The sequence below is a fragment of the Pinus tabuliformis genome, chromosome 4_1 (assembly GCF_031772625.1).
Source record: "Pinus tabuliformis cultivar Carrire ecotype Pingquan chromosome 4_1, CPIR1, whole genome shotgun sequence".
In the NCBI taxonomy this organism is placed as follows: Eukaryota; Viridiplantae; Streptophyta; class Pinopsida; order Pinales; family Pinaceae; genus Pinus; species Pinus tabuliformis.
In genome coordinates, this window is record NC_142303.1 from 580,139,941 (window position 1) to 580,212,029 (window position 72,089).

The 72,089-nt window shown below is 38.7% G+C and overlaps 1 long non-coding RNA gene and 1 pseudogene across 2 annotated transcripts; both read right to left on the minus strand.

Moving 5' to 3' along the window:
* Positions 1-33,527: 33,527 nt before the first annotated feature.
* On the minus strand, positions 33,528-34,182 carry LOC149177263 (putative inactive purple acid phosphatase 29 pseudogene; annotated as a pseudogene). Its single transcript, XR_016258384.1, has 2 exons — positions 34,015-34,182; positions 33,528-33,832 (listed from the first exon to the last, which is right to left on the minus strand). The product of XR_016258384.1 is annotated as a putative inactive purple acid phosphatase 29 pseudogene (transcript).
* Positions 34,183-35,648: 1,466 nt separating this feature from the next.
* LOC149177264 (uncharacterized) lies at positions 35,649-36,390 on the minus strand. Its single transcript, XR_016258754.1, has 2 exons — positions 35,974-36,390; positions 35,649-35,791 (listed from the first exon to the last, which is right to left on the minus strand). It is a non-coding gene; the product is annotated as an uncharacterized LOC149177264 (long non-coding RNA).
* Positions 36,391-72,089: the final 35,699 nt, after the last annotated feature.

Below are 72,089 nucleotides of genomic sequence, written 5' to 3' on the forward strand. Positions count from 1 at the left end.
CCACGTGTAACAACTTGAGTGGGATCGCTCCCACAACATGAAAACCACTTTCTGCTTGAAAGGCACTCAATGACCAGAAAACCACTTTTGCGGACGGAATTACATCCTCGTAAAGAAAAACAAGAAAATCCTGACCACCTTGAGATCCCGGAATTCGACGTCTCACACTGACCCCTCTGCACCATTTGATGAACCCCTGTAAAGTACCATCCCCACCCTCCGACCAACTTCCGAGGCAACATAATCTGCCGAGTAACTAAAGAAGGGTAAAAATGAGGAAAACACAGTAATTCATATCAAAACCACACTATCTGGCCATAGCCTCCATGGCTTTGTTGCGATACAGCATCATGTCTTCATCTACTTGGCAACCACACTATTCCTTTAGTCTGTTCTGAGACAACCCCTGCCAACCCATCATGACTCTGCTACTGGTACAATTCACTCCTTGGTTGGCCAATAAATCCACCAATTTGTTAGCTTTCCTTCGAACATGGTTAAAACTTACTGTATGTAGGCGTATGAGGTAGAGTTGGATCCATTGAAAGACTTGTATCAACCTCCAATGTTTTGAAACCTTCTCCAGCCCCGTGGCCCAGCTGATTATTTTGACTGAGTTAATGATTAGCTCAAATTCAGCTTCAATAATCACATTTTACCTATTTTCCTTCTCTAGGAGTTCTAAGCATTGCTCCATAGCCATTAGTTCTGCCATGTTGTTGGTGGCTCTACCTAAATGACAATGGAAGAAGGAAATGATAGTACCTGATTCATTCCTTAACACTGCTCCAAAGCCAGCAATACCTGGGTTGCCTTTAGAAGCCCCATCAATGTTATACTTCAGAAAACTCGAAGGGGGAGGATGCCAAAAGTCCTGCTCAGTTTCTATTATCCTAACCTACCCGTCCAGGCCCTAAGGAATAAGCCCTTGCATGCCCAACTGTGTGAGAATTCTCATTTCAGCATCCGAAGGTGGATTCTTAGGGGGATTTCTCACAGTCATACTAACTATCTCCCTAAGTTGTCTTAATGTCTGCTCAAAAAGACATTGGAAAGGTCTCTTCTCATCCTTAAAGATCCTATGGTTCCTTTCTTTCCAAACGTTCCAAATAATGAAGCTAGGTGTGAGAGCCCAAGCTGAGCATAGAATTTCAGAATCAGAAAAATTTCTCCTCCAGTTGTTTAGGGTATTGATAATACTCCCTCTATCCCTGTCGTTCTCTTGGAATATGGTGGCAAAAGAGTCCCAAAATCTAGAGGTGAAGATGCAATTGTTGAGGAGGTGTTCCATAGTTTCCTCTTGGGCCTCATAGAGCTAGCATCTGGAAGGCCCCACAACCCATCTTTTCTGAATGTTGTCCTAAGTCAGAATTTTCCCATGGTGAACTAGCCACATGAAGAGTTTAATCTTCATCCAACCCTGATGCCTCCATAGATTTTGCCAAATTCTATCCAGAGCAAGAGAATCCATCTCAAGGAGGATGCGTTTTGCCTCCTTAAGATTAAAGGTGCCCTCATTGTTGTTGCCCTATCTTAACTGATCATGCCCCCCAAGTACTAGAATCTTCCTTTGTTCCAACATTTTCATAAGAGCTTCTCCTTTAGCTTTTAAAGGGTTGTCTTCCCTGTAGATAATATTCCTCCAGTTTCTCCATTTTCTTGCATTATTGGCTTGATCCCAAAAATCTTTAACCTTAGATAGCCCCAAGATGTGTGTCTCTATCTTGAGGTCCTTGAAATCCTCTTTTAACAGTATCAGTTCTTGTTGCCATTTGTCTTCCCAAAAAAGTGCCAGATCTCCCTCTCTGATTTCCCAGAAGTTACTCTTTTGAACTAATCCTCTATTCTCCCATGCCTTATTCCAAATATATGAGCCCTTTATACTTCCAGACATCCTTATATGATCGTTAATTTGCCAAGTACTGGCATATTTCTCTTTCCAAATACTAGCCCACTGAGCCTTTGGTTCTTTAACCCAACGCCACCAAAGTTTAGCGCCTAGAGCCCTGCTTAGAACCTCTGGATCGTCCAAACCTAAATATTTTCCCAGGCAACCAAGGCCCATTTCTATCTAGTCTCCCCCTTGCCCCAGAGGAAATCTCTTTGAATGGATCTGAATTGTTGCAAGATTCCTTTAGGTGCAGGGAGAGATGAAAGCATGAAAACTGGGATAGATTGAAGAACAGACTTCGTAAGCACCAATCTACCAGCCAAGTTTAAAGATCTGATGGTCCAATTTCTAATTTTATCCTGCATCTTGTTGATCACTGGCTCCCATATGCTCTTATGCAGTGGTTTAGCAGTTAGAGGAACACCCAAATATTTTGAAGGAAGGAAATGCCTTTGAAAGCCCAGTATTCTGGAGATATTCCTTTGAATAGCAATATTGGTATTAAAGAAAAAAATCTTAGATTTGGAAAGATTAACCTCCATACCTGAAGCCATGGCAAAGTTACTTAGAAGTTGTTTGTAAGCTAGGGCCTCTTTGACCATAGGGATTCCTTACAACATGGTATCATCCACAAATTGTTGATGAGTTAAGGACTGTCCATTCTTAGAAAGTTGTAGACCCTTGATTTTGTCGTCTTCCTTTGCCTGCTTGATGGACTGGCCCAGTCCTTCCATCATAAGAATGAAGAGAAAGGGAGAGAGTGGATCACCCTGCCTAAGGCCTCTTGAAGGAACAAAAGTATTGGAGAGAGATCCATTTACTAAAATAGAAAAACTGGGAGAAGTTACCAGGGCCATGACCCATCTGACCCAGTTATGATCAAACCCAAAAGAAATAAGAACTCTCCTAATATAGGTCCAGTTCAACTTGTCATAAGATTTGGCTAGGTCCAGTTGCATGATCATTCCAACCTTCCTTTTGCTAGTCAGTGAGTTCACCACATCCTGTGCTTGAATGATATTATTGAGAATTTGCCTGCCTTCCACATAGCTAGATTGTTCCCCAGACACAAGAATGGGCAAAAGAGGTTTGAGTCTATTGGCCACCACCTTGGATATTATCTTGTAAACCACATTGCATAATGCAATGGGTCTAAACTTATCTGGAGTAAGGGAATTATCCTGTTTAGGGATCAGAGAGATGAAAGAGGTGTTGAGTGCTTTCAGAATAGTTCTGTTCCTCCTAGAATCTTCTACTACATTCAGAATGTCCTGTTTAACAATATCCCAGCAAGCTTTTAAGAAATCAACATTGAAACCATTAGGGCCTGGCGCTTTACCATTATGCATTTCCTTGAGGACCTGACTGATCTCCTCTTCAATCACTGGCCTATTGAGGTTAAAGTTATCCTCTCTAGACACAAGTCTTGGTATATGTCTTGTTAAGTCCTTGATGAAACTGTTCGAAATGGTTACCTTAGTTATCCCACTAAAATGCTGGACTAACACAGTTTCTATTTCTTCATGAGAACTGAGGAGTTTCCCTCCCTCATCCTTGATCAAAGAGATTCTATTATGTGCTCTGTTTGCCAAGGTGGACCTGTGGAATAATCTGGTGTTTCGCTCTACTTCTTTTAGCCGTTGCACTCTAGATTTTTGTCTCCAAAATATTTCTTCTTGTTTACAAAAGTTCTCCCATTCTTGCTGTAGTTTGGTAGCTTTATCATTTCTGACTTTGTCAAAGCCAACTGTGATAAGGGTTTGATTTAGTTCCTGTATTTTATTTTTCAACAACTTTTTTTCCTTCAAAAATATTGCCAAATTTGTTCTTATTCCAATCTTTTAGCCTGCATTTGATATGTTTTAATCTTTTGTGAAGAAGGAACATACTTGTACTTTGAATGTGTAAATCTTCAGACCACCAACCTGAAATGTTGTTTGATGAAATCTGGATGGGTGAGCCAGATATTTTCAAATCTGAAAGGTCTATTCCTGGGGGTGCCTATGCCTTTGACCTCCAGTTGGACTGGTCAGTGATATGATCCTCCAAAGGGGAGAATACTCGCTGCCATTTCCTTATTATTGAGCATAATGTCCTATAAGATGTTGAATCTATCTAACTTCGATGCAACTAGAGACTCTCCTCCTCTTTTATTGTTCCAAGTAAAGAGACCATTACTGGAAACAATATCAACTAACTTCATAGAGTCCATAAAGGTTTGAAAGGCTGAGGAGTATTTGTTTAGGGTTCTGGTGCCCCCTTTTTTCTATGATAGTGCTTTGATCATGTTGAAATCACCACCCAAAATCCAGGGTATATCTACAGATCTTGCTCTGAGATCCACCAGAGAATCTATAAACCTGAGTTTATCATCCATTCTCCGAGGGTCATAAACAATTGTGACCAGATAGATCTCCCTATCCCCCACAGGTTGAATAACCACTGATAAATAATTTCTAGAAGCCTCAACATCTATCATACCAATCTTTTGGGGTTTCCAAAGAGTAAGAATGCCACCTACTGAATTTTCTACCTTGACTTCTAAAAACTCAAAACGACTGAGCCATTTACTATATATTTCTTTAATTTTCTGAATGGAACATTTAGTTTCCTGGATAAAAATCATATTCGGAGCTTCTTGTTTCATTCTGTAACTAATTAATCTTTGCTTCCTTTTACTACCAAGACCTCTTATATTCCAAGAAGTGAACTTCATTATTAAAGATTTGTGAAGGAGTAACTGGTTAGGTCTTTCATCTTACCTAAATATATCATTAGCTTTCCACATTCCATCAACAGCTCATTCTGCTTTTTTCTGCCTCTTTTCTTTCCTGGGCATCTAGGTGCTAATCCTGATGTGTTTTTCAAAGTTTTCACCCCTTCGCCACCCTGTCTTGCAGTAATACTTTGCTTGTCCATCCCTGTAGTCTGGGTTTTCCATAAGTATAGTTGCTATACTCTAGAGAACTCCTCTTGAGGTGACGAGTCTATCCCTCCCATGGTTCCTTGTTTCAAGAACACTTCCGAATCTAGGTTTTCTCTCTCAAGAATCTCCTGTAGCTCATGGTCCTCCATTTCCATCTCACTCTGGGTCATTTCTTGGTCCATATCCAATTCTGCATCACTCATCATAACCTCTTTCTTTTTGTTATTATCCTTTGTTTGCTCCTTGTCTGCCTCTTTCTCCTTCTCCTCTAGACATCCCTCCATTGTTTGATCTGCTTTTTTGTTTCTTCTTCTTCTTCGAGCACTTGGTACCTGTTCAGACTGACCTGAGGCCCTTCTGCTTGATGTTGCTTAAGTCCCCTTTTGCCCCATTTTCCTTTATGACTCACTTTATGAAAGTTTCCAGTATCTTTTATGGTGGTCGCTTTGCTCTTATTCTCTATTTTACTGAGAGGGAAATCCCTAAAAAGGTGTCCATGCTCATGGCATCTTCGACATCTAAAGGAATATGTTCATAATCAATTGTTTGAACCCATTCTTCATCAAAAACCTCCAAAGTAACCTCGTCCAGTAGGGCTCCGGAAAGATCCATTTCCACACAAATTCGTGCAAAGGAAGTGTATATTCCTCTTCTAGTGGCTTCAGAGGCTTTGAAAAAATGTCCTAATTTATTTCCTATGGCTATTAATGACTGTGTTTGCCAATAATCAAGAGGAAGAGAGTAAAGCCTTACCCATACCGGAATCGAGATAAATGTCTCCCGCTCCGGGACAAAGTTCATCATCCATGGCCTCATATAGAGGCCAACTGCCGCGAAGAAGTAGGGCCCCCCTTCAAACACTTTGTCTTTATCCTCAATATTTGTGAAGACCACAGTAAAGAATCCCTTGGACCCAAGATGTAGGTCAATGCTTCCTTTTGGTTTCCAATGATATTTAATCTGTGTCTGTAATGCTTTTTTAGTGGGCCATACTCCCATGAATTTACAGATAATAGCATATGTCCGCATGTGGTCCCTGTGTGCCTGTAGAGCAGAATCATTTAGAACCACTCTGGGTCTAACTTTGGTTTTGGGTTTACATTGACCCTTTTGTGCCTTGGTTTTTGCCCCCTATTCCTTGTCATCTTCCTCCTTGTCCTTTGTGCTATTATTCTCCTTTGCTGTATTTCCTTCTTGCTCTTCTTCCATGCTTTCTTTCCCTACTTTAGCAGCACCTTTGACCTCTTCTATTGGCTTCTTACGTCAGTTGATTAAGCTTGCTTGTAGGAGGGAGTGGAGCTCCCTCCTTTGTGCCCTTCCATGGCATTCAACGTCAGCTAACAACTGTAACCCTAGCTCGCCAGTCTCCCCGCGTCCGAATCACTGTTTCCTTCAATCAATCGACAAATGCCACTGTTCACAATTAATTTCACTTATTATTACAATAAAAAATTATTTCAATATTATAACATTATAACCAATCATAAATTAGTAATAAATAAAAATATTTTTTAATATTAATATATGAGAAATAGTGTTTATTAATTAAAAATATTTATATATCAATAATTATACCCATATGTTTATATATATATATATATAATGAACATATTTATATTAATATTATCAATATAATTATGATTAGTGTCAATATAGTCCAAATTTAATTTACTTATAACATTACATCTAATAAGCTTTCTTATCTTAGTATTCTGAACGGCAAAGAAAAAAATTAAAATAAGTTTGAAGGAAAAAAAATAAAACATAAAATTAAAACAAGTTTTTAAATATTTTATTAAAAAAGGAAAAATGATATCCTGAGCATTTCATTTATAATATAAAATCACATATACTATATTATTATTAACCAAAAAAATTATTTATTTGTAACTTATTTTAAAATTAAAATATATACTTAAAAAAACCTTCGATGCATATTAGTTAGAGGAATTTTTAGATGATAAAATTTGAAAAAAGTAGATCTATAATTTGTAAGCAACTCATATATAGAAATAATAACATATATAAAAATAATAAACAACTCACACATAACAATTCACAACTTAAAACACATAAAACATTACTTCCAATGCCAAAAATATATGTATCTTTTATATATTTAATGCGCCAATTTTTTTAATGCACTTTTGGGTATTACCATTAAAAGTGATAGGAATGTATTTTTTCAGTGGCATTGGCATGGTTTGAAGGTACACAACTGACCTCTCTGTTTCATGTCTGATTTTTTTTAAAGAGATATTGCATCGTTTGAAGGTATACAACCGGGCGCAGAACAACCCTCTCGGCTCCTAATCTCAAATACTCGAGTACTGGAAGTTTGTAGCGGTTGACTATATCCATCCGTCCCCCATCTCTTACGTAGACATCGGCATCCTGCGGGTTGTCAGCATTGTGCCTTACACGCATTGCACACACAAGCTCTTCCACTCCATTCTCCTTTACAGATGAATTATTTTGACCCAATCCAGCAGCAACATCATCCCTCTGCCTCTCTCTCGTAAGGAGAGCGAGAACGAGATCGAGGGGCGGGTAAGCTGAGTCCTTGGCCGTGTTCAACCCTCGCAAAACGTCGTGATCGCTGACTCTGTTAAAGCCTCCTTGCAGTTTCATAATTCACGCCCAACGTTTCGGCCAAAGTGCGCGTGCTAAAGCCCGCAAACACATTGCCCCCACTTTCTCTTCCTCTTCCTCTTCCTCTCCCTCCTCTTCATGACGACGATCCTTGCCCAGCCAGAGGGTGGGGCTGTACATTTCTACCCCGTCTGTCAGCCATGATGACCCTTGTGCCAACGCTCGTATATTCTTCAGCTTCACCAACCTGAATGCCCACAGCTCCTCCAGAAATACCAAATTTTCCATTGTTGGCAACTCTGGTAACTCAGAGTACCCAGAACTGAGTAGTCTATAATGACACTAGCACAAGAGATAGACTCTCTGGAGTTAGAGCATGCGGATGCCCGTTTTCCTCTCGTTGCGAGAGATGCAGAAGAAAGACGCTATCAGACTTCCATGGATAGCTCCACTGCCTTTGGTCGAGGCATTAACAACAGAATTCAACTGCGCGCCGAGATGTAGTAAAATTTAAATTCAAATTGGCGCGGGAGGCAACTTCGTGAAATTCAAATGGGCGTGGGAGGAGCAGTCTTATATTAATGTTGGCTGCAAAAATAAACTGGCGAGGCATTCAATGTGGCGGCGGGCAGGTCGGAGAGGGCTTTTTGCTGGGCAGTCGGAAAGGTATGGTCGATGCCGTCGATGCCGTCGCCGGGCTCTGACAGAGGTACCCTCCATAGCATTAACTTTGCTATGGAGGTGGAAATAGGATTTGCCCATTATTATATACCACCTAAAAGATAACTGATACGGAAAATACGGGGAAAACGTCCGCACGCAAATTTGTGCGCCTTGTCCACCGTCTCGGCCGTCTGGCACATTACTATATGCCACCTAAAAGCTAACTGATCGGGAAAATTCGGGGAAAACGTTTGCACGCAAATTTCAAGGCTGGCCGCTACGAGAGTTTATGACAACAACGGGCGGATTTTCAGGTAGGTTAAGAGGAAGCGAGGTATTAGAAAGGCCTGGAATTTGAAGTTTCGCGTCACTTTTTTTTGCATTTGAGTATTCGACGCGAGCAAAAATTTTGAAATGATAAAATTTTGACGGTCAAGTGTCGTATGACATGGACATAGCCGTTGACGAGTAATTTCTACGGAATCCAACCCGAAGAGCAAAACTCACAACGACATTTTAATAATATTTGGTTAATTGCGTGTTTTAAGCTGTTAAAAGCGTACGCATGAAGTTTGGGGATCCTAACTTCTATCCAAACATAAACACTAAACGTAAATTTCCCTGGTCCTATGGAGCCCTCTTTCTTGGATTTGCAGATCTGCCACGTCATATTTCAAAAGAGTGAAACGTGTATGATGTGTTTTTTGTTCGGGTAAGTAGTTTCATTTTTTTTAAATTTTAAGAGAGTGACGCACTTTAGTCATATTTCAAAAGAGTGAAACGTGTATGACGTGTTTTTTTGTTCGGGTAAGTAGTTTCAATTTTTTTAAATTTTAATATTAATACCTTGGGGTTTTAGTATTAACCTGTTGGGTTTATTATTCCCTTGGGTTTATAATATCAATCCATTGGGTATATTAATCTAAGGGTTCATATTCCTATTGTGTGATATTAAAATACCAAGGGATTATAAACCTAAATAATTAATATTAACCGAATGGATAATAAACCCAGGTGATTAATATTAAAACCCCAAGGAAATAATACTAAATCCTAAGGATTAATATTATAACCCAATGTATATAAACCCTAAGAGAAATATTATAAACCCTAAAATAAACATGGTTGACCATGGATGGACATGGTCGACCATGGATGGACATGGTCAGCCATCTTTATTCGAAGGTATTTAATATTTATCTTAGGGTTTATATACCTTGGGTTTATAATATTAATTCATTGGGTTTAATATTATTTCCATGAGTTTATAATCCCTTGGGTTTAATACTAAAAAACCACGGAATTATAAACCCTAGGGAATAATATTAAACCCTAAGAAGTAATATTAATTACAAACTCTATGAATATTATTATATCATGGAAATATGAATCCTTAGTTAATCTAAGGGTTGATATTATAAATCCAAGGGATTGACATAATAATCCCAAGGGATTGATATTATTCCCTTGGGGTTTTAGTATTAACCCCTTGGGTTTATTATTCTCTTTGGTTTATAATATCAATTCCTTAGGTTTATTAATCTAAGAGTTTATATTACCAAGATATAATATTATTCATAGGGTTTGTAATTTATATTAATACCTAGGGTTTAATATTACTCCCTAGTGTGTATAATTCATTGTGTTTTTAGTATTAAACATATGTGATTATAAACCCTAAAGAATAATATTAAACCCAAGGTACATAAACCCTAATTATTTTAGGGTTTATAAATGCTAGAATAAAGATGGTTGACTATGATTTATATTTAACCTAAGGGATTAATATTATAAATCTATGAATAATATTATACCCTAGGATTATGAAACCTTAGATTAATATACCTAGGGGTTTGGTATTATAAACCCAAGGGAATAACAATGGATTAATACTTAAAACCCAAGGGTGCAGTTCTTGGCGTATTTTTTGTCTCCAGTAATTCTGTAGCCCATTGCCAGCTCCCTTCAGGTATTATGCAGTTTTTGCTGCCAAGCCTCTTGCAGCCCGCAACTAGCTCACTCCTGAAATTGTGCAGTTTTTGCTACCAAGGCCCTCTTTTGCCTGCACTGCTTCCCTCCAAAAATTGTGCAGATCTGTCCTCCATTGGAGCCAGATCCCGTGGACAGTTACTGTTGATCCGGATTGTCCTTCTTAGTCTCTTAGTGACCTCTATGAAATTTTCACCAGTGGTTCCCAAAGCTCGCATCCCAGCTTGAAACTTGCTTCGCGCAGCTTCGCATCCTTGTCCTCTCTCCCGATCACCTGCATGTGAAAGTGAACGACCATGCATCATGTTAGACTAAGAGGTTTATGGATTTGATGTCGCCTCATCATGAGTGATTGCATACGCAGGTACATGAATAGACATGATGTGACGACAGACGTGATGAACAAGGAGAGTACATGCAAAAGGATGTGTTCGCGAACAAACGAATGAATGATGCATGCAAGGAGATGTGTTCACAAATGGACGAACGGACAAACATGCAAGGATGTGTTCATGGAAGGATGAACGAACGAACATGTGAGGAGATATTTTTGCGAATGGACGAACATGTCAACCATGCCAAGGTACAAGCAAGGAGCAACATGAACATGGAACATCAAGAGAACCCAATGACCATCAAGGACTCTGCACACCTTGCCATGTAGAGGTGAAGCTGTGATACACCAAGAGGACATTTGTCACTCAGTAGCACTGCATTTTGACATGCACACCACTAGCAACGTGAGCGTACGAGCACTGTCATGTTGAGTCGTGTCAGCCACATCACTATTATGGGCCATACTATTGTAAATTAATATAATGAAATGTGGAAGTCCGAGAGACCCACTTGTAATATGAAGAGTCATGTAAAGTTGACAAGTCATGAAATTCAAATAGTCATGAGGGAAGTCGAACAATCACAAGGGCCAGTTTTACCCTTGGCTATAAATAGCCCTCATTTATACATAAAAATGACGTTTTCACCATGGCTCCTCCCACATAGGCTTGACAGTTTGTAATATTTTTTTTGAGGAGCGAGCAGTGGCTCCAACACCCCTCCATCGTGGTTAGTGATGTAATGGTGTACCGATGTGTCTTAGAACTTTCACTTGATTCAGAATCCTCCTAACAAGCCAGCATGTTTTCACACATGTGTTGTAACTATTTGTAAGATTCATCTTGAACACTTTTAATACATGTTCTTTTAACCTATGTTAAACAATTGAACTCATTCAGCTGTTCTAATACATATATTTATGAAAATGTGTTGTATAAGTTGTTAACGTTATCTTGCCCATGTTGGTTACCTCCCTGGACATCAAACAGAACCTTTCATGTAAACTTGTTATAACGACCATTGCACTCACGTGGACTGCCCCATTGGGTTTTGTACATGCTATCTTCCTTTGTGTGTTGTGACTGTTGCATCTGTGCGGATTACTCTTCTGGAAGTTGTGCATGTCCTGTTGTGTTGTGTGTCTCTGATAGAGTTGGGACTTCCTCCCTTCTGACTGGAGACTCACTCCCACCCTCTCTTTGCTGTGAAAGAAACTTGACACAAGTAACACTAACACTCACCAAGCACACGAACCTCACTGTTTGAAGACAAATCAGACCACTTTCACATGTTGACAAGAAAGAGATAAGGCATATCTTTAAGATAATGGCAACCGGGCCATCGTACTAGATGGAACTCCTACACTAAACAGTTTGAGGTCTAGTTGGGACTTCATACCGGGGAGATCGCCTGAATGTTGGCAGGTCCAACACTGTCAACATTTTGGCGCTATAAGGAGGGCCAGATGACAAACTAAGTCCTCACAATCTATGTTGAATCTTCGCACATCTATCATGGAGATTGTTATAGTTCACCCTTGGAAATGTCTATCCAATGGACATATCTTTCACGTCAAGATGAAGTTCTAGGATGACTTGTCACAAATCACGTATGATAGTGAAGGTGAAGTGGCCCGGCCTAAGCACTTGGATGACTTCCATGTGCTAATGGAGAACATGGAAGGTTTTAATGAAACAGAGGTCTATTTGCTGCTCGCACACACACTTTGTGACCACCCATTACGATGGTGTACCATACTGCCTCATAACTTCGTGCACTCATTCAAGTAGTTCAGTGATCTAATTGAATTTGTTTTTCATTATTTTGATCCTGAAGAACTTGATAAAAAATTGTTAAAACAACGGAAAGCCTCGAATGAATCACTTAAGGATTTTTCGCAGTGCTTCCGTCTCTTCATGTTTGAAGCTCCTAAAAGTTAGATGACATTCTAGTATCTCATGGACAAATTTGAATATTGCTTTACCAAATCACTCTGTCCCAAGATGAAGTTGAAATTCAAACCCTACTCGACATACTACAATAATGGAGCTTCGCAATCACAAGCGGAAATAGTTGTTGTCACAAGTGATTGTCCTCCTTCCCCTCATCAAATAGATCCACCACCACAGAGTGATGTGGGAGAACATGCGCACATGTCTATTCAAATGTCACATCCTCCCACCCTAACTACTCTCAATATCCACGTAGATTTGGTTGTGAAGCGCATGATTTGTCATACACACTTGTTACCTCAACCTCTAGCTCCGCATTCTGTTGATCATCTAGATTGCACCGTCTTGTGTTCTTCCATTCCAAACTATACCCTTGTCATGAACGAGGATCAAGCCATCGACGGAGTTGATTTTTCACAACCAACTTGCGTTTCCATTCGTGAAGAGTATGACCGAGCATCTAAGAATGAACCCGTGGTGAAGGATGAACTCCTTATGTCCGTGCCTCCTTCACTTTTTCCTGACATCATTGGTGATTCTATTATCTCTAATTTTCCTTGTGTAAATCCATCCACATATGCATCTACTTCCTACTTCTGATCATTAGTAGAGCACACCAGATGCCAGTACATCATTTGAAAATGGAGAGGACAAATTCTTCATTGAACATCCACTTTATTTTTCATCTTTTTTTTCTAGACACGCAGAGGGTAAACATTCTTAATTCTCATCTACCCCTCTATGTGATTCATCAAATCATGAGGATGCCAAAAAACATCTTGAACTTTCTGATCTTGGTCATCGTGATCCTTGTACTTCTTCATCTAATCACGTTGTTGACTCACTCATTGTTAATCTATATAAGACATTGGTCTTTGATGATCTATATATCAATGAAGTAGAAACCTCATAGGTTGTAGAGGCACTTCATCGTGAGTTGATGGTTATCTCAAGTCCTTGCTGTCCTGAGGTTAGTTCCACTTCTGATCAGAAAATTTGCTAAACAATCGAGGCTCCTCACCCCTCTCTTCTCCGCATTAAATATCAATCCAATGCACAGATTCCGCTTCCTCCATCGGAATCACATGATCCCATCACTTGCACACTAGAGGAATCATTCACTGAAAGCACACTTGAAAGGTGTAAGGTGTCTCTTTTTCTCGTGTTTTCTTGTATACCATAGTCAAGAGAGTGCATGTGTTTATCATTTGTATGTAGTGTGTTATAGCACCATGTTAAGTCTGTAGAATGTTTGTCTTGTGCATTCACTCTTTTCTTTTCTGTGGATGTTTTAGAATGCGGAGTTTGTTGTTGTTCATTTTTATATCTTTTGTGTTTGCTGGTTCACTTGACTGTGATCCTTGTGAACCATGCCTTCACCAAAATGGGCCAGCCAATGCGACAGTGGTTGCATTAGAAATATCACTTCACGTAAGTAGGCCCATGAATTGTTTAGCATAGGAGTAGGAGTAGTGTTTTCTTCTTTGTGTTCCTTTGCTTTGCATTCTGGTTTGCATGTTTTCTTGCTTGCTTACTAGCTTTGGTTTGCTTACTTGTTTTGCTTTCACTTTACTTATGCTTTTTTCTTTCTTTGTTTGCTTGTACCTGCAGGTTAGCCTCTCGTGAAATCGTGTTTGGCTCTCGATACAAGTTGAGAAAATTTAAGAGGACTTGTACAACTATCAACATCTGGTTATCTGTTGTCCTCTCTCTTTATGATGAACTTGTTGTCTTTAGTCCATGATACACCAATGGAAAATACGTGCTATTCAAAGTGAACCTTGATGAAAACACAACACTTGCGTTCTAACTAGTATCACCTACTCTAGTTGGTTATTTTGGGTTGACCCTTGTTAGCTCAGTCAACTAGAGTAAGGTGAGGGGGAAAACCTTAACAAACATGTCAGAGGTATATACAAAAACTTCTCTGAAGGAACAACCTCTTCTACTCTCAATAAGTCAGGATCCCTCTTCCGCCTATGAAATGAATAAGGGTTTTGCACAATTTTTAGAAATGAAAAAAATAAAAAATAAATAAATTTGAAAATTTTTGAAAAAATGAAAATGAATAAGACGAAATAAGAGAAATGCTTCCTGTGTAGAGAGGTGAGACAAGTAACTTCGGTGGGTTACTAACCAAGATCGTTGGCAGCGAAGCGATGCTTGTGTTCCTGTGTGACTCCGTCGGGGTAATTTCCAAGCCTGCTGGCAGTGGAGAAACACTAGAGATGAATTAAACTCTGACTATCATATTGCTTGTGCACTAATATACCCCTCATCCAAATTGAAACAACTGTGTGGACTTGGCTTGGAATGTGCGCTGACTGACCAAGAACATGGCAGATGCTACATCTTTCAATCATGCTAGTGTGGGATTCAAGATAATCATAGAACTAAACAATACTCCCAGAGGTGTTAGACTTTCTTTTCATGAAACAAGGTCCATATAGAGAGTTGAAGTTCTACCAGTGTGTCACCAAGTGTTGTAGCGACTACAACCACCCTCCAAAAGTTTGGCTTGCATGCAAATTTTGAAGCCTTCCTTAGATCCTGCGATTGATTATCCTTGGTCACTTATTGGTGAGATGATGATTTCAAGCTCCCCTCCTTGATCTTAAGAGTTGTCCGTGTTCTCATCTTCATGCAACATGTGTCATATTTGGGCATAGGGGCTGTCGTTTGTCATACAAAGGGAATGTTGTGTTGCTTCAAGGGAATTGTATGTGTATGAGTGGTTGTTTCACGTAGACATGTTTCACACTCACCTCTTGCACTCATGTCATGAAGGTTGTTTCATCAATAAAAGTATGTCTTATGTATTATGGATGGTATATGGTGTGTCACTAAGTGTCTGTGTGTGATCACAGTTGAGTCCTATCAATGTTTGCATATGTTTCACTGATCTCACACTTAGCCATTTTCCCAAGCAACCTAGCCTCATCCAGCTTCCCGAAATTATGCACTTTGTTTCTACAACCATCAAGCTTCCTCCCTTGCCTGCTGAAACCCCGCAGTGCACAGAGATACCAACCTCCCTTGATTGTTGAAACCGTGCAGCCCGCAGAGGCACTAGCCAGCACTACTATCCAGAAATGCGTAGAGCAGTCCAGCTGCACTGCACTAAGAAATTGTGCAGATGTGTCCTCTAAGGACCCCTGTCCCACAACATTTCTTTGAGCCTCAAAACCGCATAGTGTTGTCCAAGTTGTCTTGTCGGTCTCGCATGCAGAAATTGTGCAGATGTGCCTCCCAGGGCCTCATTCCGACAACAGTCATTGTCCACTAAAATTGTACAGATCTACCTCTCAGTGACTATAGTAAAATGTGACATGCTGAAATCATTTCCAAGGAGTTGAGGAGAAGGACCAAGGAACTGAGTAATGGATAAGATCAGGACCACATGAAAACTTTGTCAGATGCATGATCATCTTGAGGGTAAGTATGGTAAGTACAAAAGGTATTTTGAGGTACACTTCTTAGTTGAGTTTGCAGCACTTCTTGTCATTGTCATATCACCCTTTCCTCACTAACATGCATGTGCGGAAACACAAAAGTCATCTTATGTGTTTCTTCTACATGTATTTCTTCTTTTTCACTTGTTGGACCAACTATTGTCTTCCGCATGTTGATTGCTATGTCATGCTTGCGACCTCATTTTGGTAATGTTGAAGGTTGCATTTGAGTTGTGTTCGCTATGTAAACATCTATCGCACTCACACATGATGTTGTATTCATTGTCATGTAAGAGTCGTCGTGGTCGCTCAACAATCTATTATAAATTTCACGCTTGTCTCTCGCTCCGTCGGTCAATCACACTGAGTATATGTTGTCTTGATGATTTTAGGTTTCTTGTCATTGAGTCATGTTGAGTGTGTTCTCGCAAGGTCATGTATCAAGTTCAGTCGCTCACACACTTAGTCAATTTGTTGAAATACTAATGACCAGATCACCCTCCAATAGCCGAACCTTTGCTGAGATGCATTGCGCAATTTTAGCCCTCAGTGGGCATGTACTACTGCACAAAATTGCGTAGAGATTGCGGCTATCTCCTAAGTAGCCTACACTGTGCAATCCTGAAATCGCCTAGATCGACTATCATCTAGAACAACGTAGAAGTTCCTCAGCAATCCATCTCAATCTGCATTACTTGTAAGAAAATAAACCAACCCTCCTTCTCGTCAACCAGAGAGTTTGACCGAGCAGTTACCCCGGGACTCACTCCCCTAAAATATTACGCAAAAGTTGTAGACATTGCCCGCTTCACTGACTGGGAAAATTGCATAGGCAGGCCGGATAGACACCCAATGGCCGTCCTTGTCTCCCTCCAGAAATTGCACAGTTTTTCCAGCCAGCCACCTAGACAACTAACCGGCTACTCAACTAGAAAATTGTGTAGATTTCATGAGAAATCCCCTCAGTTTCTCATCATCTTGCCCAACTCAGAAATTGCGTAGAGGTTTTCAGCAGGTCAGCCTCCTAGAAATGGCACGATTTTTGTCTCTAGCAATTTGGCAGCCCGCTACCATCTCCCTTAAGGAATTGTGTAGTTTTTGCTGCTAAGCCTCCTATAGCCCACAACCATCTCCCTCCAAAAATTGCGTAGTTTTTGCTGCCAAGGCCCTCTGCTGCCACACTGATTCCCTCCATAAATTGCGCAAGTATGTCCTCCATCGGAGCCAGATCCTGTGGACAGTCACTGCTGATCCAGATTGTCCTTCTCAGTCTCTCAGTGACCTCTGCAAAATTTTCACATGCAGTGACCAGAGCTCACATCCTAGCTTGAAACTTGTCTCACGCAATTTTGGAGCCTTGTCCTCTCTCCCGGTCACCTGCATCTGAAAGAGAATGACCATACATCATGGTAGACTGGGAGGTTTACGGATTTTTTGTCATCTCCTCATGAGTGATTGCAGACATAGGTACATGAATAGACATGACGTAACAACAGATAGGATGAATAAGGAGAGTACATGCAAAAGGTTGTGTTTGCGAACGGACGAATGAACGATGCATGCAAGGAGATGTGTTTACGAACAGACGAACGGACGAACATGCGAGGACGTGTTCACGGACGAATGAACATGCGCGGAGATATTTTCAAAAATGGACGAACATGTTAAGCATGTCAAGGTACAAGCAAGGAGCAACGTGCACATGAAACATCAAGTGAAACCAATGACCATCGACGACTCTGCACACCTTGCCATGCGGAGGTGAAGTTGTGATACAACAAGAGGACATTCATCACTTAGCAACACTACAGTTCGACATGCACACCACCAATAGCATGAACATACGAGCGTTGTCATGTCAAGTCGTGTCGGCCACATCACTACTGTGGGCCATACCATTGTAAATCAATGTGGAAATCCAAGAGACTCACTTTTAATCTGAAGAGTCATGTAAAGTTGAAAAGTCATGAAATTCTAACAGTCAGGAGGGAAGTCAAACAGTCACAATGGCTAGTTTTACCCTTGGCTATAAATAGCCCTCATTTGTACATGCAAAGGACTTTTTCACCTTGGCTCCTCTCACATAGCATTGAGAGTCTGTAATCTTTTATTTAAGGAGTGAGTTGTGGCTCCAACACCCTGCCATCGGGGTTAGTGATGTAGTGGTGTATCAATGTGTCTTGGAACTTTTGCTTAATTCAGAAGCCTTCTAACAGGCCAACACGTTTTCACACATGTGTTGTAACTATTTGTAAGATTCATCTTAAAAACTTGTAATAAATGTTTCTTTAACATGTGTTAAACAATTGAACTCATTCAGTTGTTCTAATACATATATTTATGAAAATGTGTTGTATAAGTTGTTAACATTGTCCTGCTCATGTTGGTTACTTCCCCAGACATCAGACATAACCTTTCACGTAAACTTGTTATAATGATTGTTTCACTTGCGCAGAACGCCCCACTGGGTGTTGTACGTGCTATCTTCCTTTGTGTGTTGTGACTGCTGCATCCATGTGGATTGCTCTTCTGGAAGTTATGCATGTCCTGTTGTGTTGTGTGTCTCTCACAGAGTTGGGACTTCCTCCCTTCCAACTAGAGACTCACTCCCACCCTTTCTCTGTGCTGTGAAATAACATTGACACAAGTAACACTAGCACTCACGAGGCGCACGAAACTCATTGTTCGAAGACAAAGAAAACCACTCTCATGTGATGACAAGCAAGACCTAAGGCATATCTTTAAGATAATGGCAACTGGGCCATCGTATCAGATGGGATTCCTACACCAAACAATGTGAGGTCTAGTTGGGACTTCATATCAGGGGGATCCCTTGAATATTAGTGGGTCTAGCACCATCAACAATACTGTAATGGGCATTGTCTAAATATTATGTGTTTTGGATTTTTTGTTAGAATCCAACATTTTTTGGCGAACTCTTAATTGTTGTCACTTAAAATGGGTTTTTGACTGTATATATGGATTGAACACCCTGAAAAACTCGTGGGGCACCCAAATTGTGGAGAGTTTACAACTTAAGCTTGTGATTCCAAGAAATCCCTACTAGATTCTAGATAATTTAAACTAGAAAATATGTCAAAAAACCCTCCAAAATGTAAAAAAAAAAATATTCGAGTGTTATTGTAATGGTAATTGCCTTTTTTTTGGAAACAATTACTTAAAAAAATGGAAAAACTATTATACAAAAGTAAAATAATATTTTAAAAAATGTATATGTTTATGTAAATTATTAAATAGATATTATTTTTTTATTGTTTCAAAAGGTGTATTTTATAGCCTAGTATGATGAAGATGTATAGTTGCTTTCAAGTTCAACCTCTAGTTCACACTTATCCCTTTTAAAACAAAAATAAATTATTCTCTAAATAAAAGTTGACTATAATAAAAAACAAAAATGAATATACATATCTAATTAGCTTTACTTAAAAAACATTAAAAGACATAAATATACATAGTGTCACTATTCTCAATAATTGGTTTACCTAGTATGAAAGAGATTTAATAAAATTATTTTAGTCTCACCCTTAACCTTAAATAAAATATTTCCATGTCCATGTGTGTGTGTGTTAATAATAATATATTTTAATGTGAAGTAGTTAAAAGTAAACTAGCATACATCCATATTAACCATAGATATGACAAGCGTAGAGAGGGATTCAATGTCTCACAAACTTCCTTGGGTACTTGAATTGTTTAAACTACATAGATTAAAATTTAAATTGCAATAAATTTGAAAAAATTAACCAAAAAAATTACATCTATTGGGATCAGAGAGCACTGAGAGAAGTGGTAGTGTCTAAAGACACTGTACTTGTGTTCCCAATGGAAACTAAAACATATTAGCATTGAGTTTTGGCCTTTTAGTAGGACACATTAGAGATAGATACTATGGGAAAAACATTAGTTCTCATAAACCTTGAGCATAAAAACCATTGGTAACTTGACCGAGTCAAGTTTACCTAAACCACCTAACAATTTTACCCTTAAACCTAACTCGGGAGATTAACTTGGTCCCAATCATTCATTAACCATCTCACACCTGAGATCTCACATTCCCTCCTCAAGCCATATACTAGTACTTTTGCAGCCCTGGTACTTCTCTAAGTGGTCCATTCCATAACTTGATGTCTCCATGTGCCATTTCACTGCATGCATGATTGAACAAAGTCATAAGGCCTTATAACAATGTGCCCCCCTGTACAATATGTATTCTTGAATATCAGGTCTTACAACTTCATGGGGAAATAAAACCTTGGACTAAAACTCTTAGGGTCTTCACACATCACAAATTATCTCCTTCACTCTATACAACTCAATCTTCAATTCTCCACTTCTCTCTCTCTCTCTAGCTATATCTTGCTTGATCCATACCTTAAACTAGGCTTGTCTCAAATACTAGCCTCTTTACTTGTTGTTGTAGCAACTACAAGCACCCTCCAAAATTTTTGCTTACACCAATTTCGGAGCCTCCCTTAAGAGTTTCACTTGATGACTGCACACATTCGGTTTCACTCCGTGAGCTCGTGTGAGTCATTACATCCACCTTGCTTCCTCATTTCATTCATGTTTTTGCATGCTAGTGTCTGAGTCATGTTTGCGACCATGTTCTGGTTATGTTCAAAGTCTTCGCTTCGTATGTGATTTTTTTGTTCGCTATGAAAAAATTTGTCGCACTCACACACGGAGTCATATTCACTGTCATGCAAACATCGTCTTCATCAATGAATGGTCAATCATGAGTGTCGCACTTGTCACTTGCACCGTCAGTTAGTCATGTTAAATATGTGTGTCTGGATGGTTTGGGTCATTTCATCGTCGAGTCATCTGAGTGTGTGTTCATATGATCACCTATTCATCTTTCGATCGTTCACACACTTAGTCATTTTGCTGAAGTTTTAATGACCAGGCTCCCCTCTTACAGCCGAACCATCACCCCGCTTTTGACTAGATCGATTGTCAACTAGAACAACACAGAAGCACCAAGCTAGTCTTTTCAAGTTGTGCTTCCTGCAAGCATTTCAATCAACCCTCATGCTAGCCACCTGGACAGTCAGACCCGACAGTCACCTCGAGATTGACTCCCCTCAAAAATTGTGTAGAGGCCACTGACCTTACTCACTTAGCTGACTGAGGAAATTGCGTAGACAAGCTGGACAGACACCAAGTGCCTGTCCTTGTCTCCCTCATAAAATTGCACAGTTTTCCCAGTTAGTCATCCCAACAGTCGACCGACTGTTCATCTCTAAAATTGCGTAGTGTTCATGAGAAGGCCTTCCGCTGCCCATCAGTCAGCTCAGCTCAGAAATTACGTAGAGATGATCAACACACTGAACTCCTAGCCTCAGTGCAGTTTCCCTTGCTAGTAGCCCCTAGCAGCAGACTGCCAATTCCCTCTAAGAATTGCGCAGTTTCTGCTGTTAGTGTCTCTAGCAGCCAACTGGTAGTTCCCTTTGGGAATTGTGTAGTTTTGGGTGCCAGTGACCCCAGCAGCCAGTTGCCAGTTCCCTTTGGGAATTGCACAGTTTTGGCTACCAGTCCCCTGGGAAGTTCCCCCAAAAAACTGCGGAATCCTTGCCTTGCTGACCCTTCATGCAGCCTGACCTGTTCCTCTAGAAAATTGCACAAATATGGTTGTCCAGCTCATGTTGCCCATCCGTTCTGAAAAATGCGCAAAGCATTTCTGCCTTACCTTCCTGCAGCTCGCGCTGTCCCTCCAAAAAATTGCGCAATTTTGTCTCCAAGCCGAGCCAAACTTCATAGGTAGTCACTGTTGACTCAGATTTCCCATCTTCATCACTCAATGACTATTGCGCATTTTTCATCAGCAGTGTCTGAAGCCATCATCCCACTTCATAACCTTGCTGCCTCTCCCAATCACCTGCATCCGAAATGATCACGTGTCATGGTAGACTAGGAGGTGTTGGATTTGATGTCGTCTCGTCATGAGTGACTACAAGTACAGGTACACCAACAAGCATGGCAAGACGACGAATGGGATGAACGAAGGGAGCACATGCAAAAGGATAAGTTCACTAACGAATGAACAGACGATGCATGCAAAACGGATGAACGCGACAAATATGCACCTTCACAAATAGATGAGCTTGACAAGCCTTCCAACATGCAAGCAAGGAAAAACATGTTAAAGCTTCATTAAGAGAACCAAGGACCATCGAAGACTCCGCGCACTTCGCCATGTAGAGGTGAAGCTATGATAGACCATGAAGACATCCATCACCCAACAGCATTGTAGCTTGACATGCACTTCACCAGTAGCATAAATGTATCAGCACTATCATGTCAAGTCATGTCGAGTCACGTCATGAGTCATGTCGCCCACATATCCACTATGGGCTTGTTGTCAATCAATGTGATGTAATGTGGAATTCCAAGAGACCTACTTGTTGAACAAAGAGTCATGTAAGTCAAAAAGTCATGGAAGTCAAACGGTCATGAAGGTAGTCGAACAACCGTAAGGGTCAGTGTCACCGTTGGTTATAAATACCCCCGGATTTGTACATGAAAGGACTTTTCACCTCAGCTCCTCCCACATAGTCAAGAGAGTCTGTAACCTTTTCTTTGAGGAGTAAGTAGTGGCTCCAATGCTCCACACTCGGGGTTAGTGATGTATGGTGTAACGATGTGTCTTAAAAATTTCGCTTAATTCAGAAGCCTGCTAACAGGCCATCACATTTTCACACATGTATTATATCTGTTGTAAGACTGATCTTTAACACTTGTAATGCATGTTGCTTTAACCTGTGTTCTACATCTAAACTGTTTCATTTTTTGTAATGCATAATATATTAATGGAAATGTGTTGTATATGTTGTTAACGCTGTCTCGCCCGTGTAGACTGCTCTGTCGGACATCAAAAAAACCTTTCACATGAAGCTTGATGTAACAACTGTTGCACTCATTTGGACTAATTTGTTGAGTGACGTACGTGTTATCTTTCCTTGTATGTTGTGACTGCCACATCCGTGTGGGCTTCTCCTCCGGAAGCTATGCATGTCCTTTTGTGTTATGAGTTCCTAGCAGTGTTGGGACTTCTCCCAATCAACTTGGAACTCACGCTCACCCTCTCCCTCAATAGTGAAAGAACCATTGACACAAATGACACTTACACTCACCAGGCACACAAGCCTCACTTCTCGAAGACAAATCAAACCACTCTCCTGTGTTGACAAGCAAGAGTTGAGGCAGATATTGAAGATAATGGCAACCAGGCCATCGTACTGGATGGGACTCCTACAGCAAACGGTGTGAGGTCTAGTTGGGACTTCATATTGGGGAGATCCCCTGAATGTTGGCGGGTCCAACACCATCATTATTTTGGCACTAGAAGGAGGGTCGCCAATTGTACATGGCTGAAATTCCCCTCACACTCACTCATCAACAATCTGGTCAAGGCAGTAACTCGCACTCCCTCTCACACGACTCTGAAGTTGGTTACTTCTCACCTCCCAGAATTTAACATGAGATTTCATATCAATACCTTCGCTTTGTCCGTCTCATCACCCACCAGTTCGTGAAAGCAGTCAGACTGATCCTAGGCATACAACATCTTCCACACACATCTAGGAAGCCAAAAGCCACTCCCACAGGAGTTTTTGTATCATCGGTGGAAGAAGCAGTCCTTTCCATACTTGAAGGTCTAGAAGAAGCTATTGAAGATGGAGAGGAACCTCCAATCTTCCTTGAAGATGAACAAGGCACTCTTGTGATCTTGGGATCGAACTCCAGTATAGGAGGCGGAGGGGAAGGCAACGGAGGAGGTGGAGGTAGATACGAATTGATAGACTCAGATCTGGAACCATCAGACTCCAAAGGAGAGGAAGAGGACGAAAAATGTGGAGAGGACAAAGAAGACGAAGAGATGGTTGACCCAAATCTTGAATGGATGACTCAGGGACCATTGGCTCTCCCGACTGTTCTACACAAGATGCTGAAGCGAGCGGAGAGAATGAACATCAAGTTTAACCTTGACAACACAGTGAAGGCGGAAGACCACTTAGACAACTTCTACCTACAGCGGCAGACCCTTGAGGTACGCTATGACGACGTAGCATGTAGATTGTTCCCATGTACCTTAGACAGCCGCTCAACTGCTTGGTATCACAACCTTCCACCCAACTCCTTACAGAACTGGAGTGCTTTCAAAAGTATGTTCCTTGAAAAGTTTGTTGATGACAAGACCTTAGCCATGCTACTCAAAGAATTGGGAAGCCTCAAGATGGAGGGAAAAGAGAAAGTGAAAGACTTCAATAAGAGGTTTATGTGTATTTTGAACAAATTTGCAGTAGATACTAAACCTCATGACTCCATTAGTGTTGGTTATTACACGTTTGCACTGCCGACCACCATTGTGTAGTTCGTCAAGTGAGTTGCAAAGCCAACACTTTTAGAAAGTTGCGAAGAGACTATTGTTGTTGAAAAGGAATTGCATGCAGTCGGTGTCATCAAGGATGATGAATCAACGAAAGACTCCAAGGATGTGAACAAAAATCCCCAAGAAACGATGAGTAAGGGTAGAGACAAGGAAGCAACTGATATTGAGACCCTCACTCGCCTTGTCAAGAACTTGACCACCGAAATGTCCAAGCTCAAGCAATGGAAAATGGACACATTTGCAAGCAGTCATCCGCCCAGATAGACATAGGCAAACAACTCATCAACCGACGCATTGAGCAACAACCGGTTCACTTCAATCCGAAGTGGAAGTATTGACATTGACTTTTTTAACTAAGAGCCAGAATTTGATATTCTTTCCTCTAAGAGAGATCAACGGATGCACCTTCTCCTCCATCTCGTTGTGTGCGTTATGATCTTTGTGCGCATTGTCGGTCTATTATTATAGGAGTTGTCTTTAGTATGATTTTTTGGTGCGAACAAAATTGAGGTCAAATCTTGATTTGTGTTATTTAAATTGGTTTTTTGGCTGTGTATATGGATCTTTGTGTGCTTTGTCCGCCTTTTGGCACATTATTATAGGATTTGTCTTTATTGCGACTTTTTGGACTTTTCTGTGAGGGAATCCTGCGAAAAGAATTGAGGTGAAATCTTGATTTGTGTTGTTTAAGCTGATTTTTTTTACTGTGTATATGGATCTTTGTGCGCCTTGTTCGCCTTCTGGCACGTTATTATAGGAGTTGTCTTTATTGTTGCTTTTTGGACTTTATCCGGCAAAAATATTTGAGGTGAAATCTTGATTTATGTTATTTAAACTAGTTTTTTGATTGTGTATATATTCAGCACCCTCAAAAACTCCTAAATCACTTAGATTGTGCAGGGATTACCCACCAATCTTATAATTTGAATAAAGTTCTACCAAATTTTATAAAAATTAAACAAAAAAACTCACCCAAAAAACTTCAGAAAAAAACAATTCACATTATTATATACCTTTTACCAAATTTCATAAAAATTAAACTAGAAAAACTCAAAAACAAAACTTCCAAAAATTCTCGCTAAAAGACTACTCGCATTATTATATGCCACCTAAAAGCTAACTGATACGGAAAATACGGGGAAAACGTCTGCACGGAAATTTGTGCGCGTTGTCCGTCGTCTTTGACGTCTGACACATTACTATATGCCACCTAAAAGCTAACTGATGCGGAAAATACGAGGAAAACGTCTGTACGCAAATGACGGGTACGAGAGTTTATGACTACAATTGGCTGCTTTTCAGGTAGGTCAACTGGAAGCGAGGTATTACAAAGGCCACCTCACGCTACATAGCTCAATAACATAACTTTATTTAATTTTTTTTGCAAACCAATAAATTATTAAAATTAAAATATAAAAATAATAGTTACAAATGTTTTTTATCTTTAAAAGATGATACTTTCGGAATGATGCGAAGGAGGTTTGAGGAGATTAGGGGAAGCCAAGTGTTATAAGTATATAATTTATTTTTATTATAAGTATTTATGTGTATTGAAGTTGTTTTAAAAGATGTTTTAAACTAGCATTTGCACCAAATGTTGCAAAAGAAACGTTGTAAGGCATAAATTGAGGAGTAATACACATATTAGATATAGGTGCAGAGTCTCTATCATCTCATGTTGGCAGAAGCAGTAAAAATGATTTCAATTATTGAGAAGTAAATCAGTCATCTAATCCAATCTAGCACAAAATTAACACTCATGGCATCCATCAACATCATGGATTGGTTAAATTTGCAGGTATGGATCCTCCCATATTTTGCTATTTCTTGCTATTTCATGACCCTTCACAGTTTAAAAAATTGATATTTTCTGGACGTTGTAATATTAGCAACCAATCAAATTTGAAATGAATTAATACAATCAAACAGAATATGTAGCCCACATTCTGTCCAAATACGATTTGCAGGCTCTGGATTCATAAACCAAAGAAATTTGCAGGGCCAAAGGAGGCTCTTTGAAAATGCTTCGATTGAGTTTGTATGAATGTTGATATTCATTTGTTATTGTATTAAAAATGGCTAATTCGAACATGTGATTTAATGTACATTTTGCTGAATTTAACAATAGTATTGGCTTATTAGATTCTATTTGGAACAACTTAGCAAATGAAACTGAAAATTTTGGGAGTTTTATATGCCATTTATGATTTTTATTTATCTTTGTTCTGCTTGTGCATTGCAAGTATTAGATCAAACTCTTTAAAGTCTGTAGGTGATATAGAAGTTATCTCTATTCCACGTTTCTTGGCTGCATTCTTCATCTTGGGATTTGCAGGATCGCCTTTCAAATAATTTCAACATATTAATACGTGATACCTATTTACTGCAGTATAATAGACAAAAATTTAAAATACCAATTCAATTAGCCTTGACCCATGATAAGCTAGAACCTACTTCATGGTAGTCAATAGTTCTAGGAGAGTCAATTTTGAATGCTGATGTCAATCCCCTTTTCTGCACAGCATCACGAAATACAGCCTCTGCAGTGAGACTCTGACAAATGTTGCCTTCCAAGAACAAGAATAAAAAGAGGCAAAGAAAGTATGGGAGGAAGATACTTAAGGCATCTCATAAGGGAGATAGAAGTATTTGTTGGGGAAGGGCAAGACGTTGTAAGATATTCTTGAGTTGGTGGGTAGCAAGTGTAATTCCTACGTCAATGAGTTTGATATTCTTCAGTTGGTGGGTAGCCACTATAATTCCTATGTTAGTGAGTCTAATATTCTTGAGTTGGTGAATAGCTAGTGTAATTCCTACGTCAGTCAGTTCTTGGCCTGGCCTTGATGCCTATGGATAGCCCTGGTGAGATCTGTGTATTGTTGTTCTGGAAGTGGAAAACGTCCACTTCCACACGGGAAAGCACGCGGGGGAGAGGAGTGATTGAATCCCCTTGTAATCTCCCAAGGAAGCCTAAACCTGAGCATATAAGTACTTTGAGTTGTTTTTTCCAGAACAAAGAAGATTATGTAATTGTTTCATTTTGCATGGAAAGCACGCGGGGGAGAGGAGTGATTGAATCCCCTTGTAATCTCCCAAGGAAGCCTAAACCTGAGCATATAAGTACTTTGAGTTGTTTTTTTCCAGAACAAAGAAGATTATGTAATTGTTTCTTTGCAAAATGAAAAGAAGACACTGTGATTGTTTCTTGTAAAATTTTGTGATATGCAGAGGGAATGGTTTACAAGGAAAGAATAGAATGCTAAGAAATCTGCAGTGGACTTATTAAAAAAAAACATTATTTTCCTCTTTCATTAAAAATATTGTATTTGAATTATGATGAAAGAAAGGGAAAATCTTTCTGTCAAGAAATCTATATTTTCTAGAAAAGTCAAGGGAGGGTTTGATGTATTCGAAAGAAAATACTAATACACTATAAGACAGAATTAATGAGTTTTCTGTTGACTAATCTGTTATTGTAAGTAGTCTGAACAGTGACACTGATACATGCTAGTTCAATTATAATAGACCAGAGTCCATCCGTGGAGCAGTCTTCGTTTCTGAAATATACAAATATACCCGGCACCTCAGTCGGAGGATGCAGCCCCTCACATCATGTTTCTTCTTGAAACGCTCAAAAGGGTAGAAGAAAATTTCTATGTCCTAACCGGACGCTCGCTGGTATTCAGGCATTACTAAAATTTGCTCTCTGCAATCATTGGGTGCATTATATGACTGTAAAAATCTCCAGTGCCAGTTTATTATGATTTGTTCTAATAGAAACATAGATGAGAAATTGGGTCAGGGTTTTTAATAATATAGAAGCTACGAAAAACCTAGCTCCTTTAGTTGAATTGAATAGAACTACAAAAATTTAGTTCGCTCAAGTCAGGCATGATACAGAGAATTATGCTTGGCTTTAGGCTTTGGATCTTTAGTGTACAATATACTATAAGCTTCTACAATTGGATGGCTGACAATAATGGTAGACGTTATAGTATAATAGACAAAAATTTAAAATACCAATTCAATTAGCCTTGACCCATGATAAGCTGGAACCTACTTCATGGTAGTCAATAGTTCTAGCAGAGTCAATTTTGAATGCTGATGTCAATCCCCTTTTCTGCACAGCATCACGAAATACAGCCTCTGCAGTGAGACTCCGACAAATGTTGCCTTCCAAGAACAAGAATAAAAAGAGGCAAAGAAAGTATGGGAGGAAGATACTTAAGGCATCTCATAAGGGAGATAGAAGTATTTGTTGGGGAAGGGCAAGACGTTGTAAGATATTCTTGAGTTGGTGGGTAGCAAGTGTAATTCCTACGTCAATGAGTCTGATATTCTTCAGTTGGTGGGTAGCCACTATAATTCCTATGTTAGTGAGTCTAATATTCTTGAGTTGGTGAATAGCTAGTGTAATTCCTACGTCAGTCAGTTCTTGGCCTGGCCTTGATGCCTATGGATAGCCCTGGTGAGATCTGTGTATTGCTGTTCTGGAAGTGGAAAACGTCCACTTCCACACGGGAAAGCACGCGGGGGAGAGGAGTGATTGAATCCACTTGTAATCTCCCAAGGAAGCCTAAACCTGAGCATATAAGTACTTTGAGTTGTTTTTTTCCAGAACAAAGAAGATTATGTAATTGTTTCATTTTGCATGGAAAGCACGCGGGGGAGAGGAGTGATTGAATCCCCTTGTAATCTCCCAAGGAAGCCTAAACCTGAGCATATAAGTACTTTGAGTTGTTTTTTTCCAGAACAAAGAAGATTATGTAATTGTTTCTTTGCAAAATGAAAAGAAGACACTGTAATTGTTTCTTGTAAAATTTTGTGATATGCAGAGGGAATGGTTTACAAGGAAAGAATAGAATGCTAAGAAATCTGCAGTGGACTTATTAAAAAAAAAACATTATTTTCCTCTTTCATTAAAAATATTGTATTTGAATTATGATGAAAGAAAGGGAAAATCTTTCTGTCAAGAAATCTATATTTTCTAGAAAAGTCAAGGGAGGGTTTGATGTATTCGAAAGAAAATACTAATACACTATAAGACAGAATTAATGATTTTTCTGTTGACTAATCTTTTATTGTAAGTAGTCTGAACAGTGACACTGATACAGGCTAATTCAATTATAATAGACCAGAGTCCATCCGTGGAGCAGTCTTCGTTTCTGAAATATACAAATATACCCGGCACCTCAGTCGGAGGATGCAGCCCCTCACATCATGTTTCTTCTTGAAACACTCAAAAGGGTAGAAGAAAATTTCTATGTCCTAACCGGACGCTCGCTGGTATTCAGGCATTACTAAAATTTTCTCTCTGCAATCATTGGGTGCATTATATGACTGTAAAAATCTCCAGTGCCAGTTTATTATGATTTGTTCTAATAGAAACATAGATGAGAAATTGGGTCAGGGTTTTTAATAATATAGAAGCTACGAAAAACCTAGCTCCTTTAGTTGAATTGAATAGAACTACAAAAATTTAGTTCGCTCAAGTCAGGCATGATACAGAGAATTATGCTTGGCTTCAGGCTTTGGATCTTTAGTGTACAATATACTATAAGCTTCTACAATTGGATGGCTGACAATAATGGTAGACGTTATACCGAACTCACTCATTGAATCATTGGATGGATGGTACTCACCAAGGTAAACAAAGAGAACTCCAAAAGGCTTGAAGGTTGCAGATGAATCAGACGCCATGGACCTCAATGCTTCTCTTCGTCCTCCTGGTGCTCCTCTTCGTCCTCCTGGTCTCCTGCAAGTTCGGATTAAACCTCCAAACTTTTGGCCTGAAATGAGATGATAAGTTGTGCTAAAAATGGGTGAATGTCATACATTTGTTTTATAACTATAAATTCTGCTTCATCATTACAGAACCCACCCTTCAAATATTGGCATTTGCTTGTTGGAATATAGAGACATTCATGGAGTCGCAAGAGCAGAGCCAAAAGCCTCATGTCGCAATCTTCCCTGGGTTTGGGTCGGGCCATCACATCCCACTGCTCGAGCTTGCAAAGTGGCTGACTGTGTACCATGGCTTTTCTGTCACCTTCTTCACTGCCGAATGGATGGACGGCTCTCCTCACCACACCTTGCCATCTTCGTCAAGGGACATGATCCGCTTCATAGAGCTCCCTGATGTTCAGATCGAAGGGGATTGAGGCGCCTCGGGTTGCTGTCCTCTCTCATCCATCCACAGACGCTTGGCCTCTCTTCGCTGACGCTTGGTTTCTAAAAAGGCTGATGATCTAATGGCTGGAGTTTATTCCATCGTCTAACAATCGATCTAAGGGCCCATAACGAGACACCGCGGCACGGAGGGGAGTTCCTCTCAGAGGGAACGCCTTACGGCGTAATTAGTTTAATTCACTGGGGAAAAAGAAATGAAAATCACGCCTCTGCATAAATTGTGCAATTAATTGTCTTATTCATTCATCCAAAGTACAGTTAATTGTATTATTCATTCATCCAAAGTACTGTTAGTAGACTTTAATCTGAGTGGTTGAGAAGAGGAGTTGTCCTCCCCACTCCAATTAAATTTTTACGAGTTTTTAATGAATATATTGTTACAATAATTTTAAGTACAAATAAGTTTTTAATGAATATATGGGATCGTTTTGAGCCTTTTTATTACTCAATCTTATACAGGGTATTAATCAATCTTATACAGGGTAGTTTAAAAAAGACCACAATTTTAATTTGAAAATAATGGAAATTTCGGCATTTTGATAAAAATTTACTGAATTTTTTGAAAATCTGCGATAGCTTTAAGATTTTGGGTGTTTTAAGGTTTTTAATGCTACTAAATCCATTTTCACCTTAAAAAAAGTGATTCCAAAACTCCAGCAATCAAATTTTTTGAAAATTTGAAAATTTCATCACAAGATTCCAGAAATTTACATTACAGTCAGGGCAAAACTGTTGCCTCGTAGACAACGCCAATCTTATAGACAGAAGAATTTAAGATTTACTGTCAGTACCATCCTTTGAAAGTTGCCCAAAATTTTGCCATAACACATATTTCTCTGTAAGAAGGAATTACAATGTTATGATTTTGATTTTGCACTGGCAAAGCTCAGGGTTTGAATCTTATATGAAAACAAATGATATCATTTTGATTCTAAAACAAGGTAAGAGTATGCATTCAAGCAAACAATTTCCTGTAACATGATTTTGATTTTAAGCTGCAATGCTTGGGATTTAAGTGTCTCCGTGGTTGTGTGACCTAATGAACTTTCCCAATCAATCCCTCCACCGAAAAGGAGGTGAACGGTAAAATCCTATCAGCTGGACTCTAAATAGAGTGCAAACTCTTCCAGTACAAGGGCTTCTGGAGCTATGCTATAAATTCAAAATGAAAACAAATGATATCATTTTGATTCTAAAACAAGGTAAGAGTATGCATTCAAGCAAACAATTTCGTGTAACATGATTTTGATTTTAAGCTGCAATGCTTGGGATTTAAGTGTCTCCGTGGTTGTGTGACCTAATGAACTTTCCCAATCAATCCCTCCACCAAAAAGGAGGTGAACGGTAAAATCCTATCAGCTGGACTCTAAATAGAGTGCAAACTCTTCCAGTACAAGGGCTTCTGGAGCTATGCTATAAATTCAATTTAAAATCAATACCTGTCAAAACAATACGATCTGGCTGCTCTGCTTTAATCATCCTCTTGACAAAAGTAGTAGTATTGAGGTCTGAACATGTGGAAACTTGACTGGGAAACACGTCCAAGCATTTCGTGCTTTGACCGTCTGCATAATGCATGTCTGCCACCTTCCAAAAAAACCCAAAGGAATTCATATCCCAAATTCAGACTGCAATTCATACATCAAAGAAAGAGAGCGAGATAGGAAATGTTACAGCGTTTCTGTTTGAACACCTATTAAACAATAAAAAGGAATGTGTAAACATTTCAGAATGGTTGCAACAACAACATGGCATAACAGTAGGTATACCTGCAAAATTTTGAACTGCCCATTAGTGTTCTTAAACCGGAGAGGGGGCAAGGGCACTGATTTGGCTGTGGCTGTTGAAAACACCCAGGTAGTTGTAGTGGAAAGAATAAGAATAAAGAATAAGAAAGCTTTCACCAACAGAGAACGAGAATGCCGAGGAGCAGCCATGGCATGAAATGGGTGACCACAAAGTAGAGCGATCAAGTGAAGAACTGGTGTGAATATTCGGCTGACTGTGTACCATGGCTTTTCTGTCACCTTCTTCACCGCCGAATGGATGGACGGCTCTCCTCACCACACCCTGCCATCTTCATCCAAAGTACAGTTAATTGTATTATTCATTCATCCAAACAATTTACTGTTAGTAGACTTTAATCTGAGTGGTTGAGAAGAGGAGTTGTCCTCCCGACTCCAAGTAAATTTTTACGAGTTTTTAATGAATATATTGTTACAATAATTTTAAGTACAAATAAGTTTTTAATGAATATATGGGATCGCTTTGAGCCTTTTTATTACTCAATCTTATACAGGGTATTAATCAATCTTATACATGGTAGTTTAAAAAACACCACAATTTTAATTTGAAAATAATGGAAATTTCGGCATTTTGATAAAAATTTACTGAATTTTTTGAAAATCTGTGATAGCTTTAAGATTTTGGGTGTTTTAAGGTTTTTAATGCTACTAAATCCATTTTCACCTTAAAAAAAGTGATTCCAAAACTCCAGCAATCAAATTTTTTGAGAATTTGAAAATTTCATCACAAGATTCCAGAAATTTACATTACAGTCAGGGCAAAACTGTTGCCTCGTAGACAACACCAATCTTATAGACAGAAGAATTTAAGATTTACTGTCAGTACCATCCTTTGAAAGTTGCCCAAAATTTTGCCATAACACATATTTCTCTGTAAGAAGGAATTACAATGTTATGATTTTGATTTTGCACTGGCAAAGCTCAGGGTTTGAATCTTATATGAAAACAAATGATATCATTTTGATTCTAAAACAAGGTAAGAGTATGCATTCAAGCAAAAAATTTCCTGTAACATGATTTTGATTTTAAGCTGCAATGCTTGGGATTTAAGTGTCTCCGTGGTTGTGTGACCTAATGAACTTTCCCAATCAATCCCTCCACCAAAAAGGAGGTGAACGGTAAAATCCTATCAGCTGGACTCTAAATAGAGTGCAAACTCTTCCAGTACAAGGGCTTCTGGAGCTATGCTATAAATTCAAAATGAAAACAAATGATATCATTTTGATTCTAAAACAAGGTAAGAGTATGCATTCAAGCAAACAATTTCGTGTAACATGATTTTGATTTTAAGCTGCAATGCTTGGGATTTAAGTGTCTCCGTGGTTGTGTGACCTAATGAACTTTCCCAATCAATCCCTCCACCAAAAAGGAGGTGAACGGTAAAATCCTATCAGCTGGACTCTAAATAGAGTGCAAACTCTTCCAGTACAAGGGCTTCTGGAGCTATGCTATAAATTCAAAATTTAAAATCAATACCTGTGAAAACAATAAGATCTGGCTGCTCTGCTATAATCATCCTCTTGACAAAAGCAGTAGTATTGAGGTCTGAACATGTGGAAACTTGACTGGGAAACACGTCCAAGCATTTCGTGCTTTGACCGTCTGCATAATGCATGTCTGCCACCTGCCAAAAAAACCCAAAGGAATTCATATCCCAAATTCAGACTGCAATTCATACATCAAAGAAAGAGAGCGAGATACGAAATGTTACAGCGTTTCTGTTTGAACACCTATTAAATAATAAAAAGGAATGTGTAAACATTTCAGAATGGTTGCAACAACAACATGGCATAGCAGTAGGTATACCTGCAAAATTTTGAACTGCCCATTAGTGTTCTTAAACCGGAGAGGGGGCAAGGGCACTGATTTGGCTGTGGCTGTTGAAAACACCCAGGTAGCTGTAGTGGAAAGAATAAGAATAAAGAATAAGAAAGCTTTCGCCAACAGAGAACGAGAATGCCGAGGAGCAGCCATGGCATGAAATAGGTGACCACAAAGTAGAGCGATCAAGTGAAGAACTGGTGTGAATATTCGGCTGACTGTGTACCATGGCTTTTCTGTCACTTTCTCAACCGCCGAATGGATGGACGGCTCTCCTCACCACACCCTGCCATCTTCATCCAAAGTACAGTTAATTGTATTATTCATTCATCCAAACAATTTACTGTTAGTAGACTTTAATCTGAGTGGTTGAGAAGAGGAGTTGTCCTCCCCACTCCAATTAAATCCATCTTCATCCAAAGTACAGTTAATTGTATTATTCATTCATCCAAACAATTTACTGTTAGTAGACTTTAATCTGAGTGGTTGAGAAGAGGAGTTGTCCTCCCCACTCCAATTAAATTTTTACGAGTTTTTAATGAATATATTGTTACAATAATTTTAAGTACAAATAAGTTTTTAATGAATATATGGGATCGTTTTGAGCCTTTTTATTACTCAATCTTATACAAGGTATTAATCAATCTTATACAGGGTAGTTTAAAAAAGACCACAATTTTAATTTGAAAATAATGGAAATTTCGGCATTTTGATAAAAATTTACTGAATTTTTTGAAAATCTGCGATAGCTTTAAGATTTTGGGTGTTTTAAGGTTTTTAATGCTACTAAATCCATTTTCACCCTAAAAAAAGTGATTCCAAAACTCCAGCAATCAAATTTTTTGAAAATTTGAAAATTTCATCACAAGATTCCAGAAATTTACATTACAGTCAGGGCAAAACTGTTGCCTCGTAGACAATGCCAATCTTATAGACAGAAGAATTTAAGATTTACTGTCAGTACCATCCTTTGAAAGTTGCCCAAAATTTTTCCATAACACATATTTCTCTGTAAGAAGGAATTACAATGTTATGATTTTGATTTTGCACTGGCAAAGCTCAGGGTTTGAATCTTATATGAAAACAAATGATATCATTTTGATTCTAAAACAAGGTAAGAGTATGCATTCAAGCAAACAATTTCCTGTAACATGATTTTGATTTTAAGCTGCAATGCTTGGGATTTAAGTGTCTCCGTGGTTGTGTGACCTAATGAACTTTCCCAATCAATCCCTCCACCAAAAAGGAGGTGAACGGTAAAATCCTATTAGCTGGACTCTAAATAGAGTGCAAACGCTTCCAGTACAAGGGCTTCTGGAGCTATGCTATAAATTCAAAATGAAAACAAATGATATCATTTTGATTCTAAAACAAGGTAAGAGTATGCATTCAAGCAAACAATTTCGTGTAACATGATTTTGATTTTAAGCTGCAATGCTTGGGATTTAAGTGTCTCCGTGGTTGTGTGACCTAATGAACTTTCCCAATCAATCCCTCCACCAAAAAGGAGGTGAACGGTAAAATCCTATCAGCTGGACTCTAAATAGAGTGCAAACTCTTCCAGTACAAGGGCTTCTGGAGCTATGCTGTAAATTCAAAATTTAAAATCAATACCTGTGAAAACAATAAGATCTGGCTGCTCTGCTTTAATCATCCTCTTGACAAAAGCAGTAGTATTGAGGTCTGAACATGTGGAAACTTGACTGGGAAACACGTCCAAGCATTTCGTGCTTTAACCGTCTGCATAATGCATGTCTGCCACCTGCCAAAAAAACCCAAAGGAATTCATATCCCAAATTCAGACTGCAATTCATACATCAAAGAAAGAGAGCGAGATACGAAATGTTACAACATTTCTGTTTGAACACCTATTAAACAATAAAAAGGAATGTGTAAACATTTCAGAATGGTTGTAACAACAACATGGCATAGCAGTAGGTATACCTGCAAAATTTTGAACTGCCCATTAGTGTTCTTAAACCGGAGAGGGGGCAAGGGCACTGATTTGGCTGTGGCTGTTGAAAACACCCAGGTAGCTGTAGTGGAAAGAATAAGAATAAAGAATAAGAAAGCTTTCGCCAACAGAGAACGAGAATGCCGAGGAGCCATGAAATGAGTGACCACAAAGTAGAGCGATCAAGTGAAGAACTGGTGTGAATATTCGGCTGACTGTGTACCATGGCTTTTCTGTCACCTTCTTCACCGCCGAATGGATGGACGACTCTCCTCACCACACCCTGCCATCTTCGTCAAGGGACATGATCCGCTTCATAGAGCTCCCTGATGTTCAGATCGAAGGGGATCGAGGCGCCTCAGATTGCTGTCCTCTCTCATCCATCCACAGACGCTTGGCCTCTCTTCGCTGACGCTTGGTTTCTAAAAAGGCCGATGATCTAATGGTTGGAGTTTATTCCATCGTCTAACAATCGATCTAAGGGCCCATAACGAGACACTGCGGCACGGAGGGGAGTTCCTCTCAGAGGAAACGCCTTACGTCGTAATTATTAATAAAATGGGTTTTAGATTATATATTTTTGAAATATTATTAAAAATAACAATTAATTTTATTTAATAATCAATATATATTTTTAAGTTCAATTAAAATATAAAATAATTTTACAGAAAATTTTAAATTATTGGTACAATTGATTATGATTATAATTATAAATTAATATTATTATTATGATTAGGGGCTGAGATAGAGAGATAGAGAAGAATAGACAATGCGAGATAGAGATATAGATGGAGGAGGTAGAAGAAGAATAGACAATGGGAGATAGAGATATAGATGGAGGAGGTAGAAGAAGAATAGACAATGGGAGATAGAGATATAGATGGAGGAGGTAGAAATGTGCTTACACTGAAATTAATGCATACTATTAGTCTAATTACTTTGAAATTAATGTACATCATACATCTTGTTGCATCAAATCAGAAATCAACATCTACACTAAAATCAATGCATCTAGTGCAAACAATCAAATAGGATTAGAAATCAACATCTAAACTGAAATCAATGCATCTAGTGCAAGCAATCAAATAGGATTATAAATCAATATCTACACTAAAACCAATGCATATAATGCAAGCAGTCAAGTATGAGTAGAAATCAACATCTATGCTGAAATCAATGCATCTAGTGTAAGGTATTAAATATGATTAGAAATCGACATCTACACTGAAATCAATGCATCTAGTGCAAACGATCAAATAGGATTAGAAATCAATATCTACATTGAAACCAATGCATCCTGTGCAAACAATCAAATAGGAGTAGAAATCAACATCGACACTGAAATCAATGCATCTAGTGTAAGGTATTAAATAGAATTATAAATCGACATCTACACTGAAATCAATGCATATAGTGCATGTGATCAAATAGGATTAGAAATCAACAACTACATTGAAATCAATACATCCATTTTAGTGAAAATCTAAAATATTTGTGACTTTCTAGATCTAACTTCTATGTCTGTATTTGTCTTTGTGAGACTCTTTCTTCTTCCCTCTCTCTCCACCTTCCATTTTGTGTCTATCTCCCTCCTCCTCTCCTTCTCTCTCTTCCCCTCCCTCTCTCCCTCGTCTCACTCTATCTGCCTCTCCCTAACTTTCTCTATCTTTCTCTTCTTTCATCTCTCCCCCTGTCATCTATATTTATACCTCCCTCCATCTCTCCTTATTTGTCTCTCTATCTCAATTCCCTAAAAATATGCCATGCTGTCTCTCTCTCCCCATATCTATTTATATCTCCCTCTTCCTTTCCCTCTCTATCTCTTCCCCTTCTCTCTCTCTCTCTCTCTCTCTCTCTCTCTCTCTGACTGAATCTCCATCTATCCCTTCCACTCCCTCTCCACCTTTCTCTCTCTATGTATTTCTTCCTCTTCCAACTCCATCTCTCTCTCCCCCTCTCTCTCTCCTCTCTCTCAAGTCTTCTCTCTTTTTCCTTCTCTCCCACCTCCCTCTCTCTCTGCCCCCATCATACACAAACTCTCTCTCCATCCTCCAACTCTATCACTATCTCCCTCCCTCTCTCCTCTCTCTCCCCTTCTCTCCCGCCTCCATATATATGTCTCCCTATTTCTCTCTTCCCCTTCTTTCCCTATCTTTATCCTCTCCTTTTCTCTCTCTTCCCTCGTCTCCTCTCTCCCTCATTCCATCTTCATCTATCCCTTGTCACTCCCTCTCTTCCCCCCTCCAAATCCATCTCTCTCCCTCCCTCTCCCTCCCTCTCTCCCCCTCATCTCTCTCTTCCTTTCTCTCTCTCACCGTGTCTCTCACCTCTATGTCTCTCTCCCACACTCTATTCCCCCTTCCATCTCACTCTCTTTCTTAAATCTGATCCCATTGTATTGTATTTAAGAAAGTATTTAAATAATAAAAAAACATAATTGGTTGTAAAATATTAAACCTATATTTTGGATCAATCATGTTAAAGAAAATACAATGATAAAAAGATTAAAAGAATCACCCACTATATTTCCTCTATCATTGTTAATCACTTTGCTTTCTCACTTCGCTTGGATCCTTGGTTAAGATGCATCTATCCTAGTTCTTTATAATATTATTTATATTATATAAATTTCACATATGTATATATAAAAGTATTCTCATTTTTTAATTTATTAAAACCTCCATTTAATCTCTATGAAAATATTGTCAGTATTAGTGAGGATGGAGGGTTTAGATATACCTAAGAAGTAATTATAACCTTTTTTCTGTTATACATGTGTTGGGCTTATACTTCATTTTCCTTGGTTTAAATCATATGTATGGAGCATTGAATGAGCATTGAATGTTGTGTGTTGAGTGTTTCTGAAGGTTCTGTGTACGGTATATGAGTTGGTTCATATATGTGATGGTTTATATGTACAACTGGGTACATATTCATGTTGTAAAACATTACAACATCCTTTACGCTTAGTTTGATCACAAAACTCTGAACTATTCCTTATATTATATGCGCTAGTATTTGATGTGAATGGCTACAGTTGCATGCAAGGATGAAGTTCATTTATATGTTATTCATATTTGATGTTATTTTGAAGACAATTGCAAGTTGTTGTATGATAGGTATTTATTATTTATAAAGATATATATTAAATTTTTAACTATTATGAGCGTAATTGACAATTTCGTAATGTATTTACTCATCTCCATGGTTGGAGTAGTTTTTATTGGTGAAGAGAACCGTCATGACTAGTCCAAAAAAATAAAGCATACCCTGATTTTCAATGAACTATGGAAAGGAGTATGTGATAGAGAGAATAGAAATCCACCAGAAAATCCCACATCTCACAAAGAACATGACATATGGGAAAACAATAATCCCAAGGCCTATTCCTTGTTTGCAACATCAGTAAATGAAGAGGTGAGTTATCACATTGCAACATTTTCAAATGCCTTTGATGTTTTAAGAAGCTAAAAGACTTATGAAATTCACACGTTGAGCTTGAAGTAGTCCAAATCATTATCTAAATCTTCAATATTCAATTGAAAGATGATGATCCCCTTGCCCTAGCCTCTGAAATCAAAGCTATGATGGATGATATAGAAGTTACTAGAGTTAAAATAGATGTTCCTCTCATAGCTTCCGTCAAGGAACCATATCCCATTTATTATCATTATCTTGAATCATTACAAGCTAGTGGAAAACATAAGGAGATTTCCTTTGACTATCTTGTGGAGAAGTTTGTAGAAAGAGAGAAGGCTTTTGGGAAGAAGAAGACATATCATCAGTCTTCTGAAGAAACTATGTGTCTTGCATAAAAAGGGAAGAATGAGGCACATAAATCTTCTAGAAGAAGAGGTGGCAGAAGATGACTTGGAAATAAGGATAATAGAAGTAGGGGGTAATCATTACCATGTAGGAAGACCCGATCTTCATTATGTATGTTACAACAGAAACGGACATGATGCTTCCACATGTAAGCTCTCTTATGAAAAAATGAGGTAAGAAAGGAATGAAGAGAAAGGAAAATCACTAGATCTGGTGAAAGGTAAAGCATCTAAATCCACTCATTATATTGTGGCACATTCCAATATTGAAGTAACTTAAGACTTGTTTAATGCTTCACTTGATTCAGGGAAAGATGCATGGTTATTTGATTCAAGAGTAACTTTCCACGTGAACTTTCAAATTGAATATTTTTTTCACCATTTTTTATCCTGAAGCACTTGATAAAAAATTGTTAAAATGATGGAAAACCCCGAATGAATCGCCTATGGATTTTTTGCAGGGCTTCCATCTATTCATCTTTGAAGCTCCTAAAATTCAGATGAAATTCCAGTATCTCATGGATAGATTTGAAAATTTCCTTACCAAATCACTCTGCCCCAATATGAAGTTGAAGTTCAAACCCCGCTTGACATAATTTGGTGATGGAGATGCGCAATCACAAGAGGACAAAGTCACTATCACAAGTGATTGTCTGCCTTCCCCTCATCAAACATCTCCACCATAGCAGCGTGATATGGGAGAACATGCTCACACGTTTGTTCAATTGTCACATCCTCCCACCCTTAGTACTCTCAATATCTACACAAATTTGGTTGGGAAGCCCATGAGTTGTCATACACACTTATTACCTCAACCTCTGTCTCCAAGTTCTGCTGATCCTATGGATTGCACTGTATTGTGTTCTTTTGTTCCAAACTCTACACCTATTGCGAATGGGGATCAAGCCATCGACGGAGTTGATGTTGCACAACCAACCTGCGTTGTCATTCGTGAAGAGTATGATCGAGCATTTGAGAATGAACCCGCGGTGAAGGATGGCCTCCTTCTGTCTGTGCCTCCTCCACTTTTTCCTAACATCATTGGTGATTCTGTTATCTCTAATTTTCCTTGCGTAAATCCATCCACAAATGCATCTACATTTGATCATTCGCAGAACACACTGGAAATCAGTACATCATTTGACAGTGGAGAGGAAAAATTCTTCACTGAACATCCACTTGATTGTTCATCTGATTTTTTTGGAAATGCAGAGGCTGAACATTCTTGCTTCTTATCTACCCCTCTATCTGATTCATCAAATCATGAGGATGCTGACAAACATCCTAAATTTTCTGATCTTGGTCAATGTGATCTCTGTACTTCTTCATCGGATCATAATGTTGACTCACTCATTGTTAATCTATCTAAGACATTGGTCTCCAATGATCTATTTATTGACGAAGTGGAAACCCCGAAGGCTATTGAGGCACTTCAGCCTGAGCTGATGGTTATGTCAGACCCTCGCTGTCCTGAGTTTAGTTCTACTTATGATCAAAAAATTTGTGAAACACCTGAGGCTCCTCATCACTCTCTGCTTTGCATTAAAGATCAATCCAACACACAGATTTTGCTTCCTCCACCAGAATCACATGATCCCATCGCTTGTGCACTGGAGGAATCATTCACAGCAAGTGCACTTGAAAGGCATAAGTTGTCTCATTTTCTCATGTTTTCTTGTCTACCATAGTCAAGAGAGTGCATATGTTTATCATCTGTACGCAGTGTGTCACAGCACCATGTTAAGTCCATAGAATGTCTATCTTATGCATTCACTCTTTTCTTTTCAGTGGATGTTTTAGAATGCAGAGCATGTTGGTGTTCACTGTTATGTATTTTGTGTTCATTGGTTCGCTTGACCATGCTTCTCGCGAACCATGGCTTCACCAACATGGGCCAGCCAATGTGCTGGTGGCTGCATTGGAAATATCACTTCACGTAAGTAGGCCCATGCACTGTTTAGCATAGGAGTAGGAGTAGTGTTTGCTTCTTTGTGTTGCTTTGCTTTGCATTCTGGTTTGCATGTTTGCTTGCTTGCTTACTTGCTTTGGTTTTCTTGCTTGCTTGCTTTGCTTACTTGTTTTTCTTTCGCTTTACTTCTACTTTTTTCTTTTTTCTTTCTTTGCTTGCTTGTACCCATAGGTTAGCCTCTCGTGAAACCATGTTTGGCTCTCGAGACAAGCCGAGCGAATCTAAGAGGACATGTACAACTATCAACATTTGGTTATCTATTGTCCTCTCTCTTTATGATGAACTTGTTATCTTCAGTCCATGATACACCAATGGAAAATACGTGCTATTCTAAGTGAAGCTAGATGAAAACACAACACTTGCACACTATCCAGTATCCCCTACTCTAGTCGGTTGTTTTGGGTTGAGCCTTGTCAGCTCAGTCAAGTAGAGTAAGGTGAGGGGGAAAACCTTAACAAACATGTTAGAGGTATATACAAAATAATTCTCTAAAGGAACAACCTCTTCTGCTCTCAATAAGTTGGGATCCTTCTTTTGCCTCTGAAATGAATAAGTGCTATGCATAGTTTTGAAAAATGAAAAAAAAAAAACAAAAAAAATGAAATGTGAAAAATAAAAAAAAAAATGAATAAGGCAAAAGAAGAGAAAAGCTTCCTACGTAGAGAGGTGAGAAAAGCAACTCCGCCGGGGTACTAACCAGGCTCACTGGCAATGGAGTGATGCTTGTGTTCCTACGTGACACTGACAAGGGACTGTCCAGGCTTACTGGAAGCATAGCAACACCAGAGATGAAACTTAAACTCTGACTATCATATTGCTTTTGCACCAATATAACCCTCATCCCAATCGAAACAACTATGTGGACATGGCTTAGAATGTGTGCTGACCAACCAAGAACATGGTAGATGCTACATCTTTCAATCAATCTAGTGTGGGAGTCAAGATAATCAAAGAACTGAACAATACTCCCGGAGGTGTTAGACTTGCTTTTCACGAAACAAGGTCCATACAGAGAGCTAGAGTTCTACTTGTGTATCTCCAATTGTTGTAACAACTACAACCACCCCCCAGTATTTTGGCTCGCATGCAAATTTCGAAGCCTACCTCGGATCCTACGGTTGATTATCCTTGGTTGCTAGTTGGTGAGCTGATGATTTCAAGCTACCCTCCTTGATCTTAAGAGTTATCCATGTTCTCATCTTCATGCAACATGTGCAATATTTGGGCATAGGGATGTTGTTTGACATACAAAGGGATTGTTGCTTTTGTCAAGGGAATTGTATGTGCATGAGTGGTTGTTTCACATAGACATGTTTCACACTCACCTCACGCACTCATGTCATGAAGGTTGTTGCATCAAGAAAAGTATGTCTTATATATTCTAGATGTTTTATGTTGTGTCACTAAGTGTCTATGTGTGATCGCAGTCAAGTCCTCTCAATGTTTTCATATGTTTCCCTGATCTCACACTTATAGCCATTTTCCCAAGCAACCTAGCCTCATCCAGCTTCCCGAAACTATGCACTTTGTTTCTGCAACCATCAACTTCCTCACTTTCCTGCTGAAACCCCGCAGTGCGCAGAGACACCAACCTCCCTTGCCTGATGACACCCCACAACCCACAGAGGCCCCAGCCAACACTGGTCTCCAGAAATGTGTAGAGAAGTCTAGCTACACTGCACTCAGAAATTGCATATAGGTGTCTTCCTAGGACCCCTCTCTCGAAACAGTGCTTTGAGCCTCAAAATTGCACAATGTTGTCTAAGTTGTCTTGTGGGTATTGCATGAAAAAATTTCACAGATGGGCCTCCAAAGGCCTCATTCTAGCAGCAGTCATTGTCCACAGAAATTGTGCAGATCTACCTCTCAATGATTATAGGAAAAGATGACATGCTGAAATCACTTCCAAGGAGTTGAGGAGAAGGATCAAGGAACCGAGTAACGAAAAAGATCAGGACTGCATGCAAACTCCGTCGGATGCATTATCATCTTGACGGTAAGTATGGTAAGTACGAAACATCTTTCGAAGTACACTTCTTAGTTGAGTTTGCAAGACTTTTTGTCATTGTCATATCACCCTGTCCTCAGTAGCATACATGTGCGCAAACATGAAAAGTCATCTTATGTGTTTCTTCTACATGTCTTGCTTCTTTTTCACTTATTCGACCAGTTGTCATCTTCCGCATGTTGATTGCTAAGTCATGCTTGTGATCTCATTCTAGTGATGTTGAAGGTTGTGTTTGAGTTGTGTTCGCTATGTAAACATTTATCGCATTCACACACGATGTTGTATGAACTGTCGCAAAATCATCGATGCGCTCGTTCAACGATCTATCATAAGTTTCACACTTGTCGCTCGCACCATCGATTAGTCACGTTGATTATATGTTGTTTTGATGGTTTAAGGTTTCTTGCTGTTGAGTCATGTTGAGTGTGTGTTCGCAAGGTCATGTATGCACAAGTTTAGTTGCTCACACACTTAGTCATTTTGCTGAAATTTTGACGATTGGATCACCCTCCAACAACCAGACCTTCGCTGAGCTGCATTGCGTAGTTTCAGCCCTCAGTGAGCATGTACTACTGCCCAGAATTACGTAGAGCTTGAGGTTGTCTCCCATGAAGCCTACACTGTGCAGTCCTGAAATTGATAGGGCCGATTATCATCCAGAACAACGCAGAAGTTCCTCAACAAGCCATCTCAATCTATGCTACCGACAAGAAAATCAACCAACCCTCTTGTTGGTCAACTGGAGAGTTTGATGGGGCAGTCACCTCGAGACTCACTCCCCTAAAAAATTGCACAAAAGCTACAGACCTTGCTTGCTCCACTGACTGAGAAAATTGTGTAGACAGGCAAGAAAGACACCCAATTCCTGTCCCTATCTCCCTCTAAAAATTGCACGATTTTTCTAGCCAGCCACCCAGACAACCAACTGACTGCTCACCCACAAAACTATGTAGATTTCATTAGCAAGCCCCTTAGCTACCCAACATACTGGTCAACTCAGAAATTATGCAGAGGTGTTCAGTAGGTTAGCCTCCTAGCAATGGCGCAATTTTTGTCTCTAGAAATCCGCAACCCACTGCGAGCTCCCTTCAAGAATTGTGCAGTTTTTGCCGCCAAGCCTCTTGCAGACTGTAGCCATCTCCCTCCAGAAATTGCATAGATTTTGTTGTCAAGGCCCTCTGCTGCCCGTACTTCTTCCCTCTAGAAATTGTGCATATCTGTTCTCCATTGGAGCCAGATCCCGTGGACAGTCACTGCTAATCCAGATTGTCCTTTTAAGTCATTCAGTGACCTTTATGCAATTTTCACCAGCAGTGACCAGAGCTCGCATCTCAGCTTGAAACTTGCCCCACGAAGTTTCGCAACCTTGTCCTCTCTCTCGGTTACCTGCATCTGAAAGCGAATGACCATGAATCATGGTAGACTAGGAGGTTTATGGATTTGATGTCATCTTGTTGTGAGTGATTGCATACAAAGGTACATGAATAGACATTATGCGACGATAGACAGGATGAACAAGGAGAGTACATGAAAAAGGATGTGTTCGTGAACAAACGAACGAATGATGCATACAAGGAGATGTGTTCGAAAATGGACGAACGGAAGAACATGCGAGGATGTGTTTGCGGACGGATGAACAAACAAACATGTGAGGATATGTTTTAGCGAACGGATAGACATGTCAAGCATGGAAAGGTACAAGCAAGGAGCAACGTGAACATGGAACATCAAGTGAACCCAATGACTATTGAGGACTCCACACACCTTGCCATGCGGAGGTGAAACTGTGATACAGCAAGAGGACATCCATCACTCAGCAGCACTGCAACTTGACATGAATACCACTAGCATCATGAACATACGAGCATTGTCATGTCGAGTCATGTCATGAGTCATGTCAGCCACATCACTACTGTGGGCCATACTGTTGTAAATTAATGTAATGAAATGTGGAAATCCAAGAGACCCAGTTGTAATTTGAAGAGTCATGTAAAGTTGAAAAGTCATGAAAGTCAAACAATCATGAGGGAAGTCAAACTGTCACAAGGGCCAGTTTTACCCTTGGCTATAAATAGCCCTCATTTATACATGCAAAGGACTTTTTCACCTTGGATCCTCCCACATAGGCTTGAGAGTCTATAATATTTTCTTTGTGGAGTGACCAATGGCTCCAACACCCCACCATCAGGGTTAGTGCTGTAATGGTATACCGATGTGTCTTGGAAATTTCACTCAATTTAGCAACCTACTAATGGGCCAGCATGTTTTCACACATGTGTTGTAACTATTTGTAAGATTCATCTTGAAGAATTGTAATACATGTTGCTTTAACCTATGTTAAACAATTGAACTCGTTTAGCTGTTCTAATACATATATTTATGAAATGTGTTGTATAAGTTGTTAATGTTGTCCTACCCATGTTGGCTACCTCCCCGAGCATTAGACAAAACCTTTCGCGTAAACTTGTTATAACGACTATTGCAGTCACGCAGACTACCCCGCTGGGTGTTGTATGTGATATCTTCCTTTGTGTGTTATGACTACTGCATCTGTGTGGATTGCTCTTCTAGAAACTGTGCATGTCCTTTTGTGTTGTGTGTCTCTGATAGAGTTGGGACTTCCTCTCTTCTGACTAGAGACTCACTTCCACCCTCTCTCTCTATTGTGAAAGAACATTGACACAAGTAACATTAGCACTCACTAGGCACGCGAACCTCACTCTTCGAAGACAAATAAGACCACTCTCACGTGCTGACAAGCAAGAGATAAGGCATATCTTTAAGATAATGGAAACTGGGCCATCGTACTAGATGGGACTCCTACACCAAATGGTGTGAGGTCTAGTTGGGACTTCATACCTAGGAGATCCCCTGAATGCTGGCGGGTCGAGCATTGTCAACATCTTGGCGCTAGAAGGAGGGAAAAATGGCAACTTGAGACCTCACAATCTGTGTTGAATCTTCATATATCTATCATTGAGTTTGTTACAGTTCACCCTTTGAAATGTTTGTCCAATGGACATATCTTTCACGTCGAGAGGGAGTTCTGGGATGACTTGTCACAAATCATGTATGATGGTGAAGGCGAAGTGGCCTGGCCTAAGCACTTAGATGACTTCCATGTGCTCATGGAGAATGTGGAAGGTTTTAATGAAATAGAGGTCTATTCGCTACTTGAACACACACTTTGTGACCACCCATTGTGATGGTGTACCATACTGCCTCATAACTCTATGCACTCATTCAAGTAGTTCAGTGATCTAATTATTTGTTTTTCACCATTTTGATCCTGAAGCACTTGATAAAAGATCATTAAAACAATGGAAATCCCCGCATGAATTTCCTATGGATTTTTCGAAGTGCTTCCATCTATCATGCTTGAAGCTCCTAAAACTTAGATGAAATTCCAGTATCTCATGGACAGATTTGAATATTTCTTTACTAAATCACTCTATCCCAAGATGAAGTTGAAGTTCAAACCCTGCTCGACATACTTCGGTGATGGAGCTCCACAATCATAAGCGGACATAGTCACTGTCACAAGTGAATTTCTGCCCTCCCCTCATCAAATAGCTCCACCACCGCAGACTAGTGTGGGAGAACATGCACACACATCTGTTCAAATGTCACATCCTCCCACCCTCACTACTCTCAATATCTGTGCAAATTTGGTTGGGAAGCCCAAGAGTTGTCAGACACAATTGTTACCTCAACCTCTGTCTCCATGTTCTGTTGATCCTTCGGATTGCACTGTCTTGTGTTCTTCCATTCTGGACTCTACACCTGTTGTGAATGAGGATCAAGCCATCGACGAAGTTGATGTTGCACAACCAACCTGCGTTTTCATTCATGAAGAGTATGACAGAGAATCTGAGGATGAACCCATGGTGAAGGATGAAATCCTTCTGTCCGCACCTCCTCTGCTTTTTCCTAACATCATTGGTGATTTTGTTATCTCTGATTTTCCTTGTGTAAATCCATCCACAGATGCATCTACTTCCAATCATTTGTATAACACACCAGATGTCAGTACATCATTGACAATGGAGAGGACAAATTCTTGATTGAACACCCACTTTATTTTTCATATTTCTTTTCTGGACATGCAGAGGGTGAACATTCTTGCTTCTCATCTACCCCTCTGTGTGAATCATCAAATCATGATGATGCCGACAAACATCCTAAATTTTTTGATCTTTGTCATCATGATATCTGTACTTCTTCATCTAATCACGATGTTGACTCACTCGTCGTTAATCTGTCTAAGACATTGGTCTCTGATGATCTATCTATCGATGAAGTGGAAACCTCGTAGGCTATCGAGGCATTTCATCCTAAGCTGATGGTTATGTCAGGCCCTTGTTGTCTTGAGGTTAGTTCCACTTCTGATCAGAAAATTTGCAAAACACCCAAGGCTCCTCATCGCTCTCTTCTCTGCATTAAAGATTAATCCAACACACAGATTTCGCTTCCTCCACCGGAATCACATGATCTCATCACTTGCGCACTGGAGGAATCATTCACTAAAAGAGCACTTGAAAGGCATAAGTTGTCTCTTTTTCTCATGTTTTATTGTCTTCCATAGTCAAGAGAGTGCATATGTTTATCATATGTACATAGTGTGTCATAGCACCATGTTAAGTCCACAGAATGTTTGTCTTGTGCATTCACTCTTTTCTTTTCTGTGAACGTTTTAGAACGTAGAGCAAGTTGGTGTATAGTTGACAGTGTTGGACTCACCAACATGTAACGAGACCTCCCGGGTAAGAAGTCCCAATTAGACCTATGACCGTTTGGTGTAGGAGTCCCAATAGTGGGTCGCACGGTAATGCCTAGACCGCAATTTCGCATAGAGGCAAGTAATATGTCTCTATTGGTAGCAAGGGTGTGACAACTGCAGCAAGCCAAGGAAGGTGTATGAGGGGTTCTAACACACTGAGGGTGAGGTGAGTGTAGGTATTAAACCTGTACAGAAATTACCTGCATACGAATTCTAAAACATAGAAAATAAACAATGCGAGAGCATAACACATAAAACACATATACACAGACATTTTCCCCTGGATCCCAAAATCGGGACTACCAGCTTGATTTTTCATTATGTTCCTTTCAATTTTACAATACATATTTATACATGCCGAAGCATCCAATACCATGGACTAAAAACCATCGTGTCCAAAACCATGGACCAAAAACCATCGCGTCCAATACCATGTGCGAAAAACCATAGGTAGGTTTACCCAACCTAATATAGGGTCCAAAAAAAAATTTCCGGAGGTGCTGCCCTAGACCCCATAGAGGAGGGCTATCCACCCCCCTCAAACCCCCTCGATAGGGGGGGCTACCGCCTCACCTGTGACCCCCCTGCTGTGCAGTCAACGCAATGAAGGGGGGGCATACTAACCCCCCAGTTAACTATGTAGGCTAGTCGTGGAAAGAATATAACACAACCCAACATTCTCCCACCTGTTGTTTACTTTCCACCGGGGGCCACAAGAGAGCTTAGTCATTTATCCAGCCCTGAAATGCCCATTTTTTCTCTACACCAAGAGAATTTCTCAGAGCTCACAGATTTTGTCAATGTATATGTAGTATTCTTCAAAGTGTCCACCTTTACCAGCAACACCTTTTTGTCTTCTATCATATCCCTCATAAAGTGATACTGAACATCAATGTGCTTTGTCTTTGAATGATAAGTAGGGTTCTTTGCTAAGAAAATTGCACTTTCGCTATCACAGTCTATCCTTATAGCTCCCTGTACTAACCCCATACTTGAACACAATCTATGCAACCAAACTGCTTCCTTGCTTGCATGAGTGGCTGCCATGTATTCTGCCTTTGTAGTTGATAGTGCCACTACAAATTTTTTCTTACTCATCCAACTAACTAGACCTCCAAATAAGTTAAACACATACCCACTTGTACATCTTCTCTGATCTAGATCTCCAACCCAGTCCGCATCAACAAAGCCAAAAATATCCAAAACTTTGTCCAATCCTGGTCTTCCTTGGTAGCACAAACCATAATCACTAGTGCCATGCAAATACCTGAAAACTCGCTTGACTGTTGTCCAATACTCCTTTCCTAGTTTTGACATAAACCTGCTCAATACTCCCACTGCATGTGTAATTTTTGGTCTAGTACAAACCATCGCATACATTAGGCTATCAACTGCACTTGCATATGGAACATGGGACATATCCTCTTCCTCTTCTTATGTCTTGGACACTGTTCAACAAATAACTTTACACCTACAGGAATAGGAACCATCACCGGCTTACTATCCTGCATATTAAACCTCTGCAGTATTGTCTCGACATACTTCCTCTGATTTAACCAGAGCTTCCTCTTTGCCCGATCTCTTTTAATTTCCATGCCCAAAATATAGTTTGCAGCCCCAAGATCTTTCATTTCGAATTTGCAGGACAATTGGGTATTCAAATCCTAGATAATTTCTTTGTCATTTCCAACCAGCAACATATCATCCACATAAAAGACCAGATAAATAACACGATCACCAATTAATTTAAAATACACACAGTGATCTACCTTGCTTCTGGTGAAGCCAAGTTCCCGTATAAATGTATCAAATTTCTAATACCACATCCTTGGTGATTGTTTTTACCCATGCAGAGACTTCTTTAACTTGCATACTACTTCTTTCTCACCCTTCACCATAAAGCCTTCAGGTTGCTTCATGTAGATCTCCTCTTCCAGATCCTCGTGAAGAAATGTTGTCTTCACATCCATATGTTCTACCTCAAAATCAAAAGCAACAACAATAGATAAAATTAATCTAATAGAAGCTACCTTGGCAACAGGAGAAAAAATATCACCAAAATCAATTCCCGGCACCTGGGAATAACGTTTTGCTACCAACCGAGCTTTGTATTTCTTCACCTTTCCTTCTGCATTTGTATTCTTCGTGAACACCCATTTGCTGCCAATGGGTTTCCTTCCAGCTGGCAACTCCACCAAATCCCAAGCCTCATTTTTCTGCAAAGATGCCTTTTCATCAACCATGGCCTCTTTCCAGAGTTTTCCATCCTCTAAATCTACTGCTTCCTTCACAGTTCTGGGATCATCATCAGTAATAGATAAAGAAAAATTTGGATAGAAAGCAGATGGACTATACCTTTCTAGCTACCTTCTTTCTTGAACTAATCTTCTCACAACTAGAGTTTGTGGCTCTTCATCTTCTGATTCTTCTTCTACTGTAGAGTCTGATTCTTCCTCCTTTAGTTCAAACTCTATCTTCTCAGGTACCTTTGATGGGAATTAATGTTTAATAACATCTTTCACCTCTCTGAGCACCACATCTCGGTTGTACACAACCTTCCTTCTTACTGGGTTCCAAAGCTTATAACCCTTTAAACCATCCTTATACCTAATAAAGATGCACTTTTCAGATTTACTATCCAACTTGGTTCTTTTCTCCTTTGGAACATGTACATATGCAACACATCCAAATACCATCAGATGTGAAAGAGAGGGTTTCTTTACCAGGTAACATGCTGTCTCCACCGCCTCTGCCTAGAATTCTTGTCCTAACCCGACACCACTGAGCATGCTTCTTGCCCTTCCCATCAACATCTTGTTCATTCTTTCTGCAACTCCATTTTTCTCAGGTGCGAATGGAGTATTCTTATGTCGTGCTATACCACACTTCTTACAGAATTCTTCAAATTCCTTGCTGCAAAACTCTCCACCATTATTTGACCTCAACACCTTTATCTTCTTCTCTGTCTGGTTTTCCACTAGAGCCTTAGATTCTTTAAACCTATCAAAGACGTCATATTTCTTCTTGAGGAAATATATCCATGTATTCCTTGAGAAGTCATCTATATGATACATAGTACACAGACTTACCCAGTGATGGAACCCTCACAGGTCCAAACACATCATTGTGCACAAGCTCTAATATCTGTTTCGCCCTCTTCCCACCAGAGGGGAAACTCACCCAATTCTGCGTCCCATATACACAATTTTCTCAGAAATCAAAATCCAAAGAGCTATTACTCATACCTTCTACCATACCTTTACCATGAAGTATTCGAAGGCCTTCTCTCCAATATTTCCAAACCTTTGATGCCACAACATGGTATTCTCTCCAGAGACCACTAGATTTTCTGCTCCACTTCAAGATGCCACAGAACTATTGCACCCATAAAAAATAGTGCTACCTTGTAGATTGTACAAAGTTCCAATCCAAACTCCCCGCATCAATACCAATGCTCCCCGAACCATCTTGCAGACCTATCCTTCTCGAACACTATTTTTACACCTGCATCATCCAGCTTGCTTACAGAAATCAGATTTCTCGCCAATGAAGGGATATGCAAAACACCAAGAAGTTTTCTAATCCTTCCACCTTGCAACTTCAACTTTAATTTTCCGCGACCAATGATTCTAGCCTTCCTATCATCCCCCAAGAAGACATCACCACCATCATATTTCTCATACTCGCAAAACCACTCTCTATGGGGAGTGAAGTGAAAGGATGCACCTGAGTCAATCAACCATGCCTCATGATCTACATGTGTACTTGAAGAAGCCAAGTACACATCCCCACCTTCATTTGAGGTGGTTTTCGCCTCTGCAGAAGGAGCATCATCAGATCCCTTTCCTTTGTCGGAAGCTTTAGATTTATAGTCCCTTTTGTAGTGCCTTTCCTTTCGGCATTTCCAGCACACCACCTTTACAGGTTTTCTTGGAGATTTAGATTTCCCACTCAATGACTTATTTTTGTTTCTGTTCTGGGACCACCCTCATTGTTGTAGCATTTTTTGGTTTTGATAAGATAGAATATTTGAAAAAATGTTAATTTAGGATATGGACATAACAATATTGAATAAAATGTTAGTTTAAAAAATATCTTGGTGATGATGTCCATATCAAAGAAAATGTTAGGTTAGATGCCCTAAAAAAATCAAGGCAAAAACAAAATGTTAGGTTAGAAAGAAAACAAATAAACTATGAAAGTGAGCAAGTCTAAATGCCACTACTATTTTTCTGCAAAATAATGGTTGTGTGCAACTTGTCATAAATGCCACAACCCATGACAGTCAAATAGTTTAATCTTGACTACATACTTTAAATTTGATGTTATAGTTAGAGAACAAAGATCTGGCCAAACTGTTTAATCTTAGAAGATCAATAGTTAGGTAGAGAATAATAAGGTGCTCATCAGTTTAATCTCAGCCCTTGGAGGTTATAAGGGTAGATTTAGATAGTTTGTTTTGTAAAATAAAAGGAAAGGAAAAGGGTCTGCTAGCTTAAATGCACCCATTAAGTGAAGAAATAATGATAGGGTAAGCAAAGGGTAAGTAGAGAAAGGCTGCAGAAGTTTGATTATTGATTGGACAAAATGTACATTTATCATGTTTTTATGCTCATTATGCAATTACACAAGGCAAATGAAGGTCTACTAGATCAATTAATTAACTTCCCATTCATCCCCATTCATCCCTATATTCACTAATTTCCCCTTCACACCTTCATACATTCATATTCATTCATTTTCCATAAAAACCCCTTTTCCTAAGGTCCACACCATTTTTACCTAGGAAAAGTGAAAACCCAATGTAAAACCCAAAAAGGTGTTTACACTAAGTATTGATGCATATATATGAAAAGAAAATAAACTCATAAAAAGCATAATATTTAGTATTTTCCCCTTTTCGCCTATAATTCCCTTTTTTGCCTATATTTCCCCTTTTCGCGTGTATTTCCCCTTTTCTCCTCATATTTCATATTAACATTGACTTTACGTATTAAACCCTTAAATGTTCCCTTCCCCGTATATTATTAATTCCCTTTAATAAAATGCCCTGAAACCTTTAGTTTTATTTAAAAGCTATGTATTTCATAATAATATCGCATCGCAATATTGTTAGATCGCAACCTTTAACCGTGCATCCGCTTTCCCCGATTGCGATATGCGATAAACGATGGGCCCAGAGCCGATGCAATATATATTATATTTCATGCCACATCGCATCCACCCCCATCACAAATCCCATCTATAACATTACCCTCCGCTATTGCGATCTCCAATTGCGATGGGAACTTGGACCCGATGCAGTATCATATATGATTTATTCCCACGTCGCATCCGACCCCTATCACATTCCTTTGCGATGGGCCTAACTCCGCTAAACTCTGATTCCAATATGTGATTAGCCTGGACCCGGATGTCATTATCCACCCGATTTCATAAAATTTCAAGTCCGCCATGTCGATTTTTGAAAAGGATTTCTTTGTTAAATCATTTTTACAATTTAAACGAAGAAATAGCCTAAACCTCCATTTAACCGCTAATCTTAGTTTTTAATCCATAATAAAGCCATTACCACCATAATCAATCATTGGGACCCTCCGCACTACTTGTTTGCTCCACCACTGTCCGATCACATACATCCAAATCCAACTGCCCTCAGCAAATTTCGGGTTGACTCTTTGTATGGGCATTACCCACCCGAAAAGCAATATTCCACCATCCTCCTTTGCTACGTGTCAGGCTTTAAACCATATCGGGTGAACCCTTCCCAAAACTGCCCACGCTTCATAAGCGGTGTGATGAAAACCACCTCCCACATAACGACAAAATAGCCACTGTTCACTATCGCACCATATTTCAAAAGAAAGCGGTTTTTCCGTTTAAAGGCAAAAATCACCATTTTCCTTTGTTTTGCCTGTTTTCACAGTGAAGCTTGCATAAGCCTCTGTGACCACTAAAACCATCATTTTACCTTCCGATATGCTATGGACTCCTTCTAATATCCCTTCAACCTCTATAAAGCCATTGACGACCTTCTGTCACCTATGTTTTTCTTAACAGTTTCTGTGTTTTGCAGGTAAAAACCCCTATTCCAGGCTTACAAAGAAAAAGTCTGCATACAGTTGGAAGAGAAATATGAAGATCATATTAAATTACTTTACTATGTGGCATAAATTCTAAAAGGATTTACTGTTGAAAAATAAAGTAAAAACCTAAAATGCACAGTAAAGGTAAAAAGGAACACAGTAAAGGTTACTCAGCAGGGTCAAAATGATTTTTCACAGAGTTTAAAGAGTATCAGATGAAAGATCAAATGAAGAAATCAACCAAGTGTAAGGATTCAAACAGTCAAGCAAATTAAAGGGGAAAAATATCAAACAGCAAATCCAGCACAACCTAAATAAAAGGGGACATCAAGAAGCAGTTCAATAGCTGCCCATATCTTCTTGTATGAAGATCTTTCCTTTCCTAGAATAAATCCTAATCAATTTTTAGGATATTTTCTTAATTGATTATTGTATAAATAAATCTCTTCTCGAGTTGTTATGGGTTCGAAGTTCAAGATTCATTGTTCATTGCTTGTTAAGTCTTGACTGTTAATTCTACTTTGAACCTGGTTGCACCTTTGAAGGAAGCTTTTGTAGACACTTTATGTACTCAGTATTTCTGGAACCTTAATACAAAGCAGAGGATTCTGAATTTGGTTTCACACATTTTGTGTTATCCTGTAAGTTTTTCTGGTTTTCAATCATTATGTTTTTCTTCATATGCCTATGACTTATAGAGATATCTAGGTAGGAACAATTGTGTCTCAATTTATTCCTATAAGCTCCTGAAGTGATAATCCTTTAAGAGAATGGATTAATGAACTGTATGTTTAGCTAATCCTATTTAATCAATAAATCATCAGCATCTTGTATAAGCTTAAGTACACTGCCTTGAACCTTTGGAATGTAGTTCAGAAGGTTTTCACACTTATGATTGTTCTGTTTTATATTATGGAAACTATGATAATCATATTATTTTCTATCTTCCTCTCACCACTATTTTTTACCTATATCACTAAGTAAAGCTTTATAGCAGCCCTTTGTTGAGATATTAATACTATCCAAAGGATTAAGTATCTCAATTCTACATCTGTCTTCATTCATTGGTCTTCCAAAACTAAAACCAAAAACTCCAAAACAATTATTTTAGATGCTCTGGCATTGGTAGCTGACCTACTACTATCTCAGAGGTACAACATCAGACTGGTGTCATTGCCGGGGACTCGAATTTCTTTAAATTTTCCCTTGTAACAACGATATTCATTCTCTCTTTTCCTTTAAAGGCAATTAAGGGTTTAGAAAGGTTAAAATCATTCACCTAGGCGACTCCACACTCCCAAGCTGACACCTTTTAAACATACCAGATCACGTTCAGAGGGTGACATAGTTAGTCCTCTGTCAGATCCTGAAAAGATTCTGAGAAAAGCTAGATCTAAAAGGGGACACCAACCATCTTCTTTTTCCTCTTCAGTCCTGCAGTATGAAGAATTAGAATCATTTGACCCCTATATTAATATGCCATCTGATCCCGATTACTCCCATTTATCACCTAGGGTTGCTGAAATTATAAATAAAGGAGTTGATTTTAAGTCAGCATACCTTATTCATTCATTAGAATCTCATCCAAGACCCACACTACCACCAGGATCACCTAAAACTGAATTTGATTTGGGTGTTAATCTACCAGAATATAAACCCACATATTTCATATCCCCTACCGCCTATCATTTTCCTTCCATTTTTGACCGACCTGAAGCTTCTTCTTCTGAACAACCTGAGGAGACCTTTTCTGTATATACCAATCCTCTCTTTGAAACAAAAGAAGGTATTCCTTTACAGGTCCCAAAGTTAGTTCTTAAGACTCCTTTGAAGTCTTTTAGGACATCTCCTCCTCCTTCACCTCCAACTAGCTCACCAACCCCTTAATTACCATCTTCTTCCTCGACTTCTTATTCATCCTCTACATCTACACAAACACCTCATACTCCACCTGGACAACCTCATATACCTCAAGCACCTCATACAACACCTGCTATCATGGCTTTCCGACCTATTGTATAGGCTAGATATATTGCCTTAGTCTTACCTAATAACCTTGATGTATTCCCAGCTGGGTACTTAAAATACCTTCCCAAGTACAATGGAGAAACTGGTCCCTTAGCTGAGGACCATCTTCAAGCTTTCCTTGACTTTGTAGACAACATGAATATTGAATAAGAAAATGTTTATATGAGATTGTTTGTACAGTCACTTGAAGGAAATGTGAGCAGCTTCCATTAGAAATTGGGAAGAGCTTACAACCATATTCAAAAATCAATGGGGTGTGAAAAAGGATCCTCTTTACTTCCTCACAGAATTTGAAGAGCTTAACAGGAACTTCGGTGAACCAATATCAGATTTTATCAAAATATTCAATAAACTCTATCACAAAATGCCTGTTGATTGTAAGCCCCCTGTAGCAGCAGCTAAGTCTAGATTTTCTAAAACTTTTGATGATGACTTTATTGTTATGCTACGTGAGAGAACTTCAAGAACTCTTGAAGATATGCAAACAAACACTATAGAAGTAGAAGCAAATAGGGTAGCCTCAACTTCTTTAAAACTTAAGGATGAAAAGGCCCAAAGAAAACTCAAATATGTTCAAGAAGCCTCTAGTTCCTCTAAGACTAAATCAGAAGACTCAAAAATAGATGAAATAACATCTCTTCTTATAAACCTATCAAATAGGATTTCAAAGATTTATACCCAACCTAGGATAATACAACAAAATGTTACTAGAACTCAAAACCAAAATCAAGGTCAGTACAAAAGAAATCCACCACTACAAATTCTTAAGAGACCTAGCAATGATCAACAGGTTCCTACTCCTTTATTGATAGATGACAAACAACCTGATGATAATACCATGACAATTACTGAAGATATTAATAGTATGGATTCTTCTTCCAATCAAACATCCATCATTCCTCTCTCACAAAAAAATCAGGTTCAAAAGGATTAGGGAGCTTCACAGGTCTCTAAATATCATGATTTCTCTGAATTTTTAACTGTAGAATTAAACAAAATGTATGATCTTAGGCCTAGGCTTAGTCCTGAGAGACCTCGAAAGGAAACTCTAATAATTGAACCACGTACCAAAACTGCTGAAGCTCAAACAACTCTTATTCAACCCTTAGATCAGTCAATTGATACTACCCAAACTGGTAAAAACATTTTGACTACATTTAATGTTGAGAAAGAATTAGAGAGTGTTAAGATCCCAATTCCACTGTCAGAACTTTCTAAAAACCTTGGTTACAAAAGCCAAGTCACAAAATGGATTCAAAATACCTAGGTTGATGCTGAAGGTGATGTCATAAGTCTACAAGATGAAAAGCTAGTAGTAGTTTTTGGCCCTAGTTCAGACATGATATATGAGATAGTGCCTCCTTTCTATGTAACTCTTAAAACAAATGATTCCATATTGTGTAATTGTATGCTTGATTCAGGAGCATCACAAAACCTTATGCCAAAATCTATCATGGACCATTTGAAACTCGACATCACTAAATCCTACCATGATTTGTACACCTTTGATTCTAAAAGGGTGCCTTGTTTAGGATTGATCAAGGATCTAGTGGTTACCCTTGCCCAAATTCAAGTGAAAAGTGTAGTCCTTGATATTGTTGTCACAAATATCCCTCCCAAGTTTGGAATGCTCCTTTCTAGGTCTTGCTGTGCCAAATTAGGGGGAACTCTACAGATGAATATGTCATATGCTACTATTCTTGTTTATGGAGGAGAGAAATTAAGATTATATAGAGAGGTAAGATTTGTACATACTATTTGTAATACTAACCAGCCAAGAATCCATCCAATTTATGCAATAGATCAAGACTTTGGTTGTTTTCAACTCACTTTAAACCAACATAAAACTCAAGTCAAAATTGAAGAAGTAGTTGAAAGTCCTGAACCAAACCAAACTGATATTTGGAAACTATTCTTTGATGGATCTTGCACGAAAGATGGGGTAGGAGCTAGAGTAGTTTTAATTTCACCTGAAAAATAAAATATAACCCAATCATGTAAATTAGACTTCGAAGTTACAAATAATGTGGTTGAATACGAAGCTTTCCTTTTAGGATTGCAATTATCCAAAAGCTTAAAAGTCCAAAACTTAAGTGTGTTTACCGATCCAGAACTTATTGTTAAGCAAGTGAGAAATGCTTGCCAGACCAAGCACCCTAGACTTAGGTCCTACCGAAATGAAGTATAGGATTCAGTTGAAACCTTCTTTGACGCTTTTAATTTGACTCATATTCCTAGAGATCAGAATATTCATGTATATGCCTTAGCTGTCTCTTCTTCCTATTTTAAAATTCCTGATCATATTGATGTACTCTATCATATACAAGTCAAATATAGGCCATATATCCTAGATAATCTGAAACATTGGCAAATATCGACGATGATGAACATTTGAAATCATTTCTATAGGTAATAGATGATTTTTCATTTCTACAAATTGATGAAGATAGAACTGAAATAAATGAAAATGTAGATGGAAATGATACTTCAGATTTTAAAACCCAAATTGCTAATCATGACATTATTCAATTATCTAATAATTTTATTCCAAAGGGACTCATTCCTTTAGAAAAATTATTTGATCAAAATGATATCTTTCGAAACCCTGAGTCAATTTCTTTAGAAGATGAAATAGAAGAAATTAACATTGGAACTGATGAATATATCAAAAACATCAAGATATGTGCATCTCTAGACCCTGAGATCAAAGTTAAATATCTTAAGTTACTGCAAAATTATAAGGATGTTTTTGCTTGGACTTATGCTGATCTAAAGACCTATGATACTTCATTAATACATCATAAGATTCCTTTGAAACCAAAAGAAAAACCTTATCAACAGAAGTTTACAAGGATAAATCCTGCCCTTCTACCAACTGTAGAAAGGGAGATTAATAAAATTCTAGATGCTCAGATCATCCTCCCTCTTAGATATTCTAATTGGGTTGCAAATCTAGTTCCTGCTAGAAAGAAAAATGGAGAAATAAGACTCAGTGTGGATTTTACAAATCTGAATAAGGCATCATTGAAAGATAATTATCCTTTGCCCAAAATGGACCAGTTACTTCAAATGGTTTCAGGAGCACAACGAATTTCTATGCTTGATGGTTTTTCAGGTTACAATCAGGTAAATGTTGATACATCTGACAGAGAGAAGACAATGTTTACTACACCCTGGGGTACATTCATGTACGCTAGGATGCCATTTGGCTTAACCAATGCTATAGCAACATTTCAAAGAGCTATGGACATAGCTTTTATGGGTTAGGTAAATAAATTTGTGGTTATTTATCTTGATGACATAATTGTTTTTTCTAAATCTGATCAAAAACATCTAAAGCACTTGATGAAGGTTTTTGACAGGTGTAGAAAATTTGGAATATTGTTGAACCCTAAGAAGTCCTTGTTTGCTGTCAAAGAAGGAAAACTGCTGGGCCATATAATTTCAAAGGAGGGAGTAGTAATTGACCCAAAACGAGTATCTGCCATTGAAACATTGACCTTACCTAGAAACAGGAAGGAGGTTCAAGCCTTTCTAGGAAAGATTAATTTTCTAAGGAGATTCATTCCAAATTATGCAGAGATTGTGAAAGATATAATTGGCATGCTCCGAAAGGACCATGAAGTCAAATGGACTTCCTCTTCTAGGCATGCATTTGAACAAATAAAAAGGGCTATCTCTGAAGCTCCCACCTTAGCTAGCCCTGATTATACTAAGCCATTTAGTATTTTCTATTTTGCCTTTGAAACAACCCTTGCTGCTGTTTTATTACAGAAAAATGAAGATTCCCATGACCAACCCATAGCCTTTTTTAGCAAGGTTATGAGAGATGCTGAGCTTAAGTATTACATCATTGAGAAGCAAGCCTATGCCCTCATTCAAGCTCTTAAATCATTCAGAATGTATGTCTTACATTCACCTATTACTGCTTATGTCCCTAATAGTGTTGTGAAAATTGTCATAACCCAACCAGACACTGATGGGAAAAGAGGTATTTGGATCACTCAAATTCTGGAGTTTGATCTAACTATCAAGACTACAAAGATCGTAAAAGGTCAAGGATTAGCAAAGCTTCTAGTTGAATCCAACTGCAAAGTACTTGGAATCAATTCTGTTTTAGAAATACAGGGGAAGAATAAACAAGAACCTTCTGTCCTTGCAGAAGGAGAGAATCCACAAGAACCTTCCCTTCATCTTAAAGGGGAGAATCCACAAGAACCTATACCTTTAGAGAAGATCAGTCCTGTACACATTGATGCAAAATTCTTGTTGCCAAACTGGTATCAAGATATTGTAAAATTCTTGATCCATTTTGAGTGTCCAACATCATTCTCCAAAACCCAGTGCAAAACCCTCAAGTTAAAATTAGTCAAGTACTGCATTATAAATGCAAATTTACATTGGAAAGATCCACAGAACATTTTGTTATTATGTTTAACAGAATCAGAAACTGAAGGATTCATTGATCAGTTTCATACAGGATTTTGTGGGGTACATTATGCTTGGAGAGCAACAACATACAAGATTCTGAGGGGAGGATTTTATTGGCCCACATTGTTCTTACAAGTAGGGGCAAAGGTTAGAGGTTGTGTTCCTTGTCAAATGTTTGCTGGTAAACAAACATTAGCAGCTCTTCCACTCGTGCCATCAATAGTTCCAATACCTTTTTCTCAATGGGGATTAGATTTTGTTGGAGAGATTCACCCCACTTCAAGTAATTAGCATAGATGGATCCTCACTGCAACAGATTACTTTACTAAATGGGTGGAAGCAATTCCAGTTAGAAATGCTACTATTTTAGTAGTGATTAAGTTTATTGAGGAGAATATCTTATCTAGATTTGGTTTCCCAACTTAAATTGTCACTGATAATGCAACAACTTTTTCTAGTGTTAAAATGATTGACTTTTTCCAAAAAATATCAGATTCTATTACATCATTCAACTCCATATTACCCTCAAGGTAATGGCCTTGCAGAGTCATCCAATAAAAGCCTGGTAAAAGTAATAAAAAAGACTTTAGTTGATCATAAGAAGAGCTGGGATTCACATTTGATTTATGCAGTATGGGAAAAAATAATTACTCCAAAGAGATAAATTGGCAAATATCCATTTCAATTAGTCTATGGGAAAGATGCAATTTTCCCTACCAATTTGGCCTTCCCTGTTTTAAAATTCCTGCAGGATTCAATAGATGAACCTGATGATTTTTCTAGAAGAATAAATCAGATTATTGAACTTAATGAAAATAGAGATGAAGTTGAATACAAATTGAATAAATATCAGAATAAGATGAAGGTCTTGTTTGATAGAAGAGACAGGGGAAGGGACTTCAAGGAAGGTGATCTAGTTCTAAGATGGGATGCTAGGAGAGAAGAGAAAAGAAAGCATGGAAAATTTGACAATCTATGGTTTGTACCTTTAGCAATTGCTGAAGTAAATGGTAACAACACTTTTGTGTTGCAGAATCTTAAGGGGCTATATTCCACTTATTCTGCAAATGGAAGGTTTCTCAAACATTACATTCAGTACTAAGAAGTTGAAATAGTTTCCATTGTAAATACTCCGGTTTTCTTCTACTTTTCAAGATGTTAGTGTGTATTTTCTTACAGCAAGGACTCCATAGCCCGAGAAGAAGGCACATGGATCTACAGGTTCTCTGCATTCTACAGGAGAAAGCAGTCCCCAGATGGAGCCAATGTTGTAGCATTTTTTTGTTTTGATAAGATAAAATATTTGATAAAATGTTAAGTTAGGATATGGACATAACAATATTGAATAAAATGTTAGTTTAAAAAATATCTTGGTGATGATGTCCATATCAAAGAAAATGTTAGGTTAGATGCCCTAAAAAAATCAAGGCAAAAAGAAAATGTTAGGTTAGAAAGAAACAAATAAACTCTGAAAGTGAGCAAGTCTAAATGCCACTACTATTTTTCTGCAAAATAATGGGTGTGTGCAGCTTGTCATAAATGCCACAACCCATGACAATCAAATAGTTTAATCTTGACTGCTTCATGCTTTAAATTTGATGTTATAGTTAGAGAATAAAGATTTGGCCAAACTGTTTAATCTTGGCAGATTAGTAGTTAGGTAGAGAATAATAAGGTGCTCATCAGTTTAATCTCAGCCCTTGGAGGTTATAAGGGTAGATTTAGATAGTTTTTTTTGTAAAATAAAAGGAAAGGAAAAGGGTTTGCTAGCTTAAATGCACCCATTAAGTGAAGAAATAATGATAGGATAAGCAAAGGATAAGTAGAGAAAGGTAGCAAAAGTTTTATTATTGATTGGACAAAATGTACATTTATCATGTTTTTATGCCCATGATGCAATTACACAAGGCAAATGAAGGTCTACTAGATCAATTAATTAACTTCCCATTCATCTCCATTCATCCCTATATTCACTAATTTCCCCTTCCCACCTTCATACATTCATATTCATTCATTTTCCATAAAAAACCCTTTTCCTAAGGTCAAAACCCTTTTTACCTAGGAAAAGTGAAAACCCCATGTAAAATCCCCTTTTACCTGAAAAACCCACAAAAAGATGTTTACCCTAAGTATTGATGCATATCTATGAAAAGAAAATAAACTCATAAAAATCATAATATTTAGAATTTTCCCCTTTTCTACTATAATTCCATTTTCTGCCTATATTTCCCCTTTTCTGGTCGTATTTCATATTAACATTGAATTAACGTATTAAACCTTTAAACATTCCCTTTCCCGTATATTATTAACTCCCTTTAATAAAATACCTCGAAACCTTTAGTTTTATTTAAAAACTATGTATTTCATAATAATGTCACATCGCAATATTGGTGGATTGCAACCTTTCAATGTGCATCCACTTTCCCTGATTGCGATATGTGATCAACGATGGGCCCGAACCCGACGCAATATTTATTATATTTCATGCCATATCACATCTGCCCCATTGTAAATCCTAGCTGTAACATTACCCTCCACCATTGTGATCTCTGATTGCGATGGGAACCCGGACCTGATGCAGTACCATACATGATTTATTCCCACATTGCATCCAGCCCCTATCACATTCCTTTGAGATGGGCCAACCTCCGCTAAACTGTGATTGTAATATGCGATTAGCCCAGACTCGATATCATTATCTACCCGAGTTCATAAAATTTCAAGTCCGCCATGTCGAGTTTTCCAAAGGATTTCTTTGTTAAATCATTTTTATGATTTAAATGAAGAAATAGCCTAAACCTCCATTTAACCACTAATCTTAGTTTTTAATCCATAATAAATCCATTTATGCCATAATCAATCATTGGGACCCTTCGCGCTACTCTTTTGCTCCACCACCATCTAGTCACATACATCCAAATCCAATGGCCCTCGGAAAATTTTGGGTTGACTCTTTGTACGGGCATTACCCACCCGAAAATTAGTATTCCACCGTCCTCCTTTGCTACATGTCAGGTTTTAAACCATATCGGGTGAAAACTTCCCAAAACCGCCCACGCATCATAAGCAGTGCGATGAAAACCACCTCTCGCATAACGAAAAAATAGCCACTGTTCACTATCGCGCCATATTTCAAAAGAAAGCTGTTTTTCCGTTTAAAGGCAAAAATCACCATTTTTCCTTTGTTTTGCCTGTTTTCACAGTGAAGCCTACATAAGCCTCTGCGACCACTAAAACCATCATTTTACCCTCCGATATGCTCTGGACTCCTTCCAATATCCCTTCACCTCTATAAAGCCATTGACGACCTTCTGTCACCTATGTTTTTCTTAACAGTTTCTGTGTTTTGCAGGTAAAAACCATTGTTCCAGGCTTATGAAGAAAAATCCTACGTACAATTGGAAGACAAATATGAAGATCATATTAAATTACTTTACCATGTGGCATAAAATCTAAAAGGATTTACTGTTGAAAAACACAGTAAAAACCTGAAATGCACAGTAAAGGTAAAAAGGAACACAGTAAAGGTTACTCAGCTGGGTCAAAATGATTTTTCACAGAGTTTAAAGAGTATCAGATGAATGATCAAATGAAGAAATAAACCAAGCGTAAAGCATTCAAACAGTCAAGTAGCTTAAAGGGGCATTATATCAAATAGCAAAGCCAGCACAACCTAAATAAAAGGGGACAGCAAGAAGCAGTTCAATAGCTTCCCTTATATTCTTGTATGAAGATCTTTCCTTTCCTAGAATAAATGTTAATCAGTTTTTAGGATATTTTCTTAATTCATTATTGTATAAGTAACTCTCTTCTCGAGTTGTTATGGGTTTGAAGTTCAAGATTCATTGTTCATTTCTTGCTAAGTCTTGACTGTTAATTCTACTTTGAACCTGGTTGCAACTTTGAAGGAAGATTTTGTAGACACTTGATGTACTTAGACTTTTTGGAACCTTATGTTATAGACATGTTTGGGCACATCAACCCCAAACTTATATGTCAATGTATTAGGGCTCATCAACCCCTAAAAGATTTGTTTCATACCCTAAAGGAACATTGTCATCTGAATACATCATTCCCCAAAAGTTCCATATGAGAAACCATCCAGAAATTGCCTAAATTGAACCATATTGACGCTCCATTGGCAAAGTGCGATGCATACTGAGTGGTACACTGCCAGGGTGCGATGCATACTGTTTAGCCCTTCTATAAGGTGTGATGGGTGAGGATGGACAGATGTCCGGGACAGTTTGTTAGTTGGTTTCTCATGGAATCTTCTAGAAACTTCTCCTGTGGCACTTACCTCTCTGAATTCGCCCAAAGACGAATAAGGGATCTAGGAAATATCCAATCCCTTCTCTTGTGGAACCAATTGTAGCAAGTGGAATGACACTAATCAAACCCCATGGATGACTCACACCCTTGTAAACATCTATAAATGGATCTCCAATCCAAGAGATCTGGAGGCTAGAATATTGTGAATTGCAAGGAGGTGTTGATAGTTTGTAATTGAGGAGAGAGCATTGTATTCTTGTTGGTGTGATCTTGCTATTTCATGAGGTGAAGAAGGATTGAAGCTGGGAAGATGATGTTGGATCAAACAACTGGGTTGTAATTCTCCTTTCTATTAATAAATCTCTTCAAGTTTTCTCCCATATGATTGTGCAATTGTGAATGTTATCATTTGTGAATGCTATCATTTGTTCATTATATATCTGATTTTGTAATGTTTATGTTGTAATAGATCATGATGCTTTGACGGTTCTTTGTTGTTGTACTTGTGCAGGTACTCTCCAAGCATGTTAAGTACGGGGAGGAGTTGCAAGATCTGCCAAAGGAGAGAGAGATCAAGCAAGGGATTAAGCGGAAGTTCCAGGTTGGTTCTATTATCTTTCTCTTATTTGTTACACATAGAAGAAATCATTGAATTGCTTTAAACTGTTGTTTCTAGGGTAGCTGGCAAACCTAGAGGGCTAGCATTCTTTGGGAATACTAGTTTTCCCAAAAACAAATTGGCGACTCCACTAGGGAATGAACAGATGATTGTTTGTTCTATGTTCAATTTGATAAACTATAGAAAGAGTCTGAAGTCAGCCAGGTAGCCTTCAAACTGCTCTTGCTCTGCAATTGCATAGTAGATGAATGCTGCTTTAATCAATCTCTCGTTTAGTTTATGAATTAAACATTTGACTTGCAAGCACATCTAGATGCCCTTTTGGTAGCTCAGTAACCTCTCAAGACATTCCATCATACTTTGCTTATCATTATTCATCAAAACCCAACTTAATTCATTGAAAACAACTCCACATTTGAGCTAAAACCCATTTCAGTTGTGCTCCCTGGACCATCGCACTGTCTTCCACTGTGACATAGTATGCATAGCACATCCTGAGTGCAGTACGTGTGATGCATCTCAATTTTTGTGAAGCCTAGGTGCGATGATTGATTGAACTCTTTTTCCATCTAGAAATTGAGGGTTTTTGACCCGTTTTCTGTTTTGTTTGGCGGTTTTGCTGCAAATGAACAGTGCCTCTTCACTGAAGCTTACTTGCATCATTTAGATCAGCCTCAATTACATTAGGATTACTGAATGTTTTTGTGTATTTGTTCCTCATTTACAATCCTTTGTCTAAAATTTGTTTTATTCGATTTGTTGCTTTGATACAAAAAGTGTCGTAATTGTCATTTTTTATCGAAAAGAGAAGTGTCGTAAATTCTTCCTTCCCTTGATAATAAATTAAACTTTTCTTCATATATTTGATTTGATTTGTTTACATTCAAAGTGTCGAAAGCATTTTTATTCAAAATTTAAAGTGTCATTTTAAGTCTTCCTTTCTCTTTTTGAAGAAAAGTTGTCGAAAATGTCATTTTGAGTGCAATATTTGAGATCTTTGTTGCATTTAATTTTCTTTTTTGCATCTTTCACATTAAGGAGAGCAAAAACAAATACATGCATTTGCATTTAGAATTTTATAATTTGTGTGCAAAAAGATGATTTAGGGAAATTCACTAGTGTGTTCTCTTTGCTCTTTGCTTAAAAGCATTGTTATCTTCTTTCCCTAGTAGCTAGGATTTTCATTGCTAAAATAAACAAAGATTGTTTATCATTGTAGATTGCATCTTAGGAATTTCAGATCATCATCACGTGGTGAACAACTGAAAGGAAAACTCTAAACAAGATCAACTTTAAAATGAATTTCAATGAACCTAACAACGCTTTGAAACTTAACGCAACATATCTAGAGGTCTAGGCTAGTGATGTGTTCCAGCGTCGTTAAAACTAGTGGCTATCATTTTCATTGAAGGTTGGGTGATTCCTCCTCCTTGATACGACAAGTGCTAGCACGGACTTGTTCTCCCCATACCGTCGTGTATATATTGGGAGACCACCATAGGCTTAAATCCTTTATCCATAGGAAATCGAGTCTGCTGCCTTATTGATCGCAATGCACTGAACACATCATTCGGGAAGATTGACTTCCATACATAAGTCCTTGGTAATTTCTCTTTAATTTATCACCAAGGTGTATATTGTAGTTTTGTGATTGGTTTGGTAATCCCTTTGTCTAGACTTTCCAGAGTAGTCACTTTCGTTCCTTTTCGACTCCCTAAAATAAAAGGTCCATCTGAGCACTTGTCCTTTCAGGCTCATTAAAAATCGAAGGAGACTAGAGTCATTTTTAGCTTTTTCTCAACTCTTAAAAAATGAAAAAGCAAAGTTGTGTCCAAGTGTCATTAAAATTAATTGACCACGAATAACATCCCTATTCCTTAGTTGATCTTAGGTTGAGACATATGGCGATAAATCCGGAGTCCACTGATCAAGGAGTCCCTTTTGACAGGAATCCTAGTCCTTTTCCTTCTTTCAGAAATATTGGTGCTCCTTATATGGCTACATTGTCCCTTCTGGGATTTACCATTGACTTGCTAGTATGGTTGTTTTCAATCTCCTTGGTTCAAAATGTCATGATTTCTCCACAATGGAGTACACCTCCAACTGGAAAAAATCAACCTCCAGTTGACCCTTTGCCTTCTTCCTCATTTGTTTCTCCCTCCCCCTCTCCCTCTTTGCTTGGTAAGAGTATTTGTACTAGTAACCAGGTGGCTAAGAAGAAGAAGAAAGGGAAGAAGAAGAAGAAGGAGAAGCCAATTCAGCAAGGGGGCAACCAAGAACCATTGCTCTGAATGCAACATCTGATGAAAATCCATCCAATAAGCCTCACAAAGTGAAATATCCATGCAAACTTTGTGCGGGAGACCATCTTCTTCGAAATTGTCCTAATATTCCTTAGATCTTAGAAGAATGGTCTTCACGTTCACATCATTTTGTGTCATCAACCTATGGAGATCATGTTGGTGACACACCATCAACTAGTGATAGTAAAGTTCATGGAAAGAAAGGAAAAGTTAAGTTTCCATGTAGGTTATGTAAAGGGAATCACCCCATTTACCTTTGTCCCTATCTGGATGAAGCCAAGAAAGTGTTGGATAATCGTCCTGCTTCACCGCAGTGACTTCCATCTGGTTATAGGAAACTCTCCCTAAATCCTTCACTAGTTGTTGAACCGACTGACCAAAATCAACCGTCAGTCAAAACCACTCTCTCTGAAAGTGAATCTTATGAGTCTATACCCGATCCAAATCAACAGGTCGAGGTGACGATTGACCTGATTTCACCTTCAGCTAATCGTACCTTTCCTGAAGAGAGTGAAAATCATGCCACTCAAGTTATTTTTGTTACTTCGGATTCTAACGAGCTTGGGGGAAATATGTCTGTTCCATCAAGACAGGAGGAAAATCCTCCAGTTCTTGTAACTCAAGTGGTTAATTCTCCTGTTTCTACGGTATCCCCTCTAAGTAGTCTAGTCACTTCCTTTGATTGGAATCGACTGTCAGGATCCCGCCTTCCTTCTTATGTGCCTTTCCAGATCATAGTACAAGTTTGTAAAATGATTTTATCTGGCACTATTATAGACGAAGGTGCATCAGTGAGTATACTTTCCTCAACTGCATGTCAAACGCTCTGTTTGCCACCACTTGTGCCTGTTACATAGAATCTGTTGGGTATTAACAAAGGAACCAGTCGACCGTTAGGGATCCTTCCTTAGTTACCTATCACTTTGGGAGGAAAAACCATTTATCTGAACGTGATGGTAGTCCTAGGACCTTTAGATTACAATTTACTTCTTGGGCGTGACTATGTTTATCACATGGGAGCTATTGTTTCAACACTCTTTCAAGTGATTTGTTTCCCGCATGAAGGCAGGATTGTCACCATTGACCAGCTTTCATTTCCCGGTCCAAATATAACTCCTAGTCAACCATCATCCCTAAATGGTCCATTTATACCAATGGTATCATCCTCGCCACGGGTTAATTATGTGGCAACCTATTCCATACCTACATCAACTCACAATCAATTCAGTGATGTTGTACATTATGTACTGGGGGCATTGGAACTAGATCTCTCCTTCATGACTGCTTATGAGTTGTGATCAAAAGAGTCCAAGGATAGTTCGTTGTCTTTTGTCAACCTCGTTAAAAAATTAAACCAAGGATCTTCGAGTATAGTTCCTTGTCTTGTGTCAACCTCATTAAAAAATGAAACAAGAGTCCGAGGATAGTTCCTAGTCTTGTGTCAACCTCGTTAAAAAATGAACCCAAGGAGTTCGAGGAGGGTTCGTTGTCTTGTGTCAACCTCGTTAAAAAAATGAAACAAGGAGTCCGAGGATAGTTCCTTGTCTCGTGTCAATCTCATTAAAAAATGAAACAAGGAGTCCGAGGATAGTTCCTAGTCTTATGTCAACCTCGTTAAAAAATGAACCCAAGGAGTCCGCGGATAGTTCATTGTCTTGTGTCAACCTCGTTAAAAAATGAAAAAAGAGTTTCTAAGCATATTTCCTTGTCTTGTGTCAATCTCGTTAAAAAATGAAACAAGGAATCAAAGTAGATTTCCTTGTCTTGTGTCAAGCTCATTAAAAAATAAAACAAGGACCCATGGAGAAAAGTTCCAAGTCGAGTCTCTGATTAGATTTTGTAAAATCCCAGTCGATTCTTTCACTTGATCTCATAAAAGAACCTTCATTCCATCCACCTGATAACCATGAGTAGTCTACTTAGGTGAATGTAATGAAGCTTGGGGGGCATGCACCTAATGGTAAAGATAAGTGGTAAAGATAAGTTTCCCTGTAGGGGTAAAGATAAGTGGTAAAGATAAGTATCCCTGTAGGTTATGTGATTGGTCTATCACACCATTCACCTTTTTCTATCTAGGTGAATCCAAAGAGGTGTTGGATAACCGTCCTGCTTCATCGTAGTGACTTCCATTTGGTTACAGGAGACTCTCCCTTTCATCATGCTGGGGGCATGTAAACCAATTCAAGCATATTTTTTTATTTTAAGCTTGTGTAAAAAAGAAACTGAAGCTAAGCATAGTTTGTTCATTTCAAGCTTGTGTAAACATGAAACCGAATCCAAGCATAGTTCCCCATGGTTCAAGCTTGTCTAAAAATGAACCCATTTTCAATTTTTAACCCTTATGATTGCCATTCTATTAGCCTTTTGAGCCTTGGTTGTTTTCATCTCATCATCACCATCTCTTTGGTCGATCATACGCTTTCACTTGGTTGTTTTACCCTTTTTGAGGAACAGTTGCAATGAGTGGTCTTATTAGCCAACCTCTTCACATAAATCAACATGTTTTGAGAAGTTCCAACATCACCGGAATCAGTTGCTACACTAGAAACCACTCGTTCCTCAAAGCGGAGTCCTCTTTAAGCTCTTTTCAGAATCTCTAAATATGAAAAGATTGTCGAGCGCTTGTCTTTTCCAGCTCGTTAAAGTATTGGAAACAACATCTCTCTTGTATTATTTTATCCTTTTTCGGACCTCAGGGATTATTTTACAAAAATAATTTATGGAGTTTTCTTTTCGTCTCTTTTCAAACTCTCTAAACATGAGAAGGACTGAGTTATCTTTGTTGTTAAACTCGTTAAATTAATAGCAATAAACTTATCCATCTAGACGAGACCGAGTTTCACTGTCGCTAGACTTGTTAAAACATTAAATAGTGACAGGTTTGCCCGAAGGGTGAATTATAAAACAAGCATATGTTATCCTCCTCAAGCTTGACAAAATTAAAGAGGTACTGGTCAGCAATGACTGGGGAAAAAGGGAAAAAACTTGAAGAATTTATGGTAGCAAGTCACTCTTGAACATGAAACTTTCACTTCATCTCCATTATTGAGTTGGGTTGGGTTATTCCGTTCATCGGTCATCACACCATTGGTCTTTCATACCGTCCATCTTTTGGGGTTAACGCTACCAATTCCTCTCAGTGTCGCCGACATGTTCAAGAGAAGTCACTCAGTTGAGAAATCACCATCCAGTTAATGTCTCATACACTACAATACCTCCTACCTTCATTTTTTCATGACCACCATTCCTGAACCTTGTGTCGTCAGTTCATTTTCACCTCTAGAAATCATTTGCTTCGTTTCATGTCATAGATGTGAGATACATCAAGGCCCCCCTACGATGAGTTGCTTCTTGTCGACATCAGCTCATTATCCAAGAACTTGACTTAGAAACAACCCTTTCAGTGCTTTGAAGCTTGCATACATCAATGACAAATTTCTCACTTCCGACGACAGGTTGACATCAATGGCCTTCGACCAAAAGATTTTGCATGGTGTTTGACATCGGATCATGTATTCACACCACGTGAATTGTACTGTAGTACCTTGAGGATCATTATCATTATCGGTGATCCCTCTTGCGTCTGTTACCAACTCACATCATTGGTTGGTAACCAGGCGATGTCTTTCCATGTTCGACTTTAGAACATCTATTCACATGGTTTGACTTGTACATTGGGTGAAGATTGAATGAGTTTGAAGACCCCGGATCTAGTTTCATCCATTCAGGTTGCGATATATTCAGGGATATAAAAACATCAAATGTACAAAGGCTCTACACAGATGG